Genomic DNA, 72,089 nt, shown 5'->3' on the forward strand with positions numbered 1-72,089 from the left:
TTTTCATACCCTTCATGTTCTATAATGAGGGATGTAGCAGGCATATGTGGACCAAAAAGAGATTTATTGTGATGCTATCTATGAGAGAAGATGTATTTAAGACCTTTTAAGGAGTTTGACATACAGTTGTTGTGGTAAGTACATTTTGTTTTAATGGTTGTAAGCCTGTTTTTCACATTAACATTATCACAGTTAACCATAGACTGTAAATGCAACATGCTAACCTAACTAGCAGCTAGCAAGAGGGTCAGCTACAATCTCTCATCCAAATATGATCACTTTCTGGCTTAAAAAATCCAAGATGGCAACAGTCAAAATGCAAACTCAGGGCTTCGAAACGGTAGTCTAAAAACCTATGAATGAACTCACGGTGGCTTTGTAAATTATTTTTCACTATGGTTTATGGTTCAGCCACTCCATCAGCAAACTCTCTCCAAGTCCATTTCCAGCTCCTTTTCGCTGCTATCACCTGGAAAGAACAAGAGAACAAGATGCCACCTGGGTAGATATAGCGGCTTTATTCCATCGACTGCGGCTTTGTCACATTCCTGACAGACTGCTGTGCTCCCTAGCTCCCTGGCTGACTGTCTTCTCTCTGGCACAACCGGAGCAAAACGCTCTACTTCTGAAACACTCCCACTGTGGTTTGAATCGATGCAGAGGATGGAACAAAACCTTGCTGTAGCCGTGCCCAGTGGAATCAAGATGTCCTGTTTCTGGTGTGCTCCTTGTTCCAAGTCATAGTCACAACAGAAATGACACACAACACACTAGAATTCAATACAATACACACAAGAACTAAGCAATCCTCAAAATCATAATAATAAGGTAAGAATAATCATGATTACATCCAAAACAACAACATATAATGCATGTAACTCAACTGCAATAGAAACAAATAAAGGCCACAGCCTCACACTTACAACCATAACTACAGTGTACATTGCTGAAAGAATACATTTTGCTGCAAATCAGTTCAGCAAGTATACTAAATTTAACTATAATTAACTGCTAACAGAATTATCACAGTTGTTAAGTTGACTAAACATCAACATACAACATACAATTTGGTTGATTAGTAGAAGTTTCAAACCTGGAATAGGGGAGAGAATATTGGAATAACATCATCAAGTATGACTCCAAATCAATAATCAATACTAATGTTGTGCCTAGTCTGCTGGATGTGTAAGTAGCCTGGTGCTTGTGAACATATTACTTGCAAAAATGTTATAAATCAGTGATATGTTGGTAGTTGGGTACCTGTCAACTCATTTTAATCTGCCCTCTAGTGGCCAAAAGTTGATATATGTAGAAATGAGAGAATCTAATATATTGTGTTTTTACTGCATTACAACTAAGCCAGGTAACACCAACCAGCATGCGGTTACTGGTGTGTGTGTGTGTGTGTGTGTGTGTGTGTGTGTGTGTGTGTGTGTGTGTGTGTGTGTGTGTGTGTGTCTGTGTGTATGTGTGTGTGTGTTTTCATGTGCGCCTGTGTGTTAGCAGATACCACACAGAGCTGTGACGAAAGGAGCAAAATACAGACATTTCACACACACACACATACACACAGAGGCACACACACACAGAGCAGTTTTTCAGCTCATTAGGCAGAGGGTTGCGTGTCTAATCAGGTTTTGTATGGATGGTGCAGGGTCATTATGATCTAATTTACCTTTAGTGGTCATTCAGCTGGGTAGAGGGGGAGGGAAGAGGAAGGAGGAGGAAAGGAGGCAGATGAGACTGGATAGAGGGAAGGAAGGAAGGAAAGGGAGGAGAAGGAGAGGAGGAAGGAGCAAGAGTCAGTCGCATCTCTCTTTTTGTTTAACAGTCATTCAGTCATTATATTATTAGATTTAGTTTTGGCACTGAGTGGCTAAAATAGAGTATAGCAGAATGTGTTACTGGATAATTAAGTTAATTAAAGAGAAATTAATAATGGTAAATTAATTGATATCTTTGGAGTGAACAACTTATAACAATTTCTTTGACTATCAGTACATTTGAAGCTGGTAAATTGTATTCCCATTTAGTGTTTTTTCATACTGTGGTGACCAGTAACATGTATGGACTGTATGATACATTAAGTTTTTTTTTATCCACACATTAAAATAATCAATCAAACTTAATTTATACACTACCTTACATACAGGTTCATGTAGTTCAAAGTGCTTCACAGTTGATTGACAAGCTGATAATGACACAGAACAAGTGACGGCATAAAGAAAGTGGACAAAGAAAAATAACAAATTACAAAAAAAATAGATACCAATGCATGCAAGAGAACATAATACTAATAAAAAGCTAATATTTAAGTATTATTATTATTATATAATATCATGTAATGAGTGGAATGAAATGTGGATAAGGAATGATATGAGAGAGAACTAGACAGGAGAAATGAGTGAAACAAAATTAATTAAATAGTACTGAAAACAAACCCCACACACTTCACAACTTAATGTGAAATATTATTATTATTATTATTATTATTATTATTATTATTATTATTATTATTATTATTATTATTATTATTATTATTGTTATTGTTATTATTATTGTTATGTGCAATAATATCTATGAGAACTTTTTTATTATCCCATTTTAACTGCATACGCTGGCAATGAGTGTATGGTCTGTTTTGCTGTGCAGATGAGAGTATGAGTAAAATGAATGGATGCATTAATTTATTTTTATTTATTTATTTGATATTTGAGCCTGGTCCTTGAGTGCACCTGAATTTCACTGTATATTTTGTACAATGACAATAAATAATCTAATCTAATCTAATCTAAAATAACTGTGAATGATTTGACTGACAGCTAAAGCAGGTTACTTATTTTAGATCAACTGATTGCATAAGAATGCATAGTTAAAGCTGCACTAATTCATATTATTGTGTTAACATAGATATGATGTGTATGGTGAAAGTTGACACTCGGAACAACAAACTCTTCAGGCTACAGAAATTTAACACACTTTAGGCGAATTTTAAATTTTTCTTTCAACAGTCATCAATTTCCAATCACAGCAAAGATCAGTTTTCATTGAAAAAGCTTTGATGAACCTCACTGTACCTTACCTGCCCAGCACCAAACAGCAGACACGGCAAGCAACAGGCTGGGGAACATTGTAGTGGAGCATTTATCAGCTAAAGAGCCAAATATTTTTCTCAGGAGGTGGTGAAGACCAAAAGAGAGCAAAAAAGATTGAATACTTACATTCATTCATCACAAACTAAGGCTGATGTTGGTCTCTGTTATAAATATATAGATATATATGATGGGCACTGAAATGAATCTTCTCAACTGACATTTCAGTATACTGTGTTATAAGGAAAATGTCTTTTCATTCCACATTAATGTGGCACAATTTGTTCAAATTAACGCCTGTCTCTCCTTCTTTATTAATGAGCTTCAATTTCAATAGAAGCAACACAACCAGAGTGTTATGTAGAGGCCAACTGGTGCTTTAACTTTGGACCCCAGGAGCTGGTTAAATTCCAAGCTGTTCTATAGTGCATGAGCATGTATACACGGGGGTCCACTGCCTTTGTTCAAGTGTGTTAAATGGGTTAAAGAGTGGTGTCCAGAAGCAGCAGTGTGTGTCCTGGTCAGCGTGCAGAGATAAAGGCCTCCATATGCTGCTGGTCAGTCAGCTCCAGCACCCAGCCAGGAGGGCCGACCGCCTGCCAATCATACGGAGCTCTCACAACAATAGGAAAGGAGTTACCCCGGAGCCTGCCCACACACACATACACACACACACACACACACACACACACACACACACGCACACACACATGTACACACGCACACACATCATATTGACAGAGGTGCAGTGACCTTGTGTAAATATACATTACTAAATAGCATATAATGAACATTGGGGTCAATATGATGACAAATAGGGAACTAATAATATTAATACCATTACACACACATAGAAAAAGGCTACTGTGTCATATCTTATGTTATCTAGAGTCTAAATTTGCAGTATATATCTGAAATTCTGATTCATATTTTGTAAAATGAAATGGAATTATTTGAACAGTCTGAAAGTTTGAGAAGATGACATTGTTTTTGATGGGGTCATGTGACCTTAAGTTGCTATGCTTTCATTGGGCCCCAAGCAGGCACATGTCCCAGTTATTCCTCACACACACATACTGTTCATATTCCGACTCATAATTCATCTCTACACCCAGGGCCGCTGCTAAGCTTAAATGCCCCCCCCCCCCCCATTTATTTTAAAATTGACATGAAATATACATATAATTATGAAAATGTATATATTAAGCAAAATATATAAAACAAAATGTCAAAAACTTTCTTAACAGCAGCATTACAATATAATATGTAGCTGATAGTTATAATGTTTATACTATTATTGTCATTTTGTACATGTTTCAGGTGTCTTTGTGTGTCTGTGTTGCTTAAGAGGGCTGTCAACTTTTATTTTGAAAATACCGCTTTTATTTTGACATTCTGTGTTTTTGCTGCGCTGTGGCAGAGAGTGAGAAGTAAACAGGAGAAGAAGACGCACATGTGCTGTAGTTAAGCTAAACTGTAAAGTTAAGGACCAGTTTCCATGGTTACAAAGTGTTTAAGTGTTCAAGAATCATCCGAAGACCAGAGATAATTCCTCCTTTACACAGCACGCAGCCAACGAGCTCATTCATGTGTTTTGAGTAATAGGGCACACAATTAAGAAAAACAACGGTGGGCCTGTTCATAACTAATTTATATAATTTCTTTAATGTAATAATATAATAACTATCATGACATTTTTTTAGCAACCTTAATTTTGGGGGCCCCCGCCAGGTACTTGAGGCCCTACACGCTCTGCGTACTCTGCGTATGGGGAGCGGCGGGCCTGTCTACACCAATTCACATTTATAAATTCCCCATCAGTTATTAATATATATTTCATAAATTCTACTATTTGATTAATAATATGAAAAAAGACATTCACAATCATTATTTTATGGTCCATGTGGACATTTTATAGAATATGTCTCAATGTGATTTTTTTTTTTTTTTTTAAATGAACACAGGTCAAATGTGTAGGCCTACATTTACATATATAAAAATGTGTATCAGCTGCACACATTTTTTAAAAATTATAAACTGTGGGTCACATTAGGAAAAGTCAGGCTAAAAGAAATGTGTATGGTGTTTTTACAGCTCTCAAATGTAATAATGGGTTAAGTTTGAGTCTGAACAGTATGTAAGGGTTAAACCAACTGATCATTTATAGTGGAGCATCATTGGACTGTAATAGGATGGACATCAAACTGACTCAGGTGACAGTTAACTCATCACACTGTCTTGTGTTGAAGAGTATTTCCTTGCTGCTCATCACTGGCTGCCTGTGAAGTCTAGTTTAGTGTAACCTACTCACCCCATATAAGCCTCTAGCAGGGCCCTATTAATGATTCTTAAATTCCACCTTGGTAATAAGGGTGACCAAGTCTTTGCTGTTCGGGCCCCTCAGCCGTGGAACTCCCCATCTGGAGGTCACAGACAGTAAAACTCAGTATGTTCTTATAAATCACTTCTTGAAACTAGTCATTTGTGTAACTACTCTGGATGATTTCATTTAGATTTTGATGTTTTGGATGTTATCACTATTACGTTGGCTCATTATGTAGAGCAGTCATCCACTAATTGGAAGATTGGTGGTTTGATTCCTGGCTCCTCTAGTCTGCATGTTGATGTGTCCTTGGGCAAGATACTTAACCCCAAAATTGCTGTATGAATGTGTGTGAATGGTTAGTTTCCTCCTGATGAGCAGGTTGGTAACCTGTGTGGTAGCTCCTGTCATCAGTGTGTGAATGAGTGTGAATGGAGTGTAAAAACACTTTGAGTGGTGAAAAAAACTAAAAAAGTGTTATATAAGTCTATTTACCATTTACTGTGTATTCCTCTTTGTTACTGTAGAGCACCTTGTAATTTTAAATAAATGTATCATTAACATTATCATTATTATTATTTGATCCATTGTTAATATAACATGTTGATTAGAGCAGCTTTAAAGGCTCTAATCTGTAAAATACACATCCTTGACTGTGGTCAAATGGTCTAAAAAAGAAAAAAAAAGAGGCCCGATAGAGTAAAGATAGAAAACATACAACTTCTTCAGATTATAGCTTAGAAAGTTAAATCATTACTTCAGCCTGACTGTTTGCAGGCCTGAGTTAAATCTCCTGGTAATACTCATTTTAACTAACTTGAAGTAATTAACCTTGGCACTTACTCATAGATTTAGAACATTTCTGATTCAATTGATTCAATATCTAACTTTTTACATTTTTTGGAGGCAAGTGTTTATATATATTTTATGAGTGTATTAATAGATTGTATTTTGTGGTTTATAGCAGTTGTGATCGTGTGGTTGCAGGTGATCACATGAACATTTATCCTCTATTGACTATATTATTCATGCTTGTTCTAAGTGTACTGTGTGGTTGCTTTGTGTTGCCTCCACTTAAAATTAAATAAAAAAATTGGTCACAAAAAAGATGCAAACATTTCATCATCTTTTTTCTTTGGTTCCTAACAATATTAATAAAGACTTTTAATCTGACTTTGGACAATGCAAGTGCACAAAAAAACTAATTTGTGAATATTAATACAAAAAAGGAAAATCATTTAAATGATTTGGCTTTGTGCTGCTACTGAGAAACATTTAAATCAAACTTTTCCACCAGCTTGAAGACATCTAAGTATTGTGTTGAATTCTCATCCATGTGTATGTGCTTCCATTTGCCTCCATTTCATTTCCAAGCACTTGCATTAATCTTTTATAATAACACTTCAGGCCTCTCGCTTGTCTACGAACGCCGGGAATTGTGTTTATCTTTTCAAACGCTTGGAGAAGTCATTCACTGACGAGCATTCACTCAAACTGCTCCTCCACAATGCAAGCTCCACTACAAATCAAAGCCTCTTAATGACACCATTCTTTCCACTCTGAATTTCAACCGTTCATAATTCTTCGGGGAGCTTTCGGCACATTTGATTAGGAGATTAAAAGAAAAAAAAAAAACAGAAAATTGGTTGCAAAGAAAAAATAAAATAAGAAAAGCGGCTTTGCAGAGGTGTTTCTAGATTTGGATTGTGTCGGCTGACAGAGGGCAGGGTGTGTGGTCGAGGTCTTCAAGTGCTACTTCACAGTCACACTCACATGTTTGGAAGGATTGGAGCTCTTATCTGCTTAGATCTATTCTGGGAGCTCACATTTAAAGCTGATATATTAGAATACTAACCTGCATGACTTATGAGTGTGTATTATGTCATGCTGAAGGAATTAGAGAAGGCTGCAGCAGCACGTCACAACCAGCAGCTAATGAAAGAAAAAAAAAACAAAACAAAAAAACATCAAGACACTTTTTTTTCCAACATGTGGATTCTTACACCAGGCTTCTCATGACCCAGCAGCACCAGGTCCTGACCCACTGTGGGCTTTGATCAGCTGACCTCAATTTGCACTTCAGATTCAAAGCTAAATGACCAGTTAGCCTCAAAGAAAGTCTGTGTTTGCAAAGAAAAGCAGCAATTTTCTAAATCTCCTCGATGTGACATCACAGAATATAGAATAGTGTAGAGTTAAAGGGTGGAGGATGATTGGGGGGGGGGGGGGGGGGGGGGGTTATGTGGTCAGTCTGACAGGCAGGTCAGTAGTTCATATACAGCCAACTGTCACTTTTCCCCCACCAGGTTTAGTGAAGCTGCTCAACATGCTCATCTGTCAGCTGTGTGTGATTCATTTAAAAGTCATACTGTGTGTATATTGTATGAATCCCTTGCAGTTAGACATCAAACTGAGAGTCAAACTAAATTGACGTGTGTTTTATATTTCTATGCTTGCATCAGTAAAATTGACTTCTGTCATTTTTAAAATGTAAAAGTTGGAGTTTCCAGTTTCTCAAATGTGAAAAATTGCTGCTTTTGTGTGTTATGTTCTCACAACTTTTATTTCATAGATTAAAACAATTAATCAACTGATTGGAGTATAAGGAATAAACAAAAACAGTTGAATTAAAAAAAAAAAAAAAAAAAAAAGCTGTAGCAAAATTTTGTGTTGTTATAATTTTCAAATTGTCAAAATGACAAAACCATGACTTAAATTTCAAGCATCAAAATACCAACTGAGCCAAGTGAGCTACATGTTAACACTGACAGACACAGAGTAGCATCACCCTGTCTGTCTGTCAGTGGGTACCATTAAAAAACGAAAGCAGCTGAAGCTAGTCCTGATCACATGGATGATGACATCATCTAAAACTAAACCTTTGGAACATTCAGAAACAAATCACAGCATTGAATGTCACACACACACACACATACAGATTGAAGTCATTTTGCAGAGTGGCAGCACAGGTTGCACCCCCAAGCTATGATTATTTTAGATTTATGGATATGACATAACATAATTATAATCATATCAGATCTGATTATGTGGCCATAACTACTGGAGGTAGTAGCAACACTTGATTTTGCTTTTCTTCCCCCCACTGAAATTTTTTAAATTATTTTAAAACTTTGGTTTTGAAATTACAAATCAGTAAAAAAAAAAAATGCAAACTAAACTCTTCATTGGCCAGGAATTTGAAAACTGACAGTTATCAAAACCGTTTAATTAAAGCTGTTACCGTATGCTGAATATTTATAAAAATATGAAACATACACTTCAAAAAAACAATTTGCTATTGGATTCCAAGAGGGGCATCAGTCGTCCACATGAGGGCGCTCTGCCCACACTAACAGCACATTCACATACAGGCTCACCTCTAATCTAGCAGGGATTAAACCATAACATTTGAATCTATGGTTAGACACATGTTGTGATCATTTATAAACCCCAGCTTAACAAAAATAACAAGCACTATTTCTCAATGTGTGTCAGTGTGTGCCAGTGTGGGTAGGTGTGTGTAGGTGTGTGTCAGTGTATCTCAGGGTCAGCTGCAGTGCCTTGTATAATGTCTCTGATTCTCTGTGTGTCTGTCTGCAGAGCTTCATTATGAGGGTCAATCTTCAGAGCTGCTTGGTAATCTTGGAGTCCTGTAAAAACATCAACAACAACAGCATCAGCTGATAGCTCAGAGCAGGTAAACACGGTCACCTGATGAGCTCTATTATTATCAGTGTATTGTTAAAAAATAAAGTAGAACATTTTGATGCTGCGGTTCAAACCTTCTGCGTGGAGCTGCAGCTGGCAGAAAGCGGAGCCTCTGCGTACATGAGCTCTGGTTCTGGCAGCCGCGTTAGCAGCAACTGGAGGAGTCAACAGTTCTAGAGCCTGCAGGGGAACATGTAGCAAGCTGTTTACATGCAATAACTGCTACATAAGAGCTTTGGTATACATTGGGCCTCACTCAAGAAGCTTCATATGAACGGATTCATTGTTAAGATGCACGTATGAGTGATTTACATTTATGCTTTCATCAAATTTTGTCATGCTTACATTTCTTATGTATGTCTAATTTATGAGTTATGATTGTCTGTCTTTCTTCACAGGGGAAAAACACCTGTTTGACTTACAGTTCTAATTCAAGTTTAATGTATAACTAAAATGACTATTCTGTACTAAATTATTATTATCATAGCTGCCAAATGAATTTTTTTTATTGATTTATCTACATTTCAGTGGTTGCTGTGAAACTTCTCTGTCAGTCAGCTGCCTCTGTGTCTCTGCAGCTCTCTGTCAGCTCACATACTATACACTATAATATTCTCTCTCTAATATCTCTGTGACTGTCACATGATCACCTGTCATATTAGCAGTCTGCTTTAAAAAGATGTTTTTGGCGTCTAACTTTGCGTTTCCTGTTTATTTTTGTCACAGTGCAGAGCTGCTCTGATGACACATCAGCTGGATTCACATTTTCTGATTGTTTCAGATCTGCTACTACTGACACTCCTAAATGTATTTCTGACAGCAGAACTTGAAGCTGCGCTGTGTTTTTACTCTTTAGGAACTTTTTGTGAATGAAACCACATGAAACGCTTTCTTGTATTTTATTTAATTTTGAAATGTTCTCTGATGCTTGCTGCTCTAGAGGAAGGTGGAAACTTTGAAAAACCTACAGACCTCATACAGCCAGCAGACTTTTAAATATGAAATACAATCAAAAATGTATTTAATTCTTTTCTATGTATTTTTCTAAGAATTTCAAATGACCACAATATACTGTAAAAATTCAAATCTGTACTGTAAATATTGTTATTGATTTACTTTACGTAATTGCCATATGAATGAATTATTATGATGTCTCACTAGGTGACACACCTAATCACATCACAATGTAGGAAGATGTATAAAAGGAAATGATGACAATAAATAAAGTATATCTATAAAAAGAAAGCACAAACAGAGCAGCGCATAGCGCATCATAATCACTGGATGTGTGCAGTATTAATGTGATGTATGGAGCAGTGGAGTTCCAGACTAACACACAGACAATACACACCTGAGAGGAATCCTCAACAGCCTTGTGAAGGTTTCTTAACTTGAGATGACAGGCAGCTCTGTTTGAATACACAGCTGGAATCTTCCTGTTCATTCTGATAGCCAGGCTGTAAGCGTTCACTGCAGACAGGTAGTTCCCAGCCGCAAAACATTTACTGGAAGACATGGAGTTTATTTAGTGATTTAATATTCACATAAAAACAACAACTGATGTTTATTATGTTTTTGGAGTACTCACTCTCCTTTCTCCTTTAACCAGTCTGGATTCCTCTCCTCCTCCTTCAAGTCCTTCAGCTCTTTAACATCTGCATTCACTGCACGTCTGGCTTCTGCTTGTTTTTTGAGCCACTGGTTGGACAAAATAAATGCTGTTATTTAATAGAATTTAATATATAAAATATCCCTTAAATGGACCTTTAAATATGTCCACAGTGATTAACATTATATTTTACCAGCACAAACACATTAAACTGATGTGTAAACAGCATGGATTTGCACACATCTGGACAATTAAGACACTTTAACTACAAAATATAAATATAAATCTACTTCTGGACACATACAGTACTATAGACTATACCTTGGACACAAAGATCTAACAAATGTCATCATTTAATCAAACAGGAGGCTATAAGTAAAATGTGTTATACAAGTATTTGCAGGAGTCTGCATTAAATAAATGACTATTGTCCATTGTAAATCAGACTAATGATTTCATGCTTCTAGGTGGTTATTTTTTGCACAAGAGACAGAAATGGTCACAACCAAAGCAGCAGACGCTTAGATATTCTGATTTATAGTCTTTTGTTTGGGTGAAACTTCAATAACACTGGACCCTACACTTCCCATAATGCAACTCAATAGCAGCTTTCATTAGTCCCTCCCTGTTAAAATGTGTAGTCTTTAAGCCCTAGAAGTCCTATAGATGCTGTTATATTATATTATACACAGGGTTGTGAAGGTAAATATAATAGGTTACAGATTACTAGTTACTCTATTTAAAATGTAATAAGTAATGTAACTATTTCAATGACTTCATCAAAGTAATTTGTTACATTTGATGACTTTTCTAATGTTCTAACCAATGTTTCCTGCTGTTAGGGTAAGTCTTCCAATTAAGCATCAAAATCTAAGTCCAGCTGTTTTTCATGGATACTGACATGATTTATAAGAGAGATCATTTCTTATAAAGCAACATTTATCTCTCATTGTAAAATGTATTCATTAGTTCATGTAGATTTTAGAATATAAAATAAAGATATTTGATGAAATAAAGTCTGACATGGCTTATTTGGTACTGTGACTCCATTTAAGCCCATGTGTGCTCCAGATAAGCCCACGTCATGATTTATTTACTAAATATAAAAAAAAGTCTTGCACAATGCTCCACAACTAATATTGAGGCTTTCACCTCTTCCTCCTCTAACACTCTGGACTCTCTGAGGGCAGTGGGGAAAACTCGTGGGGTGAATGAGACTTGAATGTTTCCAGGAACTCTTGGAGCAGGCAGATCCACATGTTTTTTCTTGCTCTCTGCTTCACTGCTGCCTCTTCCATCTAAACACAGGAATACAGTGATTAACGTAGCAAAACCAAACAGTACGGCACATTAGATCACGCAGGAAATTACTCACCAAGTTTGACCTTTCTTCCACCTGAGCATCCACTCTTGTTCACTTTGTCTCCATGGCCTCTCTGACTCTGGAGTTTGAGCAGGGCTTCTTCCTCTGCTTTCTTTCTTTCTTTCTGCTTCAGCTGCCATGCTTCCAGCTCAGCTGTGGTCCTCTCTCTCTCAGCATCCTTCATTTTCTGGATTCTCTCTCTTTCATCCCTTTCAAGCTGTAAACAAATACAATCATTTATTGAAATAAACATCTTTCTGATAATCAGAGCAGATGTTAAAATGCTAATTTTGGACACTTAGTGAGTACCTTACCTTCATCATTTTCTCCAGTGCATATTTCTTCTCTGTATGCTGTTTGTCTGCTTTTGCTTTGGACTCTGCAGTGAGCTTTTCCTGGTGTTTCTGTAGCGCTCTTTCTCTGATCTCCTTCTTTTTCTCTTTGTCATCTGAAATAAATAGCAGATTCATCTGTGTGTGTGTGTGTGTGTGTGTGGTGTGAAGGCTGGAGAAAAGTTTTTTTTTTTTAAAGAAAGTTTAGTCAAATCAAACACAGACATTAGAAATCATATTGATGGAGGAGCATGTAGAGCCAGTGTTCCCTTCTGAGCAGAGAGTGAGGTGTAACAGATTAACAGCAATGGATTAAGCTCTGTGTTTTGATTCATCCTCAGCCTTATTGCATTTTGTCTTTTTCCTTATCTTTCCCACCCACTCATCTTCTTTCCTTTCCTCCCCCACCTGAGCTTCTCCGTTTTCAGCTCAGTCTTTGTCGAGTTGTCTGCTCGGTTTGTCTGTTCTTGTGTCACAGTTTCTGTTGATTTTCAATGAATAGTTCTGCTTTTGATCGTGTGTGCCGGCTGCCTCTTGCATTTAGGTCCACCTGCTCTGCTCTCTTTGTGACAGAATAGCTTTTAGATTAGACTGTCTACAAAAAACTAGATTGCCATCCTATAGGCCCAGAGAAATAATGATATGTATTTTCTCTCCTGGTCAGAACTCATTGTCTGTGTTAAAAGAAATGAAAAATGTCATGATGGATCAGCTGGATGCACTCTCTTACTTGTGGTTATCATCAGCCGCTGCCACAGTTTGTTGTTTCTCTTGGGTAAACTGACGACTGCAACTCCGTTTCCGATCTTTGCTGTGCTTCTGTCATCATCTACAGGTTCAGACAGGAAGGCTTCAAACAGGTACGGCGGGAAATGTATCTGAGCAGGCAAGAAAGAGGAAACCATCACAGCTCCCAGTGTAGTGTAAAGTTAGCTACTGTACTGGATGAAACACCTATCTGTTACAAGTTTAAATGTTACTTATATCATGTCTAAATAAGGAGACCATGTCTAATTAAATATTGTCATAGTATTTTTTTATGTTGTGTTCGTGTTTGTATTTGCTGCATCACGAAGTTTAGTCACACCAATACCGGATTTTTGGAGCTGATGCCGATACAGATATTAGCTACTAAAAAAATCTGTTGTGTTGGCCGATGATCTTATAGATATTTAATATATACATAAACACACAGTTTTTGTAATAATCCCTCAAATTTGAGTGACAAAGATATGTAACAGAGCAGAGGCTATGATACAATAAACATTACTGTATAAAATGACATCAGTGCACTTTAACAGTAAACGTTACCGTGAGTTTAATAATTGTAAATAACTATAAATTAAATAAACAACCAAAAAACATGTACGTATAATGTTAACTTATGTAAATAAGTATATTACTTGAGTTTAGAAAAAGCACCAAATACACAGAAAATGCCACCTACATAAAGTTAAAAAAAAAAATATCCGTACATATCAGACAACATATAGGCCGATATCGATATATCTGTGATAATATCTGCGGACTGATATATCAGTCAGACTCTACTAGTAAGTTTAAGATTCGATTTATTTTTGTGAAGAATTGATTTGATGAATATATTATTTTGGTATTGGTTTACATAATTTTAATAATACTGATTTCATATATATATATTCTTGTTATTGTTACGTAAACTGGGAACTACTTCTTACTATGTACTTTGTCTGTAGTGTTTACGTTAGTTTAGTTTGGGCGGAGTGATACGCTGCACAGTGAAGTCATCTAGTTAATTGTGGGTGTTATGGCGGACCGGTACTACCACAGTATCACTTGTCTTATTATTACGGGCGGATATTTAAAGTACTCAAGTAGCTCTCTGAAGAAGCTGTTTCTTACCCACGACCCGAAGTACATTTAATATAGGTGACGCTAACATACACCCAGAGTTACATTATGTTAACTTTACCTTCAGGTACTCGTCTGTACAGAGAATATCCACCTTCCCGGCTTTGGCTCCTTTTAAAGGCACATTTATATAAACCGAGGACTCTGTCTGCGTCCATGAGTAGTCTGTGACCAGCAGAGGCATTTCTAACAAAAACAGCCGGAGTCAGCTTGCTGCTAGCTGGAAGTAGCTTAACTTTTAAAACCAATTGTGTAAAACGTGAATGGAGAAAATGGACTTCTGTGATAAAGGAGGAATAGTAATATATAGCTACAGCTTCTAACTAGTAGGCCCACTGCTGTATGGCGTCTTGTTGCTATGGTGACCAGAGGGCCCGCATGTTGCCTTCAGGTCAAGTAGGAAACATCACCGTTCCTCAGTATGATATGATGACAATGATTTATCGTCTTATTTTCTATCGTAACACCTCCTAAAATGACACTAGAGGTACTATAGATAATTGTAAATTAGTTTTGGTTGGGTAAAACCTTGTAAAAATGGAAAAGTCCACATTAGACCAACTCTATTTATAGTCTACTTGTTAAATCTTGGATTAGATTAACATCCAGTTGTTTTTAGAGAGGGACCTTTGGCAGTTTACTGTATCCTATATTGAGTTAATGATTCATTGCCTTAAGGGTATTTTAAAAACAACAAATCACTGTAACAACATCAGCACGATAACTTTATTTACTGCACAAATCCAGAAGTACGTAGTACACGTCAGGTGTAACATGGGAAATCAAAGGGACAATTAGGGGTGGAAAGTTATAAATCTTTTAGTAGTCTAGTAGTGATACCAAATGATGACTTATTTGACATATAAATGATTTATATTTAAATGTTTCTACAGTGGGTCATAGTAAAAATGATCAAAAATGCAGTACACAAACAGCTTTAAATCAGGTGTACAAGTGATAACTCCTTTCTGTCCTCTTCATTGCTTGTCATTGATGTGGGGAGAGGGTGATGATGCATATTCAAACCTTTATCTTAGCAAATTATTCATGGCACCTGTTACATTATTACAGTATTATAAAACTGAAACTTCACGTGTTCTTATATGACTTGATAACAGGTCAATATAATGATTTAGTTAAATTTTAACCCACAGTGAAATACATGGTATGCTGCGGAATGTCCATTAATCAATGGTTAAGAAAAATGAATTCATCTGATTCCTAAATCAGATGTTTACTCAAGCAGATAAAGGGTTAGGCTCTAGTTATGAATGCTCAAATATTACTAAATCTACCAGATCTGAGAAGACGTAGAACACGGACACACGTACCAGACGGTGTTATCAGTTTGGTTAATGTGATACTGAGCTGGATCTTCTTTACATCAGGCTTCATTTCTTGAGGTATAATTTAGTTAGTTTAATTGCAAAGTTACTGCAGGCCTTCTGTGCTACAGTAAACACTGTATTCATTATATATTTTATTATATATTTTATTTGTTTATAATCTCTGTCTGTCTCTTCAGGTAAAAAGTTACAGTTTGACCACAGATGAAAAAGAAAATCAACATCAGAAGACATTTCTGTTATCTCTGACATCGCTCACAGTCAACAACCAGTCTTATAATTTCTAGTGTCTTTTTTGCCTTTACTAGTTACTATTGCTGGCTGCTCTTATAGCAGACTGAAGAGTTGCACTAGTTAGTCAGGTACAGGTTTTCTAAAGAGATGCATAACTCTTTATCATCTGCACTGACCTTTACATGTGCTGGTAATGCTGATTTGCCATAGTGTGTCTATGTTGTGCCATGTGAGCAAATAAATAAATGGTATATGGTAATGGTAATAAATACAGTATTTTCATAGTTAGCATGTAAGAATATTTTATTATTTTAAGGCAGACTAAAGACGTAGTGCAGTTGGTCCACCACTTTGGTCCAGACTAAAATAGCTTGACAACTCCTGAATGGATTGTCATGAACTTTTGTTGAGACATTCATGATCCCCATAGGATGAATCCCACTAGCTTCAGTGATCACCTGAGCTTCATTTTGAGGTTGACATTTGTGGTACACAGTAAATTATCTTGACCACTACTTGATGAATTGTAATGGGATTTGCTACAGATTCATGTTCTCCAATCCTAATGACCATGGGCATCCCCTTTTTCCTTTAGTGCTGCCATAAGAAGACAATTTTTGGGTCTCAGTGAAATGTCTGGACCATTATGGGAATGATTACAATGACATACATACATTCATGTTTCCCATAGGATGAATCCTAATGACTCTAGTGATCTACTGACTTCTCCTCTACAACCAGTTCCAGTTCAGTGATTATGGGGACCTGAAGAACCGCTAATATTTACAGCATGTTTTATAATTTTAAGTTATTATTGAATTTGAAATTTGAAAATACACCAATATTTTTTTGATTCATCTTCCTCAAATTTCTAGTCTAGAAAAATCAAAAAATACATAAATATCTCAACAACGATTGGCTGAAGTGACATTGACGTTCATTGTCCCCAGTATATCCATGTGGGCCTCATAAGGGTTCAATTTGGGCTGCAAATATGGGTCCCAAGTGCGTTTATCTGCACTTTCCATGGTTGTCCCACCTGTGTTTGCCCATATGGGCTTCAAGTGAGTTCTGACTGGGTTTCAGGTGGGGTCCAACTGTGAGAGACCCATGTAGGGTCAGAGCATCAGAGCTTATTACAGTCTCTCTTCCTGTAATTCACTCTGACGGTGCCTTGTGCTGGATAATATTTTACATAGAGGTCGTGTTCTGCATTACATAACATCTAAAATTTTTCCATTTTACAAGTACACATAAGCTCATCTCTACTGATTAGTCTTATTGTGAAGGAGACAGCAGTTCAGGGCACACCACCCAGGTTAATCTTTATTGGCAGATAAGAATAAGGAGCAAAGGTAAACACCATTGATTTTGAACTCAGAGTTGTAAAGTACGTAGGTTTGTTAAATTATCAGTTTCCTATCAGAAATGATAAGATGTTTACTCTGGAGTTCCTCGTTTGTCTAAATATAGATCAGCAAACACTATGAGAATCGAAACCTCTGGAAACCTGTTTTTCCAGAGGTGATGAGGAAATGAGAATGTAGAGAAAACTGTAGTCAAAAAAGTTATGACATCTTAAGAGGGAATTTTATGTGATGACAAATTTCTTTATCCAATTTCTCATATTAATCTTTATTTTATTTACATATCTCAGGATTTTGCCATTTGTTTGTTTTTTATGTTTTTTTTTGTGATTATTGTGGCCAAAAATGTTTCATTTCCAATATTGAAGGTGCTCTTTTTGTGGTAAAATTGCAGGAATTAGGAAAAATTGCAAGCAAATCATATCTACCAATGAAGAGTTATATGTAATTACAGACTGCATATCACAGAATTAACTCAATTTTCTGAACATGAGAACCATGGACTCAACATTACATACAAATACTGTACTTGAATCTTTATTAAATAAACTTTCACCTCAACATTAACACCAAATAAAATAAGTCAATAATTCCATTTAAATAAATCCATAAAAATATAGTTTAATTTCCAAAGTGCCCATTTTAATGTTTGAGGTAGATTATGTGTCTGAACTCCACAGCAGCTTTTCTTTTTTTGTCTAGTGCAACTAATGCAAACCAGGGAGGGACTGATAAGAATGGTGGTAGTGGTGTGTGCAGTAAAAATACATTCTACAAATATTATTATTTGTAGAACGTTATCCTTTTTTAGAACAAATGAACTGGCATGATATGCTAACACAGAAAACTAAGATGGAGACCATGGTAAACATTATTTGTCAAAATCAGCATGTGAACATCAGCATGTCATTGTGAGCATGCTAGAATGCTGATTTCATTTACCTCAAAGCACCTCTGTGCCTTATATCTTCATTAGGACTTGTGTGCTTGACTACCACAGATAGGATAAAGAGGGAGAGGTGGACCAACTCAGTGATAGTTTTGGTCTTTTCTTTGGATTTCTTGACATTAAGAAGTTTAGAACCTCTTCCTCAGGAGATGGAGTTTACTCTGCTGTCATGTCATCTCCATTCTCTGCACACTGTCCATGAAGGTTCTTGATCATCCAGCAACTGGTTATCCAAGGAGGGTTGAATAAAGGGTAGCTGGACTTCTTGTTTGTAGATACCTTAAGATATTTCGCCTCTCATCTAAGGAACTAACTGGCGAGGAGTCCCAGGTATTTAATATCTGTGTGGTTGTTATCCAGGTCATTGATACCATTAGATGTGTTAACGCTCTTGGCTGTTTTAACAACAGTCAATAGTGTAATTGGAATCACCTGAGGCCAAGTGCAACTCCCCTTAGCAAAAAGTAGTTTATTCAAGTGTACTACGAGTATACTTATTTTGAGGCAGTATACTTGAAGTTTACTTTTTATATACTATATTTTATATACTTAAGAATAGTATAGTGAAGTATACTTGGCTTATACTGAAAAGTATAAAGAAAAGTCTAAGACTAAGTACATTAATACTAAGACTTAGACTTATACTTTAATACTAAAGCTTATACTTGTACTTTAGTATGCTTTTTACTTCTTTCTGCCACAAAGTATGAATACTTAGTATATCTTGATCCAAGTACAGAATACACACATTTGCTTTGAGGTATTATCCTTGTTATAAACTTATATGTTCAAGATCATATAGTAAAAACTAGTACAATGGCAGTATATAGAAGAATGTACTTGTGGTATACTTTTAATAAACTAAAATCTGGATTAGAAGTTGTATACTTGAAAGTGTACTTTTGTAAACTTAAAATGATCTTATAAAGTATACTTTTATAAACTTAAAAATGTTCCAATTTAGTCCAAAGAGGTATTAAATTAGTATACTTTCTAGTACACTACTGTCAGGTTCAGGCAACCTAAAACATTTAAAATATCAGACAAAGGAGGACAAGACACAGCGTTAGAGTTTTTTACTTGCAAGGAGAACAGACAGAGATATGCTCAGTTACAATCTCCTACCGTTCTGAGACATATCCCGCTGAACCCTCTCTTTTTATTCTCTTAGGGCGTTTCCTAGTTACATAACCGTTGCTGCTCTAAAGGGTTGGGGTCACACAGCAGCAACGTAATCAAAAACCAACATATTTGCATAATTAAATATCAGCAGCGGTTATCCTCTTGCAGTTAGGCGCAGTTCCTCTTTTGCAGAGATAACCCGAGTTTCGTCTACTTCATCAGCCTGCAGACGCGTACGCACTTCTATAACCTCCTGAAAAGTATTTTAAGCATACAGCACACTTGCACACTGAAATAGAAAAGGTTAGATGCAAATATAAAAGGTAAATATGAGATAACTTATGTACAATTATCCCATCAACTACAAGATCAAGGTCCGTAGTATACTTGCTGTACTTATACTTACACTCAAGCATACTTAATGAAATGAACTTCAAGTATACTACTTTTTGCTAAGGGTCAGTAAACTATATCCATTGAGGAAGACAATGCAATGTAATGAAAACTACAGAAAAAGGTAGTAAAGGCACCACAAGTTTATTTGTCAAACTTACTTTCCTGTAGGCCCATCAGTCACAAACAAAGGCTCTACATGTCATAGCACTGTATCTCCAAGCTTCAGCTTCTACACAATTTCCTTTGACCTGACTATCAAAATCAAAGATACTTTTATCAGAGTATCACAGAGATAAAAACAAGGCCAGAGATGGTATCATAACAGCCTAGGTGATCTTTTACAGATTGTGTTGTAAAGCCTCTCTGTTCATCTGCATTTATGGGATTCTATTAAAAACTCTGACATCATAAAACAATCAAAACCTTCTGCGTTGGACATATTGTTCTTGGTAGACTGTAGATGTCTCAATCTCAAAGGAGTTAGAAGAGATAATACATTGTCCCTATCTGTACCTGCACTTCCTGTGCTTATGGCACGTGTAGCATTTCCACATCATTCTCACATCTCAGGAAACACTGCACACTTTAACAAGTACATGTATTTTAGTGTCCCTGCATCCCTGAACTACAGCTGACCCCAGTGAGCCCCTCTCTGTCACTACAATAAAAGCCATATACTATCTTGGGCTGCAGGTATGCTGTCAAGGTGAATGGCAAATAGAAAATGTGTTACTCCGGTTACTCCAGTAACATTTGAAGTGGGATGATAATAACACCTACAATAATCACAGGGAGTCAAATGTTACTTTTGTGGAAACATTCTTCAACAGACAAAATGGTTGATCAGTTCAAACTGTTATGTACAGTGTTGTATTGGCAATTGACAATTGCTGTGCAATTAATTGTTGTACAACAATTCCCCAGCCAGCATGTCCCTTAATGGTTAAATTTGGGCTGCAATATGGGTCCCACGTAGGTTTATCTGCAGGTTCCATGGTGGCCCCACATGTTTGCCCATATGTGCTTCAAGTGGGTTCTGACTGGGTTTCAGGTGCGGCCCAATTGGGTGAATTATTATGTGGGGTCCATTTTTCTGAAACATTATGGGACCCATACAATTTGCCCAGTTTATGCCCATGCCCTCTTAGCCCACTTACATCTCTTATGGGGCTCATACAGTCAGCCCACATGGGCTTCACATGTAGGGTCCATGTTACTGAAACCATGTGGGACCTGCAAAATTTGCCCAGTTCAAGCCCATGCCCACTCAATACCCACATAGCCCACATTTACCCCATGTGGGGACCACATGAACATGCTGGCTGGGAGTATCCATCAATACCTCACTCAAAAATGAAGGTAGTTTATTCTGCATACCTACTTATTTAAAGCTGCATCAATTCATTTTCTGGCTACTTGGGGGCAACCCTAACCCGCTTTCTAGTATGTGCACATTTAGGGACTATTAAGCCAGGTATGTGGAAAGTGGAGCCACACAATTTTTTGACTTCTCTCCTTTTCTGCTTTCTGATTCTTACTTTTTGAATCTTTAATAACTTTGGAAAGGGACAATTACTCTGTATCAATTTTTTTGTTTCAAAGTAAATTGTTAAAATTCATCAAGTGGTCCTGTGGATTTTGTGGGATGTGGATTCAGAAGGGGAGTCGTTAGAGCTTCTATTCAAACTATTGTTCTATATTAACTATTGTTCATTGTGTTCATTGGCTGTCTTTCCAAACTCGAAAACCAAAACAATCAGCTAAAAGAGTCTAAAAGGTCTCATAGAGTTGAAGGGAACTACAAAGTTGGGGATAATTTTCAGCGGGTCACATCAAGTAGATTCTCTTGATCTATTGTTAGTATAAAAAATATTAGTAAGTGCAGCTTTAACTACAGATCATGTGGTCATTTTTCAGTGCGAATGTACTCCATAATGAACACAAACATACTACTACTACAGCTTATTAGCTTGAATATACTGATACTATACAACAAAAAAGGGACAAGGAAAGGACCAGTCCTTTTTCATGAAATCTGTGCTGGTTGGTGTGTAAACTTAATCACACAGGAATAAAATGGCTTCAGAATGTAAGCTTTTTACAGGTGTAAGAGATAAGGACAACCTACCATGATGGTGACTTCAGGTTTTCAGTACTGGCATAAATGAACAAAACAGGGAATGTTGGGTGAATAGTGACATCCAAGAAAAAAGACAGAAGCTGCTGACTAAATTTTTAACTACAACAGCACCTGCGTCATGTACAATATATCATATCAAATTTAGATCCCCTGAATCATTTTCTTTACAGCTGTACTAAAGCGTCTTTGCTTTTGCAGTAAAGTTTGATAAGTTTGTGAAGTGATTTCAGCTGAGAGGAGGGGCAGAGGGTTGATTGAACATTGCTATTTGTTACTTGATGTAGAAACAGGGAACCAGCAGTGACGGGAAATGTTAAGGGCTACAAATGCATAACTCATCTCCCCTCCTGCTCATCATGTGCTTTATAGCTTTACATCCATAAAATGACATTCATAAAATGATAGGACCATGACACTGCTCCTCTGTTAATGTCCAACTACAGAAAAGTACATGTGATCAATTCCTGGGAGGAATGGAGGAATGAAGGGATGAAGGGAACGATCATTTTATTTCTATTTTATTTTATTTTTAAAGGATTCATGAAGAGCTTATTGTAAAGTTACAATGTATTAGCAGAGTATGAAAGGATGCAGCCTTTAAGTACAGATTGTCCTGCGTTTGGTTTACTTGTGGCACAACTTTCATAACCCTCTGATGTTAAATTATTACAATTTTAACTTTTCATGATCTTATTTATGATCTTAACGGGGCACAAATGTCCTCTCAATATCCATTTCACAGATTATTTTAAGTCAAGAAATACTTAATAAATAACGCACAAACATCTCTCATAACACACTTTTTGACCAACATGAAATCTCTGGAACATACAAATGTTTTAAAATTAATACAACATTTTATCAAAGTAGAGTGACTCAAATATGAAAACATATTCAAATTAACTAAAGGTTTTACAGAATCTTCCAGCCATTAAAATGATGATGTGGGGTTAGAAGGGACATAGATTTATGGCCTCTGTATTTCTGAAAAAAACTTTCATGTTTCAATGTGTAAAGTGTGGATATGATGTAAATTGATTTGCAAATGATCTTAGAGGGTGAACTGGAACAAAATCTACTTTTAAAAAAACCTGATAATCTTCAAAACCTCTATGATTATGTTGGAAAATGTACTTTATTGTTGTTCATTTTATTTTCAAAAAGTTAAAAGTACTGTTACAATATAGTTAAAGGTTTGTAATGATCCTATCTGACACATCCAGTTTTGTCTTCACCCGGGGGGAGGAAGGAGGGGGTATTTACAAATTTACAACAGTCACTGTTAATGTATCACCTACTACAGTGAATGGGAGGGGAGATGCTACCCATGGCTACATATAGAAGTTCACGTTCCACCCTTGCCTACATTGTCTCATTGTGTGGTTCCACTGCAGCAAGACATCATGGGGACAGGTTTCTACATCAGTAAAGTGGTTGGGATAGTGGGCATGATCGTGGGTGCAGGCGCCCTGGCTACTATCATAGGTCTGTCTGTCGTTTACTCACAGGAAAAAGCTAAAAATGATAATAATAATCAAGTGTCGCCAACGAGTGGGGGATCGACAGCCACACCACCTGTTACAACACCTGTCCCATCAAACGAGCTTTGGGACAAATATCGTCTGCCCCAGACCCTGATGCCAGACCACTATAACGTCACCCTGAGACCCTATCTGACTCCAAATGCAAGTGGAGTCTACATCTTTGAAGGTAAGATTTCATGTTTCTAATCTTCTGAAGCCAAATGTTTTTTTCTCAGTAGGATTCACCTGGTAACCTGAGCCGAGATGAATCCTCATTGTTTAGTAATGATTTAAACCAGCAAGAGGTTGTAGACATTCCTTTGAGGGGAAGAGGGGATGGAGATAAAAGCTGATGGAAGACTGATAAGTTATAGCTTTAAGGCAGTATGATGTCAAAATAAAACAAGACATAAAGAACAAGCCAACTTTCAAGAATCCTTGCAGTTTGCAGAATTTGTGCATCATGCTGTATCCTATAATGTGCACAAGTCTGCCAACTGAGTAAATATCCACCTACCTCTTGGCGTTTCTTATCAGCAACTTGCCACATTGTCATTTTAGATACTAGTAGGGGGCACTAAAGTAGCATAATTTTCACATGTTTATGATGTAGGTTTTATGGACAAATAAAGAACGCCATATCTTATCAATCTCTCAAATATCATTTAGAAATTAATTTTAAAGCCCCTGTTCACACCTGATATACCTGTTGAGGGTTGTCATTAAATCTTAATTGAAGCTGGGAGCGAGATTCATAAGGTTGTCAAGCTTCATATAATACATGTTCTCCGTGTGAGACTAACTAACCAGAGAGAATGGTCATAACCCTGGAAATGTCAGTAAGGTGTGATCTGTACAGGGGTCAATGGCTTTTTTTTGGTATCCATGTGGTTTAGTCAAATTCAAATGGGTTAAAATTTGAAAATAAATGTATGAATACCTTACACACATTCTTTTGTTTTGGACCCAGCATAAAATGTCTACTTTTATAATGGGAGTATGGCAAAAATGTCTAAATGTCAATTTTGTAATTATTAATTATTAATAGTAATTATTTGTATAAGTACACTTAAATACACTCTAGGTTGATAAAATATGGAATATTTTCAGGAGCATTCAGATGACATAAAACCAACAAAAATATTAAATGTACATTTTAACAAACCTGATGCTGCATTTTAAAACTATTTTTTAACATGTTTTTTGAATTGCTCATCTTGCCAACCTTTATTTTTCACTGACCCACACATAAAAATTGGATAAAGGCATATATGACAGTCAGGAAATAATGGGAGAGAGAGGGGGGTCTGACATGCGGCAAAGATCTTCTGGCCGGGATTCAAACCGGGGTCCGCTGCGTACATGGCATGCACTCTTAACCACTCTTAACCACTCTTAACCACTCAACCACTTGCACGCCAGAAATGTACATTTTTAAAGGGATATCACAATGTACAAGACCTTACATTGAGCTTGTTCAATTCAGCTTATTCTTGACTTTGGAGACAACACAGACAGTAGAAAATCATTTCTTTCTGAAGGGTGTTTTAACCTGTTTCCGTGATTGTTAGTCAATAAAACTACAATGTGAGGAAATGGGTTGGGGTTTGGGGTGAAGCTTAGGTTAAAACTGCTGCTACCAGAGCTGACTGTGTTTTGCTGAGACTTTTATCAACCAAGCAAATAAGTCCAAGTCAAGAGCTCAAATTGCACAGTACAGTGGATTGACATTATCCACCCATACATGCTTCATCTTCTCATTCTTACTGCTGATACTTCCCTATCACAATTAAAGTTAGTTCTGTGTTGTTTCAGGTGAAACCAGTGTGGAGTTTGAGTGTGTTGAGGCGACTGACCTGATCCTCATCCACTCCAATAAACTGGATTATGAAACACTTCAAAACAAGCAATGGGCGATGCTCACTGCAGTGAATGGTGCCAATGCCCCCTCAATCACGTCTTCCTGGCTCCAGAAAGAGACTCAGTACCTGGTCCTACACCTGGATGCTAAACTGGTGAAGGGCCTGACGTACCGCCTCTTCATGAAATTTGTCGGAGAACTGGCTGATGACCTCGGAGGCTTCTACAGGAGCGAATACATTGAGAATGGAGTGACAAAGTATGTGTTTTGGGTGTCAGATAATAGGCCTTCAAATATAACTAGCGCAAAAATTGAGTCCAGAAAGTCTCAGAACTAGCAAAGAAGAAATGTTTCAAATGAGAACCCCTGTTACCCTTTTAAAGAAGTAGAATGACATTTTGGGAAATAGCTTGTTTGCCTTCTAAATCATTGTTTTTCTCTGCACTAGCTTTAGTCTAGTTAAAAAACATCTCAAAGCAATTTTATTTATATTGTTAGGTACTTCCAGTCTTACGATAATCTACACTAAACACATTGCAGGCCTACATCTGTACTTGACTCACAGAGATTAAATTGATATCAATCTTCACATCTGGCTCTGAGTACATCTACCAAATAAGCATGTTGCTAGAAATATTGCATTTGTTTCTTTAAATATCAAACATAATTTGTCATTTTTCTGTCAGGGTTGTTGCTACAACTCAGATGCAGCCCACAGATGCCAGAAAGGCTTTCCCGTGCTTTGACGAGCCAGCTATGAAAGCTATTTTCCACATCACTCTGATCCATGACGAAGGAACAGTTGCACTATCCAATGGCGAGGAAAAAGGTTAGTTACTACACTGCAATGATGATTGGAATAGATTACTGTGGATTTACAAGTAGATATATCTGAATTTATAGGGCTAAACTAAGACTATCGGCAGAAAAATGTTATAAAATGACAATTTTTTGAATTTTGAACTCAGTACACAGGAGTCAGAACTTGCACTTGACAATTTCAAACTTGACCCAGTAATATAAATAATGTTTTAAAGAGACTGATGTTAATGATTCCATCCATTTTTTTGGCTATAGTAATTCTTTAAAAATTCATGTATAATGGAATTTCTCTTCAACAGAATCAACCCCCATGACCATTAAAGGGAGGGCAGTGCGGAAGACTGTTTTTAAGCCAACTGAGAAAATGTCCACCTACCTCTTGGCCTTCATTGTCAGCGAATTCGACTTCATCAGTAACACCATTGATGGAGTTTTGGTAATTACCCCTCAGAAAAAAGATTTGTCCCTATTTCTTGAATGCTGTTTGTGTTTCCAGGAGTAGCATGTATTCTTCCAGTGTCCCTTTTAATACTACCACAGCAGATGCCATAATGGTAGGAATTTTAACAATCCAGCACATGGTAGTTTAATAAAAATAAGTGGTGCATTTAAATAATCTTCATATAACCAATTTCCCAATACACACGATCTGTGATTGTTTGGCCCCCAGTTAGTCTCTCTTAAAGGTGAAGTGTGTAGTATTTAGTGGCACCTAGCATGAGCTGTATATATATTTTAATTAGTGTATAATACCCTGAAGATAACAATTGTTGTGTTTTTGTTACCTTAGAATGAGCACTTTATATCTACATAGAGAGTGGGTCCTCTTCCCCAGAGCCCATCATGTTTCTACAGTTGTTCAAAATGGACAAATCAAAAACTGGCACTTTCTCTTTTTTGCAAGTTCCATGGCAAGTGTAGGTACAAGCTTAGGGGGAGGGGTATTCTTTTTTTTTTTTTTTTTTTTTTTTTGCAGTTTTCAACCTCACCCCTAGATGCCACTAATTCGTGCATACTGCACCTTTAATTAATAACATTTAAGAGCTACTGTATTTCAGAACTGAGAGTTACACAGAACTGGTATAGCATCAAGCTCCCAGCTTAATGATGATGATGACCATCTGGTCTTAGTATCTAAGAAGACACTCTTGCAGAAAGAGAAGCATGGATTTTAAACAATGAGGCTGAAACTAAATATAGACTTCACTAAGTTTCACTGGACTCAACATCATAATAATTCAAAAGAATCTCATTCAAAAACTACACATTGTAGTTTTAACATTAAAAATCTAAGGCGAATGTAAAACCAAGAAGATTCCATAGTTTTTCATGAAGATATTGAAGCATTTTTTCATTGTATTCATTTTATGATCTCATCTTTAGATCCGCATCTTCGCTCGAAAGCCTGCTATTGATGCTGGACAAGGAGATTATGCCCTCAACAAAACTGGACCCATCCTTAAGTTTTTTGAGGAGTATTACAACTCCTCATACCCTCTGCCCAAATCTGGTAAGTCCACCATACATGAGTGTTTGTATGACTGAACCATGTGAAGTTTATTGAAGTATACTTTTTTGTTTTTCGAAATTCTGTGTTTTCTTAAATCTCTACAATGATTGCAGTTGACTCATGATCAGAGTGGCCCAGGTTGAAAAATGTCTGAATTTTACACCACCATGCAACACTTTCTGCACATAAACTACCATTCCATCTTTTCTCTGGGAACATGCTTATTTTTTCATTATCTGTATGTATCTCTGTTACATCTACATTGGCTACATCTCTATCAGATGTTTTGCCTGAATAGCTTTTACGATTAACCCTGCTCCACATGCATTAAATAAGTGCAATTACCCAGTTACACATCTAATCCTCTGATATAACTGTACCACCACACCTCAGTAGTGCATGTTTATTGCAGTCAAGTGTGTTTTTGAGACACTGATGCCTTCCAGTAAACAGCTGAGTCAAGCATTTCGAGCGCCATATAAAACACTCATCCTTCATTATCGTTTATTGATGTTAGACTTATCTTCTAAACACATGGAAATTTATATCTCTCAGTTTAGAATTTTTATGACACAGCTTTGGGAACAGCAACTGAGAAGACCCTGTACAGGGTCAATTATTAACAGATAAAAGATGATAACTTAAACATTCATGTCCACAAATTTCCCAATGTCTCGAACTGAACTCTATAGTGTGCATAATAATAAAGCACACTGGGCCATCCTCTCTCCATATCACATTAGATTTTAATTATGATGATTGGTAGATTTTTTATCACAGCACCATTTAAAGCATGGGTTTGATCAGTTTACAAGTGATGGTGGAACCTCACAGGTAATCAACCACAAATATTCTCTTTTTCCAATGCAGATCAGATAGCTCTGCCAGATTTTAATGCTGGAGCCATGGAGAACTGGGGTCTGATCACATACAGAGAGACAGCTCTGCTCTATGATGAAGAGTACTCCTCCAACTCCAACAAGCAGAGGATCGCCACCATCATTGCTCATGAACTGGCTCACATGGTTTGTTTTTTAACTTTGCCAACTTCACAATGTCTAACTGTTTGAAAAATAATTTAGACTGAATAATTGGATTTGGAATGATTCTGCATAAACTTGAAAGAAAGGGGAAAAGGGGTCTTTTGCACAAAGTTTGTGCCAAGTCTCAAGTCAACTGAGACAAGTCCAAGAAAAGTCTTGATTTTTGGACTTTTATTTCATGTCTAAGTCAAATTTTAAGCCCTTGAGGGCAAGTCCAAGTCAAGTCTCAAATCATAAAACAGGTTCTAAGTCAAGTCTCAAGTTTTGTCAAAGCAAATCTAGCAAGCAATTTCATGTCAAATCAGGTTAAATTTCATTTTGAAATGAGAAGATGAAATGTAAGATTGTCCTACCAAGCCTGTATTATTACAGGTTTTTTTTACACAAGAGTTTTTTAACCCTCACACACTGTTCATATTTTACACCCCTGCAGTTTATTCCCTTCATAAAAAGTGTCTTTACCAAATTTTGAACCACAGATCTGTTAAGAAAGCAGCAATAACTGATCTGACTGATCAATAAATGTGTGATTAAACCTTGATGAATGTTTCAGAGAGCAGAGAGTGTATTTTTTTAGCTTTTACACCACTCATTTTTGGAGAAAAAAAATCACACAATATCATGTCCTATTTGACCTAAGACATGAAAATATAACATAGCAATAATGATGTAAATATATTTAATGTAAAGTGAAAATGAGCAGAACTTTATGGAAGTGTGGGGTTTATTGTATAACCATTAGAGCCATCAGTCTTCACATCATAAAAAGAAATCCTCATAACCACGATGTTATTAACTATTAATATAACTATTTAACAGTCATCAAATTTCATGATAAAAGATGTCACAATGGGTCAAATTTGACCCAAACAGTATGTAAGGTTTACATGTATATAAAAGGGGATCTGTGCAGCTGAATCATGTGCTTCTCAGACAGGGCGAGCAAATTTGAGGTGATAAAAGACTGGAGAAAACTGTTTGAGTTTTAGCCTTTAATAGTGCAACCAGACTGTTTTGTATAGTAATATATTGGAAATATATCAATATATATTTTTACCAGGAGTTTTACCAGGTCACAATGTTTTGTTTGTTTCTTGCTGTATCATTCACATTTTCTCTCTTTGCTATTCCATTAGTGGTTTGGAAATCTGGTGACTCTGAGGTGGTGGAATGACTTGTGGCTGAATGAAGGTTTTGCCTCCTACGTTGAGTATCTGGGAGCACACGAAGCTGAACCTGACTGGAACGTGGTAAGGATGGTCACCTCATGAATTTGTATCATGCAGTATAACAATGACAGTGATCAGTGAAGTTTTGACCTTACCGTCTCATGTTTGTCATAACAGAAAGACCTCATCGTGCTCGGTGACGTCCACCGCGTGTTTGCAGTCGATGCCCTGGCCTCCTCTCACCCTCTGTCCTCTAAAGAAGAGGACATCCAGAAACCAGCACAGATCAGTGAGCTGTTTGATGCCATTTCATACAGCAAGGTAAACCCAACCTTCTCATCTCAAGACCAATCTCCTTAGGTTATACTTTCGATATCTTCTCCATAGTTCCTGCCCAAGTTTGCTTCTTTCTTCATCTGATCTCAAAAATATTTAAAAAGCTAAAAACCGATTCTCTTATTTTCAGGGAGCGTCTGTTCTGAGGATGTTGTCAGATTTCCTTACTGAAGAAATCTTTGCAAAGGGACTCCAGGTAAGGACCTACCATATTTACCTGAGAAAAATCTGCACGCAAAAGTCTTCTTTTATTTGATGCTGTAAAAAAAGAGTTGAGTTCTAGCATAACAGATCTGTCCACATGTTCTTGACACATTATTTCTCTATAAGTGACATAACTAACAAAAATCACTGCTTATCTCCTATTTTTTTCTGTCCGTCCTGCAGACCTACCTGAAAGAATTTCAGTTTGGGAACGCAGTCTACACAGACCTCTGGAGGCATCTGCAAATGGCAAGCTCTTTTTTTAAAGATATATTAGGCTAATTAATTAACTGTAAGGATCTTCAGTACATTCCAATCTGCTGTCACTTGTCACATCAATTTATTTGCATCTGTTTCCACAGGCTGCTAGTGGCTCAGGCCTTCCTCATACTGTCGATGACATCATGAACACCTGGGTGCTGCAGATGGGCTTTCCAGTGGTTACCATCAATACTGCTACTGGAGCTGTATCCCAGAAACACTTCCTCCTGGATCCAGACTCTGAAGTTACTGTTCCATCTCCCTTCAAGTATGTACACCAGCCTCCTTTTCTCATTCCTCCTTCCCAAGTCAATATGTATGTTTGTCTTTACTGCTGCTATGTGCAATCCTGACTCCTCTAACTCCTATCACTGTTACTTTTTCTGGTGCTACTCTTGCTTATACGAGCTCTTGCTTATATCTACTATAACTACTACTATTATCACAAAATATAACACTAAGATTCAGTGAGAACAAAAAATTATCTCTCATTACCATTTTCATTTTATTGACGTCATGATACAGCAGACACATTTTACAACTACATGTATATTTAATAACACAGTTTTTATTCCTACAGTTATGAATGGATTGTTCCAATGAGGTGGAAGAAGTCAGTTGAGGGCGACCAGCCACTAACATGGTTGTCTGCTAAATCACGTAGGTTACACCTATTTGCTGACAGTTTAATAATCATCAATCATCAATCAATTATAGCTCCAGACAGATAACAGCATGTTGAAAATACTTTTTAAAACTACCTATAACATAACTCAAACAAGCCTATCAAGAATCTGAAACCCTTTGAGAAGATGAGGAAAACCACTATGGGAGAATGAAAGAAACATGGGTGGGCCTGTTGACTTCTGATTACTGTATTACACCAGTTATGGATTTTGCACCATCTGCAGGGACTAACTGTGATAACAATTGTATCTTTGTAATTCTGATTTCAAAGCAAAGTGTGATATTGATTAAAAAGGAGCAACATACTATTTTGAAGTCTAAAAACAAGAATAATACTATAAAGAGAAACTGCTCCACAGGTACAATACCAAAGATTAAAATGGGAGCTGAGAAAGCTTTAGATAATAAACCAGCCTTAGCGCAGTATTGAGAAAGAGGTCTCTTTGTGTTTTTGTTTTTGTTATTCTGTTATTTCCAACTCCAGACTGAGGGACAACATTACTGCACCCCCCCCCCCCCCCCCCCCCCAAATGAATTTGACTGTTGGAGCAGGAGCAGGAGACCTTTAGGGGGGCTCAGCTCCAAATAAGAATTTGACATACAATGCCCTGCAAGTGTTCAAACTCCCTGCTTAACTACTCATTTCAGTGGATAACGTAAATTACGACAATAAATATTAATACATAGTTGAGTGGTCTACTATAATGTATAATAATAATAATAATGGTTTAGAATAAACAATTACATATTTCTACAGAGAGGACTCTAAGATAGTTAATGAACTATGCGGGAAAGACAATATTAATGACAGAACTTTCCAAAGTACATTAGACCTGTTACAATAAAACCATTTGCACCTGTAAAAGTGTTTCTCCCATAACAGACAGGCTCACCAAATAATTCAAATTGTATAACATTTTTTTAGAATTTTTAGAAAGAAAAAAAAAACTATTATAATTTATTAATTATTATTAGATCAAATTTAGGGGTCTAAAAAGGGTCTAAAATCACCCGAGTATTTTTCCATGTTCATTAACTTTGTAACAGATCAGAATCTCAGATCTGTTGTCTCATTTCATACATTTATCTGACCTGTGTCTCTTCTATAGAAACAATTGATGCCATGAAGACAACAGGGGCTAACTGGGTGCTGGCCAATCTCAACGTAGTGGGTTACTACAGAGTCAACTATGACAATGCCAACTGGGTCAGACTACTAAACGCTCTGAGCACCGATCATGCGGTAAGCCACAGCTTGCTGATGTGTACTGATAGGTCCTGCAACTATTTTTATATAATAATTTATTTCCTACCCTAATTACATTCTCGCTTTTTGATCTGACTTGTTCTAATAGTGACTTTTGTTTCTCTAGACCATTCCAGTGATCAACAGAGCTCAGCTGGTGGATGATGCCTTCAACCTGGCCAGGTAAGCTCTGCTAATGCAGTAAAGAATAGATGATTATAATGAAAGGAATGGATTACTGAGATGTGGAACTGGATTGTTTTCGTCAGTAAAGCCCAATTACTTTCTTAAATGATCGTTCAGGAAGCAACATCCTGTTTGCCACATTAATCAACAGGGTTTATGGAGGAATTGATCTAGATTTAGTTACATATAACTACTACACAGGATTGTTAGCATGACACAGATGCTGCTAATCATTTAGACTCATTACTTCACTGTGATCATACCAAGGTACACAACTATCATGGCAATGTAGCAGAAAACAGGGCAGGGTAAAACTGACACACTCAAGGCTATTTCTATAATAGATGATGATGAAGGTGTTCAGAAATGTTGGAAGGCACATTCATTTTGACAATCTTGTAACCCTAAAGAGCAAAGGAGATCACCACAGTACGGGCTCTTGAAACCACCATGTACCTGAATAAGGAGAGAGAATACATGCCCTGGGAGTCGGCCATAAGCAACCTGGATTTCTTCTACCTCATGTTTGACCGCAGTGAGGTTTATGGACCCATGCAGGTGTGCTTTCTGTCAACTAAACACATCAGCACAAACATCAACCTGAAGTAAATACAAAAAATTTACTTCTGTGCTTCTAATCTCGCATTTTCTTGTTCTTCCTTGTTTTGAAGGATTATCTGAGGAAGCAGGTTGTCCCTCTGTTCCAATACTACAAGGAAAGCACTGCCAACTGGAGCAAAGTACCTACTGGACACATGGACCAGTAAGTAAAACTGTCCACCCCTGAGATCATCTGAGCATAAATATCCCAGTCACTGTTGTTAATGGCATGAAAGAGTTACAATGCAGTCTTTAAACAAAATAAGTCAGTATGACTAATTTCAAGGACTGTAGAAAGTATTATCAAAGTGTGATATTGTAACATATTGTCTGGCAGCACATGCTTCTATCTCAAATGTTCTTTTAACATTCTGGCTGGGAACTGGTCAATCACTGCTACATTTAATCAATTTTGTATACTCATGTAATTCCTACTTTATAAGTGTTGCTTTTGTAACATAATTGAACAGATGACAGCCACTGTTTAATTGTAAACATATTAAATGAGCTTGCTAGCTGGTAGAGGCTAGCATTACTAGCTAATGGTTGCTTCTTTGTTTTTATGTTAATGTGAATTTTCTTGAAAAGCTATAATTAGCCTAAATGAGGTGACTGCATTTTACCTGCACACCATATGAAACTTTGTGAGCAGTCACTGAAAAACACCAGGCCTACTATGACTAGGCAAATCCAACCAATAATGTTTGGATTATCCTTCTCAAGCTAAAACTGTATTTTTCCACAGCGCTACTGCAAAGGCCTTCTTCTAATCCTCTAATAATAAGAATCATTTGCTTCATGTTTTCATTTAAGTCTCTTGTTAATACTCCTTCCTGCAGGTATAATGAGGTGAATGCTATCAGCCTGGCTTGCAAGACAGGCCATATTGAGTGCCAAAATCTGGCCACGGAATGGTTTAAGGATTGGATGGATACTGATGTAAACAAGTGAGTGTATATGTCAGCCAAACATAAAACCTGTTGCCTCTCCACTATGTTAATTGCTCTTCACTGTAATTAAATTGCAACTTTCTGTCAATGGTGGGCTTGACTTTAAAAATGTCATCTTTCTTCAGGATTCACCCCAACCTGCGTTCCACTGTGTACTGTAATGCTATCGCAGCAGGTGGTGCTGCAGAGTGGAACTTTGCATGGGGAAAGTTTCGGAACGCCACCATTGCTACTGAAGCTGAGAAACTCCGCACTGCCCTGGCCTGCACGAAGCAAACCTGGCTGCTCAACAGGTCTGCTTTCATAAAGCCTTATTAATGCAGTATACTACAGCATACTACTGATCAGTACTCACATATATACTATATCTACTCTTCAGGTACCTGGAGTACACTCTGGATCCAAATCTGATCCGAAAGCAGGATGCCACTTCCACCATTATCTACATTGCTGGCAATGTGGTTGGCCAGCCTTTGGCCTGGGACTTTATGAGGTCTCGATGGTCGTACATCTTTAGTCAGTGAGTATAACACATTACTTTTTATTTTCTACACCACTGTATTCTCATAAAATATGAGATAAGGCACCAATTGTTTGGTTTACAACCCAGTTCTCCAAATGAGCTGAGTCAGCATAACATTGTAATTTTTCCACAACATGGCAATTTAAAAAGTATTGAAATGAGCTTTACAGTTCTGAGTTAAAGTTTGTTATAAAGGTAGAGACTGTGTTAGGGAACATGGACCTTGGTGACCTGTGATTTTTACAGGCTGAACTGAAGCACAGTCACACAATAAAATATCCATTGTAACGTAATCACATAATATCTGAAAGGCAGTTTTACAGTCAGGTTTATTATGAGTGACTTGGTTTACCGCTACCTGTGCCAACCTTTGCTCTCGACTCCTCATAAACCAACCAGGCTTCCCCTTGTCAGAGCAAAACACAGGTACTGAGTATAGTTTAGCACAGTTATATGAAGCATGAAATATGGTTAAGTAAAAGATGTACATGTTGCAAAGGCAATATATTATGTGCATAAATTAATATGTACTGTGCCTTGTATTCACTCACAGGTATGGTGGTGGATCTTTCTCCTTCTCCAACCTCATCAATGGAGTCACCAAGCGCTTTTCTACTGAATTTGAGCTTCAGCAGGTTAGCTATTTTAGACTTTGTTGTCCACAAAGTTTCTTTACAATACTTTTTTCCATTTTGCCCATGATCAAACACATTTCTATCTCTACTGATAGATATTATGAGTTGTGCTATCAGATGTAAATATAGAGAAAATATCTTTATCTAACCCTTCACACCATCTCAGTATCTTGAAGTGGTGTGACTGGGTGTAAGAGCAACAGAGTTTGACAAATGGCGTCTTTATTTTTTCTCCTCATAACCACAAACACAAGCAATCATGTAAGGTGTGAATTTAAACATTTGTTAAATTTGAAACATGTCTGGCTAGCTAACTTATTACATACAGTAATGACCTAAACATACAAGGCTAATAAGCACACCCTTAACTAACTGAAATAAGCACTTTCAAAGTGAACAGAGATTGCCATATTAGCTAAATTGGCCAAACTCCTCAGATAATCCTCACGCTGAAAGCCAAACAAACAAGTAAGCTTAATTAGCTCAGTCTTCATTCTAAATGACAAAATTGATGCCTGCTTTTGTCAAATTTAGAACCTATTGTCACTGCCACCAATATCATTATACACTACATATGTGCCAAGTGATAATGGAAAAATGATCACATATAGTCAAAGTAACAGTGACTAAAAGGGAGGGGCTCAGTGAAGATCAATTCTCTGCATGAATCAAGTCTCAAATGTGTAAAACTGTGTCTCTAGTCAGACTGGTCTTTAAGTTGCTTGATTCTGGTCCCATGACATCATTTTAGGGTAGCAGACCTGTGTTGTTATTTGTTGCTGCCTGACTTCAAATGGCTGCATCACCTCTCAATGCAAGACACTCATTTTATGTTTTGTTTATTGTGACAGCTGAGGCAGTTCAAGGCAGATAATTCCGACGTTGGTTTCGGCTCTGGGACGCTGGCAGTGGATCAGTCCATTGAGAGAACCATCGCCAACATGAAATGGATCTCAGAGAACAAGCCAAGCGTTCTGAAATGGTTTGAGGATGCAGCAAAAGCTTAATGAGGCCTTCATTTCATGTAATTTAAAAATGTGTTTGACAGTGTGTATAGTACCAAAAAATTTGACAGATTTTTGACACATTATGATCCACTAAAACAAATGTGGAGCTAAATTTGTTGGCTGAGCATTTGTTGAATACCTGATTTATAAAGTTATGATGATTAGACCAGAAAGAAGAGAAACAGAGAATTACCACATATTTAAAAATCCTTTAATATATAGTACTAATTACAATTAGTACAGTTTTACCGTATTGTAAAATCACAGTTTTGAATATAAATGTTTATATTCCTAAGTGTCAGAAATTCAGAATGTTTTCTTGTACTAGAAACATGATTGAGTGATATTGCGATAACAAAATAAGTATGTTGTGGTCATAACATTATTTTGTATATTATTTTGTATGGTCTATCAGGGTGAAGTATGAAACATATTTGCACACCCTCTTTGGCTTATTGAAAAAAACAACAACAAAATGAACTGCATTCTTACATTTGTACTTTTTTCTATGTTTAATATTGAGCCCTTAAAGAGGCAACACTGAAAACCCTTCTTCTCTACATGTGCTTTTGTTTCCTGTCACAATACAAAATCATTTCAAAAGTTTTATGTTTCCTGGTGATGACAGCTGTCTGCTGTGGACATCACAGTCAGCCTGAACCGATGATATTATTCTGCTTTTGCTTCAATTGGATAAAATCTTCAGATGAATTCTATCAGTGTTCTTCTGTTAATAACTATTTTGCAAGTACAGCTGTGGACATACTTAATATTTTTCTATTCTAATTTATTATGAGTAGTAAATGTACTACTACTTTCTACCTTAATAGACAAGGTGCTTTACACTTTGCCTGAAAGTAATACACACCAAAAATCTGTACAATTGGATATAATTTCAATATTTGAGCTTTTAAGAATTAAATACTTACATTTCCTTTGTTCACAAAATGTTGTTGTGCATTGGAAACTTACAACTTTTTTAAAAAACGTACCATTTCACATATAATGACCCCCATCTTGTACTGATATTGTGGATATTTGTAGATATTTCACGCCAGTGAATATACTTTATTCTGGCAAAGAGAATAAACAGATTTGTTAGGAATTTACTGTGTCCTGTCCTTCTTCTGTCTATGGATGATATCGCCTGCTGTAAACATGGTTGAATCAGGGATTTCATGACTCATTGTGCAACTGAAATGGTAAATATCTATGAAAATATGTTATGCATCTAGACAGTGATGTGAACATTCTCTTCAGTTGAACAGCTTATGAGACAGCTAGCTGCCCCCGTCAACCACATTATATTTCTCAACAAAAAAAACCTTCTGTTTATTCTGTTTGGTAGTCCAAACATAGTAATAATAATCACTGAAAAAATTATATTCCATTTCTACCAAGTCTGTTCTGCTAGACACCACTAAATTCTACACACTGCACCTTTAACCTCAGTTCATACAGGGTAGATTGAGTGGGGAATTGTTGTCTCTCTTGCAATTAGTATATAGGGTTTCCCCTCAGAAACTGATGAAGTGTTGGCACCCAATTTTAAATGTCTTGAGAAGTCCTAAATAGATGTGTTTCCAGGGTATTTTCTGGTATGTGAAAGTAAAAAACATTGTGTCATACAGTAGATTCTGCAGTAGCTACTTCGTTGTCACTGTTGCTGCTGTAACAGTTGTTTTTAGTGTCACAACCCCAGCAAAATGACTCATTTCACCATTAGAATTTGATCTATTTGGTCCAATAACATTTAGAAAGTGTAGAAAAGCTGCACGATTAAATTATTTTATCCCCATTCAAGATAGAACTTAGATGGCTTGGTCAAGGTGGAAGTCTCTAGTGGGCATGCGCAGTATGGGCAGTATGCATTTATCCAGCCAGCACAGGAATGTCAAATCCAACACCATTCATACTATGAAATACAGAGATTTAACCATAACCAGCATTATGTGAACTCATGTTAAAGTTATAAATGATATGTTAAAGTTGTGGATTTTACAATGTGCCTCTCTCTCTCTTCTCAATCTTTATTTATATAGCACCAAATCACAACAAAAGTCATTTCTCTAGAGCAGGTCTAGACTGTACTCTCCTCTCCTTTCTCTCTCTGTTCTTTAAATTAATTAATTCAAATTAATTTAACTTAAAGAGTACGGTCCAGACCTGCTCTATGTGTAAAGTGCCTTGAGATGACTTTTGTTGTGATTTTTCGCTATATAAAAAGATCGAATGATTGATTGATTGAAGTTTCACACTGCAGGTTTAAGATGTACAAGTCTAACATAATAAAGCCAACTAGATGTTTGGTCTAATCTGCATTCTGTGTTTTATGAGCAACATGTGATCATCCACTGAACATTACTGGAGATAATATATCACTCTTATCACATTTCTGAGCAGATAGTTATCAACAGTGTCACCACACATGACTGTGATGTTGTTCTGTCCTAATATATCATCCATTTATTCCAAATAGTGAGATGGCTTAATTATAGAGGGTGGTGGTGGAGGAGGGGGGGGGGGGGGGGGTAAAATGCTGGCACTCACTTCTGTTTGTCATTCTGCATGAGATCTGACTGAGAGCAGCAGGTGTACTTAGTGGTGTGAGACTTTCCTCTCAGTTATTCTCAGTCTGGATCCATCTGTGGAACGTCTGTCAGCTGTGTGCCATTTGTGGGGCCATGGGGAAACGCTGCCAAGTGAGCAAGCTGTGCATTGTGTTTTTGGTCTTAGCCGCGGTCTCTGTGGCAACCATTGTCACGTTGTGGACTATTGCCCTGACAGGAGGAGACGATGGTGGTGACGTCACAGATCCTTGGGACAGGTAAGATATTCATTTCATGAAATGTTGAACCTAGAAGGTAGAAGCATATTGCTGCTCTGTAGATCCAGTGTGTCTCACAGGATCAACAGTGTAATATGAGTGAGTATGAATAACTATCAATGAAAGACACACAAATGTACTTCCATAGGATTTTTCCCACAACTACAAGTGAGACAGCAGAGAGCTGCCCTGGACAGCACATTACTTTCAAATAAGCTTTATTACATTTGAAAAGAAAATGACCAGGTTATGCACTGGTATGTTATTCTAGTGACATGAGAAGGCATTTTGACATATCACAGTAAAAATAGCACAGGTAGAAATCATAAAATAAATGATGGCTAAATTCCATTTAGCTGCTTCCCTTTCTTGGTCCTGGTTTTGGGCATGCTAACACACTGTTGCTGCTTTTCCTACCATGTTCTAAAAAACAGGAGCCCAATGTTTTATATGTCTTTATATCCAATAGTGTTAATTTGAGGTATCATTTGTTGACTGTCACATGGTCTGCACTCACAAACACACCTGTCCCAGTGTTTGGCTGCCATTAGACTGATTCAAAATATGTCTAACTTCAGGAAATGTATTCTCTGCACACTTTTTTATAACAATTTGTAATCTTTGGCATAGCTGAGAGAGTGACGTATCAAGTCAAAAGTTTACAGTCAAAGTTTTTAAAACTTTGTGTTGAGTCAAATCTATAGTTATCAGATTCATGACTCACTACTTCCAGCCTCTCTGCTAATCTGTGGATTGTAGATTGTGAAAGACTCTTTGATGGTTGTTGGATCAGCTTGCTAAATAACACTTGGCCTCAGATGACACTATGTAATCCAGACGTTTTAGTTGATTTGATAGGGTTATAGTAGTGTGAAGTAAAACAAAATGTGTTAGAAATAAAATACACTACCGGTCAAAAGTTTTAGAACACCCACTTTTTTTTATTGAAATCAAGCAGTTCAAGTCCAGTGAATACCTTGAAATTGTACAAAGGTAAGTGGTGAACTGCCAGAGGTTAAAAAAAAAAGGTAAGGTTACCCAAAACTGAAAATTATACAAAAACACTTAAAAATCCTAAATTTTTAGTTGCAGCAAGAAAGCCATTTCTAAGACGTCAGAAAAAGAAGAAGAGGCTTGCCTGGGCCATGAAACACCACCAATGCACTACTGAAGACTGGAAGAAGGTGTTATGGACTGATGAATCAAAATTTAAAATATTCTGTTCATCACGCAGGAGTTTTGTATGCCGTTGACCTAAATGGCAGATTTTGGGTTTGTTTGTGTAGTTTGCTTTTCTAGTTTAGTTCATGTCCTATCTGCTAACATGGGTGGGGCTGGACTTATTGGATATACTGCAGCCAGCCACCAGGGGGCGATTAATATGTTTTGGCTTCACTTTTGGGGAACTGTCATGATGGCTGTCTCTATATACTGTATAGGCAATAATATAATTTGCACATTCCTGGTGAGGCGTGGGTGTGATTCTGATTCTGGTGTATATGGACATGTGATTCTCCATATAAGAATCATGATAGTAGATTTTATTTGGTTCTCCCTTTTTTTGAATCACTATTTACGCTACTTTACACATTGCAGTTAGTCCTGAAAGAACAAGAGTATGTATGTATCTCCTTCAGGTACCGTCTCCCCACTGCTTTGCTCCCTGACTCCTACAACATCACTCTGTGGCCTCGTCTCAGCCCCGACCCAAACACCAACCTCTACATTTTCACAGGTGAGTCACAGTAACGGCCCCAAAGTCGCTGTTTATTTGGTGTAGCCACATTGTAAAGAGAGAATGGAGCCATCTGACTACTTCCTCCTGACAGTTAGCCTATCTTTATGGGATTAGAGAACAACATCAATCAAGACAATGAGAGCATGAAGTTATTTTCCTTTGAGTTGCAGCAAGAAATATTTTATTGACATTGTTGAATCATATAACATTACAAAAGGGAGATATAAAACACCTAGTGAACATTTATGAGGCCAAACATTCAGTGATACAGTAGCTTCGTCTTAAATTGTAGGCTACTGATGGGGCAAAATCTGTGGCTTGTTAATTAAGCATTACGATTTTTGCAATACTATATTACTATTTATTAGTTTTTTCTATTATCTTTGACAAAGATACATTATCCAGGATTCATGTGTATGCTTTCTCCATGTATCCATCAGGTAAATCCACTGTGGAGTTTGAGTGTATAACGGAAACTGATCTAATCCTGATCCACTCCAACAAACTCAACTACACAGTGCAGGAGAACACACACGTCGCTATGCTCATCACTTCAGGTAGAGTACACACAAACTAAATATTTGTTTTCCATAGTTATACTATCTTTTATAACCACTTTTTACTTAGGCTATGGCACCGATACGGATTGCTTTTAATTTCGTTGTACATGTACAATGACATTAAAGGCTATTCTACAAGCACACACAATGTTATTTTCCAGTTCATGATTATTGAGCACATCTGCAGGATATTCTCATTTTTATTACACTGTTAACCCTGTAAATCACAAGTATTTTCCAACAGTGATTTGCTCTTATTAGGCATATTGAAAATGTCTGTGACGGTGAATAAATGTCTCCTCTACCGTATATTAGTGATCTTCTCCTCCCGCCGTTCACACCCCTACGTACGGCGGTTCTATGCAATTACTACACAGGCTGAAAAAATAGTCCCTGGTGGCAGTAGCGCACATGTAACGGCGTTAAAATACAAGTAACTGTATTCCGTTATAGTTACAGTTTAAATTGGTGTATTCAGAATACACTTACTTTCTTAAAAAAGATTACTGATTGACCTTTACTGCACAACGCAGGTTGCACTGTGTGGATGCAGATGGCATTATGCACGCACAAATACGCTGCAAATCAATGCGCGAGAGCACTTTCCACACAACACCAAACGATAATGACGAAGACAGACCGAAAGGAGGAGGTTAATAATGCCTTTTTGACATGGATATAAAGAGAACATTTTACCTACACACCTGGTGAAGAAGGTCACAATATCAAAGTGCAGTGCAAGCTTTGCTTACCATCAACGAAGCTGCTTTCAGCACCGAGAGTTAAATTGGCTAATTAGTGTTAGCTAGCCGGTCGAGTTAGGTAAGTTACAACAGAGACATTATAATAAGAAGGACTTTGGAAGGACTTTGGTTACAACCATTGGCTAGGGACTGACAAAACAACGGAGAAATTAACCCGGCAGCTACCTCTTCAGCCCCAGTGCCCCGCTGGTGGGGGCAACAGCACCCCCCATAAATTAAAAACGTCTCAGGGCAGTTAAACAAGCACGAATATAGTCATATGACACCGTGACTCATGGAATAAACCGTCCAAGAAAAAGCCATACAAACTGCTGCAAGAAGATGCTTTTCATTGGTTTCAGAGAGCTGCAGCTCAAAATAATATTGAAAAAGCAGCAAATAATTAATAATCAAATTAAATACTGTCCTCGCATATTCTTTTAATGAAATAGGAGGAGAAGAATTTTAGTTCAAAACAATCAGTTTTATTTTAACACCAGTAGAATGTGCAATATTACAGAGCTCTGGGTCTGACTTATAGTATCCCTGACAAGCAACAGAGTGTTCATCAGTTCACAAAGTCTGACTGACTATCTCTTCCTGACCCAGTGTTTTAAAGCGTACAGAGCAATAGGTGTAACGCAAGGCGGCGTCCTCTTCTGATTGGCTCAAGACGTGTCATTCATTCTCCTCGTGGTATCTGACTCCATCCGTTGTTGTGACGCCTTAGAGCCCAACCTGAAACACAACTGTTAAGAGACAAACATCCTACTTTCTCATACTTGCTGTGAACAGAGTCAAGGTCATCTTTTCACGCTCCGTACTTTTCCACTTCAAGTTACCTTGTGTTTTTTTGGTACAGTGGTGTGACTCTGGCTAAGACAATGCAAGCATTCACTTCTTATCACTTATAAAAACCCTTATTAATTATTGCAACATAGTTTCCTTTAATCATCCCTATGCTCAGCAGATTAAACAATGCAACAGCTCAAGGCTACATGAAAATAATATCATAACTTCAATATATTGACACTCTTACTATAATGCTCAAATGCAGGCAGAGGTGTGTGTGTGTGTGTGTGTGTGTGTGTGTGTGTGTGTGTGTTAGCACAGTGTATGTGTGTAAAGGGCTGTAGTGTAGTGTATGTTGTACGGCCTTGTGCTCTGTGTGTGTCTGTCTGCTTACATCTCCTGTCACACTTGATACTGACCAGTAACATGTACTTAATACTGCAAAAGTAAAAGTTATTTAGTTAGTATTAGTGCAATTATCAAAACCAGAATATGATCAGGGTGACTTTTGAATACTGGAAATAAATCATGTACTCATCCAGGCAGCAGTCCAGTGGCACTCAAAGTTTACATGAAATATCAGCAATAAAAACAATAAAACATTACAAAAACAACAGAACAATAAAACAACAATACTGATAAATTCCCTTTTTAGGAATTGGTTTTTTGGAGTAGTTTTTGAAAAATGTTTCATTTCTGTCTTTTTTTCTCATCCCTCACTTCTATCTGTTGGTCAGGTGGTGGGTCTGCTCCAGGCATTAGGTCCTCCTGGTTGCAGCCTGAGACGCAGTACCTGGTTATCCAGCTGAATGGTAAATTAAGTCAAGGACAAAAGTATCAGCTGTACACTGAGTTCACTGGAGAACTGGCTGATGACTTAGCTGGCTTTTACAGGAGTGAATATCAAGAGGATGGAGTCAGAAAGTAAGCTCTTGATTGTCTCTCTGTTCATCTTTTTCTACCTGTAGATATGCTGTGGTGAGATCACTTCAGTTAGTATTTGTGTTCAGAATGTTTCCCTCTTTCTCAGGATCGTTGCCACCTCTCAGATGCATCCGACACATGCCAGAAAAACCTTTCCTTGTTTCGATGAGCCAGCGATGAAAGCTGTTTTCCACATCACTCTCATCCACCCCCCCGGGACTGTAGCCCTGTCCAACGGCATGGAAATAGGTTGGTGCAGTGTACTTGGGTCAGTGACAAATAAAGGTTGACAAGATGAGCAATTCAAAAAGTAGAATTATCATTTTATTGACATGATTCTCCAGATGAAATGTAATATTTAGAACAATTGTATTCCATTACCCTAATTTAATATAAAAAGTTATAATGTAAGATCATGCTAAACTAGTTGATATGGTGTTTTATTGACTATTTACTGTTTTTAAGCAAGTTGAATTATTTGGTACAAAGTTGTTATGGTTACACCACTGAGACATTTCTGCCATAATCCTCTAATATATTCTCTCAAAATGGATTAAAAGCACACATTTTATGCTGGGTCCACCCTTTAAATTTGACTAAACCACATGGACACAAAAAAAAACTTCATTGACCCATTTACAGAAACTAAATCATGCATGTAAACCAGACACAGCTCAGTTCCATAACCAGTCATATGTCATTTAGAGAATTTAGTATCTACATCCAAACCAAAATTAACCAACCGAACAAAGCAACTATGATGTCATTTGGTATTTGGTCATTTGACCACTATGGACAAAACGAAAAGCTACTACATTATTATTTAATCTTGTGACGTAAATGATCCTTGTGTGGAAATGTGGTGATGGAGACCAGTGGAAAGAAGCTGCAGACAGCTACCACAGTCAGTCGTAGATTAAATGAGAGTTTACCAGTAGCTGCCAGTGTGTAATGAAATCAATATTGCTATAAACAATCACTGTGTCTAGAATGAGATGATGCAAGTGGGAACACAGAAAAATAGAATAAATCAAAGCCAGGAGGGAACATGTTCAGCATTCTGCAACACATCATTTATATAACTTTGCGAAAACCTTTTGAAAAATTGTAAAACATATTAATTAGCAACTAACAGTTTAGAATCTATTGAACTGTGTGTCTGTGCTCTTTTCAGATATCGTTAACACCACCATTGATGCAGTAGCAGTGACACAGACCAGGTTTGAGCAAACCAAGAAAATGTCCTCATATCTACTGGCCATCGTCATCTCTGACTACTCACACCTCCGCGCTACACAAGGAAACACCCTGGTAACTGTCTATGAACGACTCATCACTTTAATGCAGAGGCTTCAAGTCTAGTGGGTGTGACTTGAAGCCTCTGCTTTGTTTTAAATCACAGGTGTAAATAATAGCTTCATTGTTTGACTAAAGTTTGATTTGAACACTTCCTCTGTGTGCAAGAGAGGACATCAAAGACTCTCTGCCAAGTTCCAGGTGGACAAATCACTTATGACTTTGTTTTATAGAGCTTTTATTGAGTCAGGTTTTCTGTAATTTGCTGGTATGGAAATCTCCGCCGTAAAGATAAGAATACACTGTAAAAGATCATGAAGGTGGAAGCAAGATAGTGGGAGTGGAGTTTAGCAGTCTTGCAGAATTCTATAACAAGCAGGTGTTAAACAAAGCAATTAATATTTATCAAGACTGTATTTCTGCGGTAAACTAAGTGTCCTTTTGGGACAAAGAATAAAATCAATCTGAATCAGAATCAGATTCATTGGGAAATGATAAAGAAACAAGAGTGATCTGATGCTGGCAGGACTCTTAAGATTCACATTAGCAACAATAATTTTGATGTTAATGATGAGAGATGAGGCACATTGAGCAAATGTCCAAACATCAAAACCAAGACATGAACAGCCCTTTCTAGATTCTAAGTTCACCATCAATATGTCAGGATGTTACTTTTACTTGTAAAGTTGGAAATTCTGCTTTTTTTCAACAAAAACTACACAGACAAATATGAGTGAAAAGAAGCATGCAGCTCATATTCATGATAATATTATCAATAAGATTCTACTTGGTTTCTTCTGATGCTAGTCGCCACTCTATTGTTGAAAATGCAACCCCAGCAGAAATGCCATGTTTCACCCCTGATGGAAAAACGTTTTAGTTCAAAGCAACAAAAAGACATCATACAAAATATTATACAAGACAACACAAGTCACAGGTATACAGCAAGAACATAACATGAGCTGAATTCACTGGAGGAAATGCATATTAGAGGAGACATATTCTGCACATTTCCAGGTCTATATTTTTAATCTGAGTCTCTACTAATTTACAGTTCAACTAACTCCTTATTCATCTTACATTGGCTCTGTAGGACCAGTGTAAGATGACATCTCCACACAGCTCCGGAGGCTACGTCAACAAACTCTCATGCTTTACTCGAAATGTCGATTTCTCAAATCCATCTATACATGTTGGAGACAAATGTACAGGGTTGATTGTAAGTACTTAGATGTGTGCACCACTAAAGCACATTTGAAACTGGACTGTAACCCTTTTAGGAGTTGACATCCAGTGCCCAGCCCAGAGCACTCAAAGCTAGAGCCTTTTCTTTTTTTTGATGGTTCACGTGTGCATAATATAATTTTACTGCATCGTATGACTACTGCAACATCAAGAGTAGTAGTAATTCATTTTGGTCCTTATTTTCTATTTTCCAGAAAGAATGCACATAGAAATAAATAAATATAATTTTGATCTTAATATTTATCTACATTTCACTCAGTAACACTGCCTCAACTGAAATATCCTCAGAAGTTTCACTCTTAATCACAACTGTTATAAACTCACACAGATTCAGTCAGCAACTGGTTGAAGTCACTGTTCAGAAAAAATAAATACATTTAAAAATAGATTCAGAACTTTTGAAAAAGCATCCGGGGCTGCTCTGCAGTCATATATCATTTTAACCCCATATTTTTATTCCCAGTGATTTTTGCTGCTCCACCCAACACACAATAGAAAAAAATCTAGAACAAAAATATTTTTAAAGTATATCCAAGGAAAGAGCTGCACCATGAAAACAGTCTATAGCACAAACAACAACAACTTTTCCTGTCAGACTTTGTGCTCATCTGATATTAGAGATATCTGGGCTACATGATGATCCTTGTTCCATTGCTCCATACGATTGTCACCAAGCACCCACAGTGTATTTAAGCACTCGTCAGCTTGCCAAATGAGAGAAAAATGAAAAGGATTTCAGAGAATCATCATATTTTAGTGGATCCTCACAAAACACCCTAGAAATATTACAACTGAGAATGAGAGCACAGGGACTACTCTTGGATGGAAGGAACTCTGAGGCTGACTCAAACGATGTGATGAACAATCCAGGTTTACAAATTAACATCATGCCTTTGGAGGCTAACGCTGTTGGCCTCTTTGAAGCCTCACTTCCAGAATGATTAAGGTCTATTGGTCCATGCCTGGTCTTTATTATAAGTAGGTCCCTGAAATCTGGTTGTGTCCTAAATATATTTTAAACATGCAGTTGTTCAGCCTCTTCTGAAAAAAATGAACCTTGACCAAAACCTAGAGACCTACAGTATATCTAAGATGCCTTTTAGTTCAAAACTCTTAGAGAATGTTATTCCCTAACAGATCACATCACTACACTTCAGATGAATTCCAATCTGGTTTCTGTTAGAAGCTCTCACAATCTCATATGACTTAATGATGTCCTCTTATTTGGGGGAATGTTCTGTTCTGTAGCTTTTGATAGCGACAGTCACAGCATCCTGACAGAAAGGCAGTGTGTGAGTGTCTGTTGGAGCGTCTAGGACTGGTTCCCTTCCTATCTCTCAGATAGGAGAAATAGAGTTTTTGTTTACATGTCTTATATTTCTGAACCTGCTGTTCTTTCCTGTAGTGTGCTTACAGGGTTCTGTCTTGGGTATGTCTTTTGCACAATTGTCTAACTGTCATAAAGGACTGGATAGCAAACAACTTTTTACAGTTAAACACAGATAAGACTGAGGTTCTTATCTTTACTAGAGATAACATAACTTCCAAGGTTGATCTGTGTATTGGATCTCTTTCTTCAGAGGTACAGCTGTACAGTCTAATCTTAGAAGTCTCATTTGATCAGTCGGTGCACTTCGATCAACATATCAAAGTATTATTTATGCTTTTCTCCCGACTCAACCAGTTGTCCTTGGACCGTCTACTAATGGGTCAGAACTGCCTTAAGGCTGTTGACCAGGTCCAGCAGGATTACTCACATCACACCCATATTATATGTTGTTTTTTTTTGCATTGACTTCCCAGCAAGTATAGGTTGTTATTTTCACATGTAGAGCCTTACCTAGTTAGGCACCTGACCTGCTCCATCCTTATATCACCTGTAGGTCACTTAGGTCTTCCAACCAAAGCATTGGACTGAAAACAAAAGGTGATCCTGCCTTTGAAGTTGGTCCACTTACTTCATAGTTGATAGAGGCTCACTGTGATTTATTTCACTATTTCTGATACTGATAATACATACTGTATAATAAACATGTTTTCTATGATATGTTCAGATCCGTATCTGGGCTCGCAGGAAGGCGATTGAGCAGGAACAGGGAAACTACGCCCTCAATGTGACTGGACCCATACTGGACTTTTTTCAGCAGTACTACAACATCTCCTACCCTCTGTGCAAGTCAGGTCAGCCTGCTTTATACTTATCTGAGGCCTGGTCAGTGTTGGCTGAACTGGCTGTTGTGGTTTGTTTACTACTCACATATGCAGTCACTGTTTTGTTTTTCCTGTCAAGAAAAGATGAGTATGGATCAATTGTGGTCCTCTTTCTTTGCTTAATTCTCTAAAAATCTCTCCATGCCTCTTTACTGCTATTTTTGGTGTGACCTCAGAAAACATATTGGCTCACATCATCAACGTTTATTAGCTAGGCGGTTGATATTAGTAAATTGGAAGAATGCTCCGTCTCACCCACACCCATCTTATCAGGAATATTATGTCTAACCTCAAAAGATCAGACGTACTGTTAACGGTGCCCTTCAAAAGTGTCACAGGGCATTATTCAGTTTTATTATTATTATATATAAATTCATAAACCAATTATATGGGCTACAGTTAGACTGATAAATATAATAAATATCTAACAGATTATGTTCATCCTTATACTGCAGCTCACAACAATTAATGTAAAGTGCAGCTGGTGTTTTGTTCGTTTAATGTTGATGTGCATCCAAGGAAAATTCATTAAAAACTCTTGAAAAATGAGTATGGTAAATACGAACGTAAACATACAACATAGATGAAGGTGATTGCTGCTTATTGTTGACATAATGGTTAGCAGTAGTTTATTTTCCATAAAACTGACATTTGCTGTTGGTATAGTAAGGAAACTGAAAATTTGTTGGGGACTATTTTCAGCAGTGGATGAATCCACATTTGGTTTGTGGGATTGATCAAAATAAACTACTGTGTTTGTGTTTATGGTGATGAAGGAACAGGTCACTGAGTGTAATGCTGTCACCCATTGATGTGTTTTAATAGTTTTTGGATGAAAATGTCAGTCTATGACATAGAGGAATAAGATATATGAGCCTGTACACACATAATTCTTGTTAGTAGGATACATTCATTTTTGGTTTTGGTCATTTTCAGTTCTGTCAATGTTCTTCACTACCTTCAGTTCAGTTCCTCTGACCTGCATTAAACCTGCTCTCTGCCTCACAGATCAAATCGCTCTGCCAGACTTCTACTTTGGGGCGATGGAGAATTGGGGTTTGGTGACATATAGAGAAACCAACCTGCTCTATGACCCTGTGACTTCATCCAACAGAAACAAAGAGACCACCGCCACTATCATCGCTCATGAGCTGGCTCACATGGTGCACTGAATTTTATACTGTGACTATGAACTGACTGATTTATTGGCAGATTAGTTAACTAACTGACTGATGTCGTTTCATTCTGTGGTGCAGTGGTTTGGTAACCTGGTGACTCTGAGATGGTGGAATGAGGTGTGGCTAAATGAAGGCTTTGCTTCATATGTGTCTTACCTGGGTGCAGACTATGCTGAGCCTACATGGAACGTGGTGAGGATGTCTTCTCGGTCTTTGTCGCTATATTCAATCCACACATCACAATCCACCCACAGTATGCTAATACCCTGCCCTCCTCCTTACTAATACTGTTTCCTGTTGACTAGTCATGTGTGGTGTATTGTACATTTCATCCCAGCCAGCATGTCCATGTGGGCCCCATAAGGGTTAAATCTGGGCTGCAAATATGGGTTTCCATGGTGCCCCCACCTGTGTTTGCGTATATGGGTTTTGACTGGGTTTCAGGTGGGGCCCAACTGGGTGAGTTACATGAGACCCATGCAGGCCCATATGTAGGATCAGAATGGATCTTAAATGGGGCCCATGTTAATGAAACCATGTGGGACCCGCAAAATTTGCCCAGTTCAAGCCCATGCCAATTCAGTATCCACGCCCCACATTTAATCTATGTGGGGCCCACTTGGACATGCTGGCTGGGATCTTGAATTTATGCATTGTCCTCATTCCTCATTTCCTAATCTCAAATATTTAGAACTTCCTGGTTTGATCCATGCCCTACTGTCATTTAAAAAGGGACGTAATAAGGACTGTACATAGCCACAGTATAACCTGTGTGTGTATATATATATATATATAACTAATATAACATTTTTGATTATCCCATTTTTGATAATCCCTTAAATTAGGTGTTTTAAGAATAGGGACTGAGGTATGAAAGGAGCATGTCACAGTATAAAATAAAGTAGTCAGTGCTCTCTGGTGGACAAATAATGTAAAGGAGACACTGTTTTTAAATTATCACACATCACTTATGTGGGATATAATATATACCAGCAGCAATATATCTGTGATAAGCTATCTGCCAACATATCAGCCTTGCTGGTTTATCACTTGGTCTCAAGTTGTGTTGCATTACATTTATACTGAAGAAAAGAACACCCTGTACTGTATTAACTTATTTCGTCTATGAGGCTCTTTCTGTTATCGGATCACATCTACAAAAATAGAGTAATTAATCTAAATATATTTCTGTGTGTGCGTTTGTTACAGAAAGACTTGATTGTACTGGATGACGTACACAGAGTGTTTGCAGTCGATGCCTTGGTCTCCTCTCATCCTTTGTCTTCCAAAGAGGACAGTATCATTTTGCCAGACCAGATCATGGAGCAGTTTGATGCCATCTCATACAGCAAGGTACACAGGCAACAGCAAGATCATCTTATATCATATTTCAATTATTATTATTATTACATTGCAAATATATGCCACACAATAACACCACGTTAAACTCTATTGCATCTGTGTGTGTCTCTGGGTCTCCTCAGGGTGCAGCAGTGTTGAGGATGTTGTCTGATTTCCTCTCAGAGCCAGTCTTTGTCCAGGGGCTCAATGTATGTCTCTATACTTGTGTTTAGACAAACATATATTATATGTACATTCTGGTTTGGGGTTAAACGGCCTGTTAAGATGAATTAGACACAAACTGTTTCATGTTCATGACTTAAGGTGCTGTGTTTTCTTTTGTCTCCAGAGATACCTCAATCACTTTGAATACAGTAACACAGTAGGGAATGACTTGTGGGCAAGTCTACAAAAGGTAAGATTAGGTTTGTTGTACCCACAGTAAGCACAAAACTATTTTAATAGATCTGTCAAAGGTGACAATGGGTATGCAACACTTCTTAAAAAAATGCATCATCTGCATATAGTGTTGTACAGAGTATTGTGAAAATAAAATGGTGACTCCTGATTGCAAAGCTCAGAGGTTCCAGTGATATTAAAGATTATAAAGATTACAGGGACACTGCTAGTTTCTTTTCAAGGAGGAAAGGAGTTGAGAGGTTACGTTACAAGTAGTATCTGCTGTACTACCATAGTGATACTGTAGGTTATGTTTAAATGTGATAGAAACGTTCTAACTAGATATATAGATGAAAATGTTTGAGATTATTTGTAGATTATTTCTTAAAAAAACTTTGTTACCTTTGACAACAGGAGGTGAAAGCCAATAATGTATCCCTTCCTCGCCCAGTTCATTACATCATGAACCGCTGGGTGCTTCAGATGGGCTTCCCTGTGGTTACCATTGATACCACCACAGGAGAGGTATCCCAGAAGCACTTTCTGCTGGACCCAGAGTCTAACGTCACAGTCAAATCACCTTACAAGTATGCAACACTGCTACAGTATATCACCACAAGCTATCTAAAGGAATGTTCTTTTTCTTCTAGAATATACAGAGATCTGCTACCTGCTGTCCTCCCTCACTTGCCTCAGTCATGAATGAATATTAAAATGTATTCCCTTCTCCATAGCTATGAGTGGCTGATTCCTGTTAGGTGGATGAAGTCTGATGAGGTCCAAGAAGATGTCTGGTGGCTAATGGAAAAGACAGGTATGACTGAATACAGATTATTACATAAAACATGACAAGGACCAACCTGTTATATCAGTAGTTTGCAAAATATCATGATGATTTTGCTAATCTGATTCTGTTTGCTACTACATAATAAATAATTGCACCTGGATATCCTTCTTCTGTCTCTTGCTGTCTTTTCTCTCTCAGCTGTAAACGTGGACATGATGAGTGGTGGTTTGTGGGTTCTGGCTAATATCAATGTGACTGGTTATTACCGAGTAAACTATGACCTGGGGAATTGGGAGAGACTCCTCGCTCAGCTTAATAGAGAGCACCAGGTACACATTAAGATCTTTAGAGTTTCATGGATGAGGGACTATATTTGACTTTAAAGAAATGATTTGTTGTTTCTTAAATGTAGTTTTCTCTTCTTTCTCTCCTTATTTTATTTCTTAACAGATTTTATAACAATTGTTTGTATTTCATATCCTGTTTGACACACAATCTGCAGGTAATACCACTGATAAACAGAGTCCAGCTTGTGGATGATGCTTTCAATCTGGCCAGGTAGGTAACTTTATCCACCTGGAGATTTTCCCCAAAGTAAATGTTTGTTCTCATTAGTGTCTGTGAGTTAGAACCCAAATAAAACAAAAAAAAAAACATTTTACTTCATGTTATTATCAGTAGTGTAGGCAGAATTAACAGTGTGGATGGGCACAGAGGAAATCAGATGGGTCTAGCCAATCCAAAACCAATCATTTTTAATAGATTCTGAAACACATATGTTAACCAAAATAGGCCAATACAACTATACTTGACTGAATGCACCACAGTTTAATAATACAAACCTTATACATCATCAGAGGTAATATTACAGACACTGAGATGAACATTAACAACATCACGTAGCCTGGCACTGCACTGACATATGATAAGAGTTACACCAGCACCAACATGCTCAGTAATATTAAAAATGACACCTGAACACAGCATGGCACAGTAGCCACATAAACCTCACATAAGCACACACTCACACACACAGATGGTAGACACAGCAACATAAAATCCAATTGTACACTCATCAAAAACTAAACTCAATAAACAATAATATTGAGATAGGCTATAGCCTGCTAACTAACCATTCATACTCATTCCACATACCATTGACACAGCAATGGAGGAAATTTGGGGTTAAGTATCTTGCCCAATTGAACTGCCAATCTTCTAATTGGTGGACGACTGCTCTACCTCCTCAGCCACAGCTGTCTCATGTGATTCCTCAGCCACAGCTGTCTCATGTGATGTCACCTTACCAGACCTCTGTAATCCATTCTTCATATCTGCTAGAGGCTAGCAGCAGTTACTAGTTTAGGCACCAGGTTTTGAAAAGGTAGAAAACCCTAAATTAAATACCTCTGGTCTGCTGCATTGATTTAAAAAAAAAAGTCCATTGTGAGTCCAACAATGTTACAGGAGTGCAATGCTAAATCTGTGGACTACTCATTTGAGGGAGCCAGATTAAAGTTCATGATAGTGCTTTCCTCTTGGATTATGAGATTGTTTATCCACAGATCACATATTCTTCCAAAAGTAGCTCTAAATGAAAACTTCATTTTATCTCCAAAATGGAAAGAGGGCATCCTGTGGAGAGCGTTTGGCACATATCATGCCAATATTCTCATTAGATTTAAACATATCTTTTGTAAAGATAAAAATTTGGTATGTCAGTGGCTAAAAATCTTGGACCAATAGATAGACTGATTACCCTGGGTAAGTGTTCAAACACACACACTCTAGTTCATCCTTATGTTAGGAAAGGTTTTATTTATCCAAACCACATAACTACATCAGAGACACAGCTTATCTTAACTTGGGTTAACTTTATATTTAATGATTGGGTGTCTGTTCTCTCTGCAGGGCTCAGGAGGTGTCCACCACTCTTGCTCTGAGGACAACTTCCTATCTATCTGTGGAGACTGAGTACATGCCCTGGCAGTCTGCTCTGGACAACCTCAACTATTATTATCTCATGCTGGATCGAACTGAAGTCTATCAGCCTATGCAGGTACAGGACAAGTTACATGTTTTGCTTTAATAAGATTTTTTTTGGACCTGGCAGCAAAGCAGCTCATGTGTTGTTCAGACACACCCACTGTAGTCTCTATGCCCCCTGGTGGCCATTAGGAAGCAAAGCAGTTTCCCTGACTCTCCTCTGTGTAACACTTCCAGGACTACATGAAGAAACTGGTGACACCCCTCTTTCAGTATTTTAAGAACATTACATCTGACTGGACCAGTGTTCCAGACAGACACACTGACCAGTGAGTATACTCATTCAGATATACTATGTAATACACAACAAACACTGAAATTACATAATCATTTGATCACTGAGATTAATTTACCTGTAATATCTGAATGAAGTCGTTCACAGGAAAACTGAATTAGCCATTAACAATTTGTCCACTTTTTGATATGGCAGAGAAAAACTCAACATTTTGTTTTATTCACAGGGTTTAAACCTCTCTGGAATTATTGCAAGTCATTGGACAATTAGAATAGTTAGCATACATTTTAAATATTGTTGCTTCCATTATTAATGATGGACCCCAGGACAATATTAGCTTACATTTTACTAATATACAGTACCATACTACATACTACATACTGTGCTATGCTGTGCTATACACTGTTGTCAGGGACAGCAGAGCAGGTGAACCCAAATGCAAAAGCAGGGCTGCAGAAAAAGGTCTTTATTCCCAGGACGTGGATACAAAAATTCAAAGTAGGCTGGGCTGAGTCGAGTTGACCCTAACCCTAACCCCCTGGGGGTACTAATGCAGCCTTGCTTGATAAAAGATCCAACAGGGATTGAAAACCAAGACTTAAATACTAACTGAACTAATAAGTCGATGGGGAGCAAGTGACTAGAAAGGGCAGACTGGTAATTGGCTGGGAGGACACTGGGGACAGGGCAGAGCTGATGAGACTGCTACAGGACAGGAGAGGGAAACATGGGCTGGGGAGGAGTGCAGGAACATAGAAGGGAAACTGAAAATTAACCTTAATATAAATAAGCAAAAAGAAATGACAACATAATTACAATACTGGATACACAGAGAACACAGAGTCTAAAATTATGAGGCCATGACGACTGTGTAAAGAAATATATGACATTTTGACTTGTCATTGACCATGTTTGGCTCTCCTGCAGGTATAACCAGGTGAATGCCATCCGTATGGCCTGCAGGACTGGAGTGACAGAGTGCCAAAACCTGACCACCTCATGGTTCAAACAATGGATGGACAACCCTCAAAATAATGCGTCAGTCTTTGATGTTGGCCCTTAATTTAATGTACTTCTTTGTTTTAGGTAATTACTCAAGTCACTCCAATTTTGTTCCCAGGATCCATCCCAACCTGCGCTCTGTAGTGTACTGCAGTGCCATTGCAGCAGGTGATGTGGAAGAATGGCAGTTTGGTTGGTTCCAGTTTGAAGGAGCTTCTTTAGCCAGTGAAGCCAGTAAACTCATGTCTGCACTGGCCTGTACCAACAACACACAACTGCTGGAAAGGTGTGTGTGTATGTTTTGTCTTTCCTTTTCAAAGATCAGGAAGGTAATGCAGCGATGTAATAATGAAGTGAGGGAATGCAAAAACAAATGGAAATACTGGACAAAGGACAAAGTTGTGTGTTTATACTGAGTTATTTGTGTCATTGTGGTTGTCCAGGTATCTCTCCTACGCCTTAGACCCAGCTAAGATCCGTAAACAGGACGCCGCCTCAGTCATCACATCTGTCGCCAGCAACAGAGTGGGGCAGAGTCTAGCTTGGAACTTTGTCAGGAAAGAGTGGAAATACATGTTCACACAGTGAGTATTATTCACTGAGATAAATACATGTTGTAACTTAGAGCCAAGGAAATCTACACTGCCAACATCTTGCTCCTTTGGGCAGATTGTCTAAAGTCACATGATTGGGGAACAACGGGGAGAAAGAACTTGTGAACCTTTTGAAAGTGTTTCACTTTGTTTCAGACAGCTCCATGCTGAATTGGGATCAGTTCTTGTTTGACTTGAGTTTATATTTTTCCAGATATGGAGTGGGTTCCATCAACTTTGGTTCTATGATCAGTGGAGTCACAGCGAGGTTCTCTACAGCTGCTGAACTACAAGAGGTAAGTTGTAAAGTAACAGATGTGTGATCTGTTAAGAATAGCATTTCACTCCCATGTATGCTGAGTGTTTATTATGGAAGTGACAATAAAACTGATTCTGATTCTAATTTTGAAAAAATGAAACCTGGGTTTTCAACGTTCACCTTAAGTTTTGGAACTTTGATGTTTAAAATAGATATTCAACATAAAACAGTAAGAATTACAGAAAATCACAAAAACATGAGTTGTCCCATTTCAGATACATTACTAGTTAACTTCTGAATGTCAAACTGTTGTGTGAAGTGTTTAACTGTGTGTCCTGTGGCAGCTGAAGGAGTTTGTGGAAGAGCACAGTGCAACAGGTTTTGGTTCAGCTACTCTGGCAGTGGAGCAGGCAGTGGAGAAGACCAGCGCTAACATCAACTGGCTGCAGCAGAACAAACAGGAGGTGCTGGACTGGTTCAACAGCCAGACTGGACGTCAGATGGGTTAATACTGTTATGAAGGTAGAGCTACAGGATGTGACTCATTTTATAAATCAAAAGTGTTTTTATGTTTTCAATTATGATCAAAAAGAACATTAAAACAAATTTAGGAGCTGATGAGAAATTACTTATATATTTTAGAGGAAGTATTCAAGTCACTATTTCTGAGCTAGAATATCATTTAAAAACCTGTCTATGAACTGTAAAGATTTTCCATTTTAACCATGTTGTCAAAGAAATATGTCTAGAAGAGACTCTAAAACCTGTTGAAATATAGTCCTCAAATAGTTATTGTAACAGTGATTATACTATCCAGTCCAGTTTTAATGAACCCTTTTCACCTCAAAAATCACCAAAAGCAGCTTTCTTAGCTGTGCTGTTATCCCCATGCTCCATCTGTGGCAAACTTGGTACACATTTTTCCTTCATAAAAAAAAATTCTGCTTTAATCATTTTGTTTCAGATTTTAATAAATTATATATTTCATGTGATGAATGCAAAAATGTATGGATTGGAATCTTGTTTTAGCATGATAAGGAAAGTATAGCAGCTTATTTAAAGGAGTATGATAGTTAATAACTTGACCTTTATGTTAGAAACTTCACTTCTATTAGTTATAAAACTTGTAGTCATCAGAATAAATGCTGAGCTTGCAGAATATGACAACATAGCTAAAAATAGGCAAAATGGAACAACAAATGCAACTGGTAAGATGATAACTTATTCCTGATTCCTGACACTTTATTTAGAGGTAACAGTCAGTAGCATGTTATGTTGCATGCTATCCTTCATTTTATTGCTGTAGTGACTAAAGTGTCTGTATGTGTTACCCGATGGGGCCCACATTCAGAGATAGGTTACTGTATGTAAGTTTTAAACTAACCTGAAGTATACAGTTACTTTGACCAGCTGTGGTTGTGTGCACACATTACATGTTTGGTCTCATTAAACAGACTGGTGCTAGCTAGGGATGAGGTGAGCTGCTACCAGAGGAGGAGAAATGTGACTGTGGGTAACTCTGAAGTTTGGGATATAAGATGAGATATATTCTACTGTATTTTATTATATTTATATGTGCAGGGTGAGATTTGTATATTGTGATGTATTTTATTGGAAAGAAATCTAGAGGCATGTTAGTGCATTGATGAACTCATTTTATTGGTCTGATTTGTCACAGCCACAAATACACACAGGTAACAAACAGAAATCAAATCAAACCGTAGAACATTTTGCACAGAAGAAATTCTCCTCCACTGAAGAAAAGAAAGACAATGATACAAAATATTCAAACAAAGAACAAATTATGGCTTTTTCTTTCTGTTTTACAGCAGTGCCAGACAGACAACAGGTCCAAATAAATACATGAATGATTCAAACACACTATATTCATAAGCTATTTCACTGTGATTTCTGGAGCCGTGATAATACATCAAAAAAACTCAAACATACTACTTACTATCAAGACCTTTAGAGATGATCTCACACTAACAGATTTGGGCTTTTTGGTCATACTAACCAATCCAGCACTAGTTTAAATTGAGTAGTTGATTATTAAGAGAACTTCAAATGAGACTCCTGCAGATGGCACTGTAGCAGAAAGAGTGATGACTGCAGTGAAGCTTTTTCTCATTGCTGAAACTTTTGGTTATTACAAACGCAAGACAACATAATCTGCTCTCAACTGGAATACAAGTAAAACTCACATGGTGTAAATGCCTTATTATAGTTCAGTATTCTCCAACTCTGCTCCTGTAGAGCTACTGCCCTGCAAGTTTTAGGTATTTCCCCACACACACCTGATACTAATAGTGAACTCATTATCAAGCCCGTTTACAAGCTTCTTGATAACGAGTTCATTATTAGAATCAGGTGTCTTATGATTACTTCTTTTTCTTGTTGACATGGTAATTAGTCTGTTACATTTTGTCAGGGAAAAGGTTCTTCTTCTCACACAGTGTTGGGCAGGAGTGTATTACATGTTAATGTGGTTACTTTTTCAGTAGTGGTAGTGAAATGGACATTATAGTGACTGGTACATTACATCAGGATGTTGGAGCTCGGCTTGTTTGCTGTCTTAGCAGGAGCTGGATGGCAGAACTGATCAGTTTTTCCTCTGCCTGGTTTTGTGTGTGATACTACGAGGCTAAATGCTTCTGATATTTATGTTAATTAAATGAGACATGTGGAGTTGTTTGAAGGCACCTGTAAGGAGCTGGGCTGAGTAAAGAAAGTAACACATTTTGTAACTCATTTCAGATATTAAGTCATAATTGAGTTTTAGGTAATGAATTACTTTTTTCAAGCAACTTACCCAACCCTGGTCACACATTATTCTACCACTTGCACCTACACATTATAAGCTTCAATGTATTCCATTTCTCATAAGTCTACATTATTTCTGACAAAGTAACTGAATTGAATTATCATGCATAACCATTTTGACAGACGATATGTGAAATCTATGACGCATGTCACTATAGAACCTTCTCCAAAGTAATACATCTGATTCAAGTGATTGTTTTCAGCTGAGGGAGAACTATTGTGATGATTTGATGAGTGAAAGGTAATCAAAGGTGATAAGAAAATGACAAATCAGAATAAATCATCACTGAATGTCTACTAGTGTTGTGTTCTACAAAATCTAGACTTTCACTATTGTACACTGATATTTAATGTAGTGCATTTTAATCATATTGTCAAAGAATCTTTACTAAGAACAGCTGGTTGAACACTGCTGTCAAACACTCAACACAGCTACAGCCATGTACAACATTTCAGCCTCAACTAGATCTGTTCCTTTTACTCACATCCCACACTACACCCATCTAGGTTTCTCTTATCACTGATGAAAGAAATGTCACTCATTCCCGCTCTCTTAAATAGTTACAAATGTACAGTTTTTCTTGGCGTACAAGACAGGAAACAGCTTATGAATGTGTATCTCTTAAACATGAAGTAGAGATGATGGTGCCAGAAAAGAGCAACAATCTCTTCAAAGGAGATTTTCTCATCCGACAGTAAAAAAAAAACTCTTCAGCTCCAACATCACAGCCAAAGTTTGATCAAAGCAAAGCAGGCGACAGCAGAGGAAGACTGAGGTTCAAATGTGCCTCATGCGGTCAGTAACAGAATAAGTTCAGATAGAAATGGCTCTCTTTGGAAGACACTGAACACAGACAAGCGCTGCTGACACAATATCAGATCTGTGTCACATGCAGAGTGGACATCCAACCATTGATGCTTTACTGTATATATCTGTGCTGCTGTTCCTTTCTTTTTTTCTCTCTCTTTTTTTGGACCCAGACAGTTTTAAACACTATGTTGAAGACACATTGAAACACAACCGAGAGAAAACATTAGACAAACATGCATCATTTATACAACCAGTCGCAGCACAAAAACCCTTTGTAATAAATACATTTTCAACATTAAACTGTACAAGAAACAAGAAAAAAGAATGATGTCATCATCGAGTACTGTTCTGTACTGTATGTGGTTTGTGAGCGTTATTAGAGTGATGAGATGATTTTTGAAACAAGCTTTAGATTAAATCTGGGGAAAGTCTCAGTGGTGAAAGTAACAAAAAATATAAAAGTCAGAAGATTTCCTTTTTTTAAAGGCTTTAAAAGGAACTGACTTTGTTGACTTATTTGAAATAAAGTGAAACAATGGGGGTTGATGTGATCTGCAGAACAGTCACTTTGTTCATTGTGGTGGACATATCAATAAACAAACTAATGAAAGCTGAAGTGATGGATGGAATTGTGAAATGATGAACACTGATGAGGCTGATGAATTACAAAGAGACCCAATTCAAATGTACTTTGACTTCACAGCTGATGAACTGGCTTTTATTCATCATGTGTATCCAGAACTGCCATTCATCATGTAAGGTATTTTCTTATTTATTAATTACTTCAGTTACTCAATAAATGTAACAACAAATGCCCATCACAAGCAGTTACCAACAGTAGGAAACCCAAAATAATTTACATTACATAACAGCAAAACAACTAAAGTCTAGAGTTGTTACTTTATAAATGACTGAAATAATCAATCAACTGCTGTAGTTGTCGGTCAACCACATTCAGCTCTGCCTCAGTTAGTTTTACTATTGTGGTTTAATTTTCTAACCAAAAACCTGAGCCTGCTTTCAACAGGAACAATAAATTGTACATTTGCTGAGCTTCAGTTGTCAGATCTTTTATTAGAAGTGAGCAAATGTAAAGTATTTCTTTCAGCACATTGTATTCCAACAGTAGAAGTAGTCACGGTTAGCTTAGCTGAATCAGGAGATAACTGCTAGCCTGAAGCTCCATTCAGTAGAAGTAACAAATTGTACAGTACTTCTTCAAGCACACTATGTCAGTGTGTCCTGTAGAAGGACTCCATGACGTTTTTAGCTTAGCTTAGCTTATCTTAGCACAAATAATGAAAGGAGAACTGTTAGCCTAACACTTGCAAAACTGAAAAAATATGACACTTTGTAAGATTAAAGCTCTCTTATAAATGTATGTATTTTACTGAGATCAATGTTCTTTATTGAACACATTTTGAAACTGAAATATAAAACTGACATATTTAGGACCAATTTCATGCTAGTTTTTTTTGACAGTGATAAGCTAGCACTTTGCATTTGCTCCCAGTCTTTGTGCTAAGCTAGGCTAAACATGTTTCTCACCTATCTTTGAACTGGAGACAAAAAGATGAAAATTATAGCAATCTTCTCCTCTAACTGTGGGTTTGACAAGTTAATGTATTTCTCACAATGCTGATTGCTGAATGACAAATACTTTTCACCAGTTATAAATCAATCTCCCTTTCACTTGAGCACGAGGCAATTTATCACGTTTCTCCTTCAGTTCATTTTGTGTCTTCCACTTGGACTACATAACCACAGACAGCTGACCTTACATGACTAATGGCAGCTGCTTTTATGAAGTCATGTTTGTATTTATCAGTATACCATTGTTCTCCATTCACAAGCATTTCCATCCCCATTTTCAAACTGGGAAGGCAGTATGTGGTCTCACTGCAGGATTCATAGTGTACATGCAAACAGGGGAACCAAACCAAGAGTGATGGTCAGTTTCCTCCACAAGGTGGTGCAATAATGCCTTTACTCATTTCAGGCCAGGGAACAAGTGACAGTGTGGGAAATTATTAAAAAGGAAAGAGACAGAGTTATATTAACACACCGAAGAGACCAAATGTTATGTTACCAAATGTAGCTTTGTCTATGCTGTACATCTGTTGATATCTGTTCCAGAAAAATATATTTAAAGCTCCAGTTCAGTTCAGGCAAGACAGAAAAGCAAATGTACACACAGTTTTATCAGACATATTATGTATGTTTAAGTCCAGCCACATGGAACTACACTCTACCTGTGCTGATGGCAGGAGGTGATCAATTTCAGACTGAACTACAGACTGACCTAGACAGTGTTCATACACAACATACAGCACATGGGACGGACAGTCGGACCTCGATACACATGAGTAGTTGTTTCACTTCAAGTAATATCACTGCAGTATTCAAAGATATTAAACTTCTCTGTTAGTCTGATGAAATGAGAACCTAGAAACTGCTAGTGAAATGGCACTGTAAAAACCATCAACTAGAAACTTTGGAGTTCAAGAGGTTACCAGTTGCAGGGGATTTTTTTTATTTTTTTTACACAAAATCATTAAAATGGCTCCTTTAGGATATATTCTTAAAGTCCAACTTTCACCTTCCACTGTCTAAGAAAAAATAAAAACTCAACAGCACAGTGGGTATTCCCAAAATGTTAAATGTTATATAGGCCTGTCACAATAATTATCGACTTATCGTACAATAATATCATCATTCACGGTTATTTCTATGACAATATATCGTCCAACTAAAGTTATTGTGATAGGCCTAGTCTCATATCACTAAAAACAACCATTACAAAAAAAGGGGTAAAACAAATGTTGCTATGGGAAACACCCACCCAAAGTTTCTACTCATATTTCCAGAAACACATTTAAAAATCTTTATAATTTTATATTTCCTTAATCAAGCTACAGACATCATCAGTCATACGTGACTAAGCTCAAACCAGAACGACAAATACTGTTAACTGGACAAGCTGAATGCAGTCATTAGTTGGCCACAGCTGTAAAGTGACAATATTGCAAGAATAAGTAGAAACTTCAGAGAATTACAAACTTCAACAGCCTCATTCACAATTTCAACATTCAGGCTGATTGGTAGAAGAGCCAACCTTTTTCTAGACTCAGATATTTGCTAAAGTTGCTGGAAAGCCTGAAAAAAAAAGCCAGTCACAGAAAATAATTTATAGCAACATGTGGCCATTATCTGACACTATTCCCCATCATGCATGTAATTGGTGGTAGAAATACAAGGAGCAGAGGATATGATAACCATGTAAATCCAGTGTCTTAACAGATTCATTGTTATTCACGCTTTAATTCAACAGTATAGTTATAGTTTCTGAACACTATAATCTATCCCTCCTCCCCACATCCCATCCTGAGTGATAATGATCAACCCTTCCTTTCTGAAATCTTCACAAAATAACAACACAGTTAATATAAAGGGGGAAAAAAGCTTGGCATTTTACATTTAATAGGTGTTAGTTATTTCCATTCTCTCTAAAATGCAACGTGAAGTCAAATTCAACTGAAACTCAACCAAATTCTTGGATATGTTTTGGCCTCTTCATCCTCTCATCAACCCATCCCCCCCACCAGCCCCCCTGTACCATATCTCACATCACCTCACTGGAGGACTTTCTCTCGCGTGTCGGGCAGTCTGAGAGCCACCAGGCCGCCGCATACCAGTGCAGCGAAGGACAGCAGGATGGGGATGGCTTTGGTGATGCCCACGAAGCTGGCGAAGATAGAACTGCCGAGCACCGCCGCCAACTTACAGAGAGCGTTCAGCAAGCCGAACGCTGTGGCCCTGAGAGACACAGACAGAGATGAGATATGTGCTTTTGATGACCGCTCTTAAAAGATCTTTCTACTGTATTATATAATCAGTTAAAGTATACAATCAGACTTATTTGGTACCTTTTAGAAGCAGGGTACAGCTCCACGGTCACCACCTCAATGCCGTTCCATGCAGCTGCACTGACGCCACAGAACAGACACTGCAGGGCGATGATCGCTGCTTGGCTGAAGCTCAGAAACAGCAAGAAGGTACAACCTGCTGAAATGAGCATGGAGCCACCTGAGGAGATACACACAGATCCTACAATCAATCCTGTCTCACTGTAATTGTAATATTTGGTCACATATTTGTAGAACTGAGACTTTCATCAGTCCAGCCCTCAATGCTTGACGCAACCCCTTATATACAGTCTATGGACACAACACACTGGTTGACATTTACTATTTAGAATCTGTATTTCTATATTTAAGCTGATGTATAACTGTAGGTTCAACATGCACCAAACTGAGTATAGACAATGTATAGTCCATGACCACAGCTGTAGTGCACATGGATTATATGGACTACAACAGGGCTGCATGTGAACCATGCATATGATCCATATTCTAGTGGGTTAGATAGTTTTCATTCAAGTCCTTCATTTTCAGGATGAAAATGAGCCAAACCTCCTCCGAAATTTTCATGGTTCTCTTGCTTTCTATTACCTGAGATCAAATTCTAATGAGTTTTCTAATCAGTAATGGTATGGTCATTAAAAGGCAAATGATACTGTAATTGCAGTTTCCTTTCTGCCTTTCCACATATAGAGAAAAACTACTTCCATCTGTGGTACTTAATGTTGGCACTGGACAAAAACCCAATGAGGTGTGGATGTACTTCCTAGGGATGGATTCAACCAAACCCACAATCAGCTCCAATCATCAGGTACACCATAATCATCACAGGAGAAACATTTGCAGTATGAGCACTATGAACTGTGAAGTGAAGGAAAATGATGATTGTGAAGCGTCATGCTTATGTACGTTGGGTTTGGGAACAATTGTCATGGGTCATTGTCGAGTCCAAAATTTTAGAAAATCTGTTCCTCAAAGTTATACACAAACTTTCTGGCAACAAAAGACACTTCACACCTAACTGTAATCATGTGACCTGCTTGTCCAGACCTTCATCCATACATAGAACATATAGTATGCACACTTAAAACATCATCAAGCATCTATAAAATGACAACAAACTTCTGAAACATCACCTATAATCTTCACCCTGCCGATCTTCTCCATGAAGAGTGCAGAGATGATGTTGCCGGGCAACACGGCCAGACTGCCCAGGAAGCTGACCAGGTAAATGAGAACGTCATTCTCCTCAAGAGTGTCCAGGTGGCAGCCGTGTTTGTTGTGCTCAAAGGTGGTATTCTCCATTCTGCAGTCGATGAACTTCTCCTCCCTCAGGTCTACAGAACACAGGCAGACCATGAAACACAACTGATGAGCCTTCAACCTCAATTAGTGAAACATTCATCAAGGTTTTGTATATTTGGAACATTTTTGCATTTTTTAATCAAACCTCTCAGTCTTTTCTGCTGTGGATATTTTGAACTCTACATTCTTTACATCATTTATTTTCTTATTTGCTCATTTATCTCAATGTTGTTGCTATGCTCTGCTAGAAGCTATATTCTTATATTAGTACGTAATAGACTATTTGGAAAATGTCTTTTTAAAAAAAATCCAGGTTCAAAATAAATGTTTTTGCCCTGAGGCCACAAACACATTTTCATCACTTTGGACCCCAGTTGGAATTGGACTGACATACAGTAATGACTCCATGGCAGCACATTTCTAAAACGAGGTATGGACAATTAGAGCTGTGGTCAGTGTTGGAGGAACAATTGGATCATAAATTCTGTCTGCAGCATGTGGCCTTCAACTCTAAACAAACTCAAAAACAGCACTCTAGCAGACAGACACTGAAGGGTAAAGCACCACTTTTTTGGGCAATGTGGGTGCACTGAAACAAACCGTAGACACCTTTTTGGGCTAATTCATCAGGTGGACAAAATGACAAATGTAAGTCCAGTATTAACTCCTTTTAGCTCCGTTTTGGTCTCCACCAGCTCCTGTGAAAATCTTTGTCTCTTTAGCTGTTAAATGCTCCACTATGTTCACCAGTTTGTCTTTTGTTTGGTCCTAGGCAAATAGTGTACAGTGCTACCAAACAGGACACTAAGGAGCTAAGAGGAACTTCAGGCTTATACTTTTCTCTAGGTTTGTCAACAGTTGTACATTACGAATCTTCTTTTGAACCATCTTTCATATAAAAACACTGATCAGAGTAGCCTTAAGTCATTGTTATGAGCATCATGTGGGTTGCCAGGCTGTGAAAATCATGGCTGGAGTTTATTTTCCTTCCTTCTGGAAATCCTTTGTAGCACATCTGGATTAAAATTGATGTATTAATGACATAACATTTACATCAGCAGACTTGTTGGATTTTTCTAAATTTCTTTTATTAACATTTTATGATTGAAAATATCCTCCTAACTTTTTCTAATGACGTATGAGGTATTTGTTTTAGGGTCTATGAAAGATAAATTAATGATTTATTAAACCATTAACAGAGCCATTAGTTAAACATTTAACCCTTTATAAAGGGTGTGTTAGTACAAAGTAGTACGATAACTGTTTTGAGAAATTTGCTAAGAAGTAGATTATACCAATAAATACTATTCCACCTCAACAGCTAAGTCGTTTAATGTGATTTATAACAATTAATAAAGTTTTGCAATGCAGTGCTGTGTCAATATGACATGCCTCATAGTGAAACACTGATGGTATGATTCATGGTTTTGTTTCATGTCATGTTTCATATTGATAAGGACTTGAGCATTGCAAACATCGGTTTAACCTTTCTGGTCTGAAGTGGTTCAACATGTTAGTTACTGGCTAACATCACCTGGTGTATTTGTGGTTGATGACAGATGACTTCAGACCATACCTGATGTCTAACTGTCCAAAACCCACTCCAGCTGAACCTACCTGTGTTGTAGAAGACAGTGGAGCGGATGGTGCAGTTCTTAAACACCGTTTCTGTGGACCTGATGTCCTCAAAGCGACAGTCTTCAAACAGTGAGTCCTCAAACTTCACTGACTTCAGCTCTATACTGATGAACCTATGGGGATGGTATGGGACATACACACACACACGCAAACCAACACACTAAGAAAACATGGACTGACTTCTATTGCTGTGGCAGTACAGAAGTAGAACAGACAGAATGGGTAAATCTGATACGGCCACCAGTGATAATACTGCCACAGAATGAGCATTACTCCACATGTGGACACAATGATCACCTCCATGGCATTATTCTATTAACCTCCAGGCCTGAAAGTTAACACCCATTCTGTTTGTTTTAATTCTGCAAAAAGCATAGAAGTTAAATGATATACAGTAGTATAACATACACTGCAATGAAAGCTTTGCACAGGTGAAGCATCCTTGAAGATATACTCCCTAATTTTTATGCACAGCCTCGTGACAACTACAAATCCTCAGGTTTCCCCTCAGTTCACTGCTGATGTTTTGGAAATCACCTTGGCACAAAACTGCATGCAGCTATGGAAGCCAAAAGATGCATCTTAATAAATCTTCTTTATAAATGGAAAGTAAAATCACATTCACACAAACATACTGTAATGGGATGCAGACGAGTAATATTGTAATATTGAGAATAATATTGTCTTAAGAATGAATATCATAGAAACTAATTGTTAACATTTTATTTATATGCTTCAAAGACTAGCTTGTAAAAGTAATTAGTCCTCCTTCAGTTATGATAAAACATTCTGTAGTCAGCTGTAACGGACAGATGGAAGATCATTTTATACCAGTATGTGAATGTAATGTAATGTAACACTTTCACACTCTCTTGATAGAGAATGTATGTCCAAATTATGACTGGTACTGTGTGACACCTGTATATCTTCTATATGAGACCATCTGAAAACCTGAACTGTTACCTCAGTATGTACACAAAGATCATGATTAGTTACACACACACACACACACACACACACACACACACACACACACACACACACACACACACACACACACACACACACACACACAGTGCCTACTCTGCTGCTTGCTAGCTTATGACTAATGTACTCGGGCTGAGGCAAATAAATACAAATGATCCCATGGTCAAACATACGCAAGTAATGTGAGGCGAACATAAAGGCATGAAGCTTGAAGCCTGTTTAGCTCTGCTTTCCCTCTGGCTTTAAACACTTGAAAACTTGAAAACATGAGCAGTGAGCTGAGAGGAACTTTCTGGACTTGTGGGTGTGCAGTAATAAAATAAGAAGGTGTATCTTTACTTGCTTCAACCACATGGACAGGGAACCTTCAGTATATGGATGTATAGTAAATACAAGTATTCCATACATTGTATCAGAATATAGTGACAAAATCAAAAGTGAAGCTTACATAAACCTTCAGAGGTTTACTGTATTCACAAAGTAAGTTTATGGTTCTTTCATCAGAGCATTAGCATATGCAGTAAAATCACTACCTGTACACATATAGCTAATTTTTCACATACACATTAACACAGCATGCTACTTTGTGATAACAGAACTGAGAATGAAATGGTTGATACACTATAATAATGACACTTGTGTTTATTGGTTCAGTCTACAAACATGACCAAAGGATCAACATGCTTAAATAACATAGTACTGTAGTGTCATTACATTCATACTAAAAGCCACCAATGGACTGTACTCTGATTACATTCTGATGATGGTTTTGGGGAAAAAAGTTCTATTTTGAAGGTGAAATAAATAGGACTTTTTTCTTTCCTATGTTTGCTCTTCAACTGAGGCAGAAGATTTATAAGATTTCATTTCATTTACAGCTGATATAACAAAAAATGAGTGACCTCCAGTCTGCAGTATATCTGTCAGCTACCTTTGCATCTACTCTATGGCACAGTGGGACTTACTTGTCATGGATGTAGTCTCCTTCTCTATGGATCTGGTTCTCCAAAGAAAAGTTAAAATGGAAGTTCTCCACTCGTTCTCTATGGAAGATCTAAACAGAGACAAGAACAACCAGATCTACAACGTCACTTCAAACTTAAAAAGATGAACAGATACACCAAATGTCATGCATGTTTTCACAAAAAATATTCCATATAGACTCCAGAGGGCCAGTCTATACCTGCACTGCACATTCTCATACACTGCAACACACAAGACCCAAGTTCTCTACAAATGCATTGCTGTATCAAACATCATAAAATATAATGAAGTGAATTAAAGATGATGATAACACTGTATTGAAGTGTTGAACAAAGCAGACACCATGCTTTTTGCTCTTCCCATAGCCTTCACAGTGACAGTGGTTTGGCTAAAACTGTAAATGTGTATTCTGAGGTCATTAAATGGTCAATAGGGGGCATGAATGTGCTCATGACAGTAATGACTGTCTGCTCATTAGATTTTAATCATTCTTTTGTACACTTGAAAAGTTTGACCTGATGGTAGTGCCAGGTGAAAGGACAGGGGACAACGCAAAAATCATTAGGATTCATCCATAGCCTGCATCCCAAAGCAGGACAAAAGTTTTATGTGCTTTGGGGGTTTGTTTTGGTCATTTGTTTGAGTGTAATTCGTAGAGGTCTGTCCAAGGGATATAGGAACCATAGTAGGACATGTGGAACCAAATTAATTACACCTAAAAGTGGATTTGTGTACATTAAATACTGACTCACATAACATATGCACCTCAGTCTTACACTGGATATACACTTTAAGTTACTGTAAACAAGGACTGTGTGCAATAAAGTTATGTGGACGAGTGAATGGGTTGTTTTATTTATTTATTTTTTCATGTGTTTTTTATTTGTTAGCTCTTTTGCACTGCCAAGGACTGCACTTCGTGATGTACCTGTTACAATAACAATAAAGATATTCTGATTCTGATTAATCAATGATCAGGCATATAAGACATATAAGGCTCACAAAGTGTAAAATCTAACTAGATGTGTATGGAGTCTGTGATTTGATGAGTTATGACTTTATGAAGAAGGAGTATGCTTAGTGACAAATTGTGTCTTTTAGGTGCAGAGGGTTAAATGTTGTTGTTACCTTGACTTTGGACACATACTCTTCATTCTGGAGATGTTTGATCATGTCAGGGAACCACACAGAAAGACCGTAGAAACTGTGACAGTGTGTTTTGAGAGAAGACAGAGTCAATAAAAGAAGCACAGAACAATCAGAATGTAACTTTTTGACTAACTGAAGATCTGGTAGATAGAAGAGTCATATAGGTTGCTCTGCAGATGACTGTGTGAACTAACCTGAAAGCCATGCAGAACCAGATGATGGCCATGAAGAGTGTAGCCAACCTGAGCTCAGCAGACAGGAGAGATGCTACGTTCTTCAGCACCTGGGACAAATATGCAAATACAGCAGTGAACCAAGAAGCAAGTCCCTCCAGATTACTCATATATACTCCCTCTTTACCACATAGTCCAAAAATAAGGGTCTGATGTACACCTAAGTTTCCATATTTGTGAATTTGTGATAATCTGTGTCAATTGTCATTATTGAGTGAATGTTGATGTTGATGTTTTCAGGACAGGAAGTGTGAAAAGAAAACATCTTTTCTTATAACCTTGACCATGAGTTGAGTCACATTTTGAGTTTAAAATCGTTCACTTAGTCCAAGAAGTCATAATACTTCTTCAACCTAAGGTGGAGCAATATTCTACAGCTGAACTCAAAATATGGAATTTGCCAGTTGCCTTGCTTCAGACATGTTGAAAGTTGGGAATCACATATTTTCCTTCCCTCTCTTGAATATGAGTGGACAGAGTGAGTCCTAGTTTAATACTACTGTCTTCTAACTTTAGACGAGCAATGACAACGCTCAGTACACTTCAGTCCTTTCCATTATGCTGCATTATTGATGCATGTCTCATCAAATCAAAACCCAGATGATATTGCACTCAAATATTACAGAGACCTGACATCTGATATTGATACTGATAACATTGTAGACAGGCTCTGAGGTGCCTTCATATGCTAATAAAATGATACTGCCATAGAGGGGCTGCAAAATCAGACGTTTTCTAATTCTACATGTAGTTACTTTAATTTAGTATGAAACGTTGCATAGAATTACATCAAGTACAGAAGGAAATGTTGACTTATAAGATTAAGAGCTGCTATTAAGTGTGTGAAGCTGTACTCAATGCTACTGTAACATCACAATACTAAAATGCTCCCTGTGATAATTCTAGCATGTTTGGTCATGAACCACAGTATTAAAATCAGAGGATCACCAAAGTCACCAAACTTTGTAACAATCCATTGAATAGATGTTTAGATACAGTATATCACAGCATAAGTGAGATCATCAGGATCAGGATCATAAAAGTGGTTAGAATGTAACCTTCAGGAACCTTGAATATCTACGGTAACCCAGCCAGCATGTCCATGTGGCCCCACATGGGTTTAATGCGGGCTACATGGGTACTGAGTAGGCATGGGCTTGAACTGGGAAACTTTTACATGTCCCACATGGTTTCAGTAACATGGACCCCACATGTAAAGCCCATGTGGGCTGACTGTATGAGACCTATAAGGGGTGTAAGTGGGCTAAGCAGGCATGGGCATAAACAGGGCAAAATGTATGGGCCCCATATTGTTTCAGAAACATGGGCCCCACATGTGTAATTCACCCACATGGGCCCCACCTGAAACCCAGTCAGAACCCACTTGAAGCCCATATGGGCAAACACAGGTGGGGTCACCATGTAAACTGCAGAGAAACCCACATGGGACCTATATTGCAGAACAAATGTAACTTTTACGGGGCCCACATGGATATACTGGCTAGAAACTTTGTGATAATCCAGCCAATAGTTGTTGAGATATTTCAGTATGATCCACAATTGTCACACAAATCACTACAGTGTAGAACTCATCCTCTGGGGACCATGAATGTCAGTAAAAACCTTTGC

The 72,089-nt window shown here is 37.6% G+C and overlaps 4 protein-coding genes across 4 annotated transcripts in view; 2 read left to right on the forward strand and 2 right to left on the reverse strand.

Annotated features, from left to right (window-relative positions):
- Positions 1–8,946: 8,946 nt before the first annotated feature.
- dnaaf4 (dynein axonemal assembly factor 4) lies at positions 8,947–14,501 on the reverse strand. Its single transcript, XM_053320000.1, has 9 exons — positions 14,379–14,501; positions 13,158–13,305; positions 12,410–12,543; positions 12,108–12,312; positions 11,885–12,030; positions 10,712–10,821; positions 10,475–10,628; positions 9,198–9,303; positions 8,947–9,065 (listed from the first exon to the last, which is right to left on the reverse strand). The coding sequence occupies exons 1-9, from the start codon at positions 14,499–14,501 to the stop codon at positions 8,947–8,949; spliced, it is 1,245 nt and encodes a 414-aa protein (XP_053175975.1).
- An 8,773-nt stretch (positions 14,502–23,274) lies between these two features.
- Positions 23,275–36,434, forward strand: LOC128359507 (aminopeptidase N-like). Its single transcript, XM_053320001.1, has 21 exons — positions 23,275–23,581; positions 25,210–25,513; positions 25,942–26,084; positions 26,377–26,513; positions 27,461–27,587; positions 28,458–28,612; positions 29,767–29,880; positions 29,977–30,120; positions 30,266–30,331; positions 30,523–30,588; positions 30,702–30,868; positions 31,181–31,260; positions 32,397–32,530; positions 32,661–32,716; positions 33,130–33,277; positions 33,391–33,482; positions 34,159–34,266; positions 34,395–34,562; positions 34,649–34,789; positions 35,346–35,427; positions 36,279–36,434. The coding sequence occupies exons 1-21, from the start codon at positions 23,275–23,277 to the stop codon at positions 36,432–36,434; spliced, it is 2,895 nt and encodes a 964-aa protein (XP_053175976.1).
- A 2,684-nt stretch (positions 36,435–39,118) lies between these two features.
- Positions 39,119–57,119, forward strand: LOC128359508 (aminopeptidase Ey). The gene is made up of 23 exons (XM_053320002.1): positions 39,119–39,261; positions 40,899–40,996; positions 41,440–41,556; positions 43,832–44,018; positions 44,125–44,267; positions 45,193–45,329; positions 48,614–48,740; positions 49,779–49,933; positions 50,027–50,140; positions 51,158–51,301; positions 51,433–51,498; positions 51,639–51,704; positions 52,103–52,275; positions 52,423–52,502; positions 52,674–52,804; positions 52,978–53,033; positions 54,387–54,534; positions 54,699–54,790; positions 55,684–55,794; positions 55,877–56,044; positions 56,202–56,342; positions 56,566–56,647; positions 56,955–57,119. Exons 1-23 carry the CDS (start codon positions 39,119–39,121, stop codon positions 57,117–57,119), a joined length of 2,844 nt encoding a protein of 947 aa, XP_053175977.1.
- Positions 57,120–63,876: 6,757 nt separating this feature from the next.
- Positions 63,877–72,089, reverse strand: part of LOC128359532 (synaptic vesicle glycoprotein 2B-like) — a 21,631-nt gene continuing 13,418 nt past the window's right edge. Inside the window, exons 8-14 of the mRNA XM_053320024.1 lie at positions 70,422–70,510; positions 70,207–70,282; positions 69,060–69,148; positions 67,087–67,220; positions 65,301–65,501; positions 64,171–64,330; positions 63,877–64,060 (exon numbers count right to left, since the gene is read on the reverse strand). Coding sequence (XP_053175999.1) covers positions 63,877–64,060; positions 64,171–64,330; positions 65,301–65,501; positions 67,087–67,220; positions 69,060–69,148; positions 70,207–70,282; positions 70,422–70,510 — 933 coding nt within the window. The remainder of the gene's footprint in view (positions 64,061–64,170; positions 64,331–65,300; positions 65,502–67,086; positions 67,221–69,059; positions 69,149–70,206; positions 70,283–70,421; positions 70,511–72,089) is intronic.

The sequence above is a fragment of the Scomber japonicus genome, chromosome 5 (genome assembly GCF_027409825.1).
Source record: "Scomber japonicus isolate fScoJap1 chromosome 5, fScoJap1.pri, whole genome shotgun sequence".
Classification (NCBI taxonomy): Eukaryota; Metazoa; Chordata; class Actinopteri; order Scombriformes; family Scombridae; genus Scomber; species Scomber japonicus.

Bases quoted from the DNA above. Each gene is read 5' to 3' on its own strand.
- dnaaf4 (XM_053320000.1), bottom strand. From the start codon at position 14,501: ATGCCTCTGCTGGTCACAGACTACTCATGGACGCAGACAGAGTCCTCG. The intron at 12,313-12,409 runs GTAAGGTACTCA...ATTTGTTTACAG, and splicing joins CACTGGAGAAAATGATGAAG to CTTGAAAGGGATGAAAGAGA. The intron at 9,066-9,197 runs GTTTGAACCGCA...ATGTTTTTACAG, and splicing joins GCTGCAGCTCCACGCAGAAG to GACTCCAAGATTACCAAGCA.
- LOC128359507 (XM_053320001.1), top strand. From the start codon at position 23,275: ATGGGGACAGGTTTCTACATCAGTAAAGTGGTTGGGATAGTGGGCATG. The intron at 33,483-34,158 runs GTAAGTAAAACT...TCCTTCCTGCAG, and splicing joins CCTACTGGACACATGGACCA to GTATAATGAGGTGAATGCTA. The intron at 34,267-34,394 runs GTGAGTGTATAT...ATCTTTCTTCAG, and splicing joins ATGGATACTGATGTAAACAA to GATTCACCCCAACCTGCGTT.
- LOC128359508 (XM_053320002.1), top strand. From the start codon at position 39,119: ATGGGGAAACGCTGCCAAGTGAGCAAGCTGTGCATTGTGTTTTTGGTC. The intron at 50,141-51,157 runs GTGAGGATGTCT...CGTTTGTTACAG, and splicing joins CTGAGCCTACATGGAACGTG to AAAGACTTGATTGTACTGGA. The intron at 54,791-55,683 runs GTGAGTATACTC...GCTCTCCTGCAG, and splicing joins CCAGACAGACACACTGACCA to GTATAACCAGGTGAATGCCA.